The sequence below is a fragment of the Bufo bufo genome, chromosome 9 (assembly GCF_905171765.1).
Source record: "Bufo bufo chromosome 9, aBufBuf1.1, whole genome shotgun sequence".
NCBI lineage: Eukaryota > Metazoa > Chordata > Amphibia > Anura > Bufonidae > Bufo > Bufo bufo.
The window spans coordinates 20460035-20531787 of NC_053397.1; the positions used below are offsets into that span (position 1 = coordinate 20460035).

At 47.3% G+C, this 71753-nt stretch overlaps 3 protein-coding genes across 3 annotated transcripts in view; 1 reads left to right on the plus strand and 2 right to left on the minus strand.

Annotated features, from left to right (window-relative positions):
• Nucleotides 1-1096: 1096 nt before the first annotated feature.
• Nucleotides 1097-28965, plus strand: LOC120978482 (mitogen-activated protein kinase 12-like). Its single transcript, XM_040406635.1, has 12 exons — nt 1097-1252; nt 4537-4666; nt 6534-6592; nt 7284-7395; nt 17794-17823; nt 20749-20796; nt 21559-21673; nt 21795-21866; nt 22944-23023; nt 23595-23673; nt 26211-26384; nt 28611-28965. The coding sequence occupies exons 1-12, from the start codon at nt 1134-1136 to the stop codon at nt 28670-28672; spliced, it is 1080 nt and encodes a 359-aa protein (XP_040262569.1). The 5' UTR covers nt 1097-1133; the 3' UTR covers nt 28673-28965.
• A 2264-nt stretch (nt 28966-31229) lies between these two features.
• On the minus strand, nt 31230-45096 carry CCDC51 (coiled-coil domain containing 51). Its single transcript, XM_040406634.1, has 4 exons — nt 44968-45096; nt 43439-43784; nt 42111-42275; nt 31230-32021 (listed from the first exon to the last, which is right to left on the minus strand). Exons 2-4 carry the CDS (start codon nt 43751-43753, stop codon nt 31266-31268), a joined length of 1236 nt encoding a protein of 411 aa, XP_040262568.1. The 5' UTR covers nt 43754-43784; nt 44968-45096; the 3' UTR covers nt 31230-31265.
• A 24515-nt stretch (nt 45097-69611) lies between these two features.
• The window catches only part of LOC120978483 (deoxyribonuclease-1-like), an 11722-nt gene continuing 9580 nt past the window's right edge, over nt 69612-71753 (minus strand). Inside the window, exons 7-8 of the mRNA XM_040406636.1 lie at nt 70950-71043; nt 69612-69999 (exon numbers count right to left, since the gene is read on the minus strand). Coding sequence (XP_040262570.1) covers nt 69922-69999; nt 70950-71043 — 172 coding nt within the window. The 3' untranslated portion in view covers nt 69612-69921. The remainder of the gene's footprint in view (nt 70000-70949; nt 71044-71753) is intronic.

Consider the following 71753-nt stretch of genomic DNA (forward strand, 5'->3'; position numbering starts at 1 on the left):
ATTCGGATAATCTGACCCCCTGGTGAGGTTGGCTCTCCTCTACGTGCCGGTCAGTCTGACCCCATGGTGAGGTTGGGTCTCCTCTACGTGCCAGTCAGTCTGACCCCATGGTGAGGTTGGCTCTCCTCTACGTGCCGGTCAGTCTGACCCCATGGTGAGGTTTGCTCTCCTCTACGTGTTGGTCAGTCTGACCCCATGGTGAGGTTGGCTCTCCTCTACGTGCCGGTCAGTCTGACCCCATGGTGAGGTTGGCTCTCCTCTACGTGCCGGTCAGTCTGACCCCATGCTGAGGTTGGCTCTCCTCTACGTGCCGGTCAGTCTGACCCCATGGTGAGGTTGGCTCTCCTCTACGTGCCGGTCAGTCTGACCCCATGGTGAGGTTGGCTCTCCTCTACGTGCCGGTCAGTCTGACCCCATGGTGAGGTTGGCTCTCCTCTACGTGCCGGTCAGTCTGACCCCATGGTGAGGTTGGCTCTCCTCTACGTGCTGGCCAGTCTGACCCCATGGTGAGGTTGGCTCTTCTCTACGTGCCGGCCAGTCTGACCCCATGGGGAGGTTGGCTCTCCTCTACGTGCCGTTCAGTCTGACCCCATGGTGAGGTTGGCTCTCCTCTACGTGCCGGCCAGTCTGACCCCATGGTGAGGTTGGCTCTTCTCTATGTGCCGGCCAGTCTGACCCCATGGTGAGGTTGGCTCTCCTCTACGCGCCGGCCAGTCTGACCCCATGGTGAGGTTGGGTCTCCTCTACGTGCCGGTCAGTCTGACCCCATGGTGAGGTTGGGTCTCCTCTACGTGCCGGTCAGTCTGACCCCATGGTGAGGTTGGCTCTCCTCTACGTGCCGGCCAGTCTGACCCCATGGTGAGGTTGGCTCTCCTCTACGTGCCCGTCAGTCTGACCCCATGGTGAGGTTGGCTCTCCCCTACGTGCCGGTCAGTGACAGGCGGGGACATGTTCTGTCATTTCCAGGAATCCCGATCGGAGTGAATTCCTTAGGTGAGACCTACGTGCTCTTTCATAAACTGAGAAAGTCATCCTGTTTACATACCTGGGGGAGGAGGAGGAGAAGGAGGAGGAGGAGGAGGGACGCACCTGAGGGAAGATCTCATACATCCACTCACTCAGCCCAAGACACCATGGACGCTGCACCCAGGAAAGGCTTCTACCACCAGGAGATTAATAAGACCAAATGGGAGGTTCCTGAGCGATACAAGGAGCTGCGGGCGGTTGGCGCTGGGGCGTATGGAACCGTCTGGTGAGTTCTGCGAACAATTTACCTGGTACAGATTATCTTAAGCTTATCTGAAACCTGAGATGTCTCTTCTGGCACTGGAACATGATGAATCCAGAGACAGCGAGGCCTGAAAAAGGCAAATGTGCCACCGAGAGTCCACACTGTGTCGCCATGTGTCACACAACATAGAAATGAATGGAGACAAAGTGACATCATCCATATCACGCGTTTCAGGCTGTGCAAACTGACTGGGAATAGGAGCTGCCAACCTGTAATATTATTTTATAGGGACAATTTATCCAAAAATTACAGACAGCAAACATATTTGTGGACATCTATCTATCTATTATCTATCTATCTATCTATCTATCTATCTATCTCATTATCTATCTCATTATCTATCTATCTATCTATCTATCTATCTATCTATCTATCTATCTACTATCATCTATCTATCTATCTATCTATCTATCTATCTATCTATCTATTATCTATATTCTATCTATCTATTATCTATCTATCTATCTATCTATCTATCTATTATCTATATTCTATCTATCTATTATCTATCTATCATATCTATCTAATATCTATACATATATACTTTAAGATCCCTATACTGCTCTGCATGCACACGTATCAGTCTTTACTGTAACTCTTTCATTACATTCATGAACCAGATAGCTCAGTATTATCACACATGCTGCAGTATCTGGAAATATGGAGGGAGGCATGAAAAACTATTGTTCCTATGACTATAACCCATGAGCCCTTTTGGGACGGGGATCTCTAATGGAAATGCCCATATGCCATGCTGTAGTCATGCTGGAACTTGTAGTCCCATCAGTCTGGAGGATGCACCGAGCAGTTTGGGCCCATCCTCGGTGCAATTTACTGTTTATTTGCATATGAAATAAAGTCCTGTTTTTCTAGAAGGAAGCGACTGATCTCTAAGGGTTCGGCCACATGGACAGGTTTCTGCTGCTGATTTGGAAGCCAAAATCAGGAATGGATTATAAAAGGGGAGGAAGTGTAAAAGACGGATACGACTTTTGGAATTCACTCCTGGTTTTGGCTTCCAAAACATCAGCCAGAAACCTGTCCGTGTGGCCGCACCCTACGTGAAGGGTGTCATTACCTTCAGCTGAGCTGGCCCTCCTAGGGATTTGTGATTGCTGTGCCTGGGAGTTTCCCGGGGATTCACTCCCTTTTAGGGCTCATTCACACGACACGGCAAATTGCAGGTCCACAAAACATGGATGCCGTTCCGCAATTTGCAGACCGGAACAGGGTGTTCTGTCCCCATCCTTTGCGTCCCCATTGAAATGAAGGGGACTGCACCCATTCTGCGGAACGGATGCAGACCCATTCATACGGTTGTGTGAATAGGCCCTAAATTTCATACAATAGTGGCAGAGGGGCATTTGCCCCCTCTTTGGAAACCAGGGCTCGCAGTTGGCGCCCGCTATAGCTACACCCCTCCATACATATACCCGGATACCAATGTAATACACCGCTATGGCATGATGCCCACATAGCATGTTGTAATGCCCCGTGAGTGACTGTGCCCACACGACCCCAGTGTATCCGTTAACCCCTCCCCCCACAATAGAAGAGAAGACATTGGCATTCCCTCAGTCCTGTTTCCTAATTACCCGGGGTAAGCAGCCGGCAAATCTGGCATTTAGGGAGATAAATACGTTGGGAATTATTATGAGCTCCGTTAATGAGCTGAACAGTGATGGCTGCTCGCCGCACCGTGACAATAACATTCTGCCGATTGGGTGCAGTCGCTGCTCTCCCTCATATGTAATGTGGAGGAGGGATATCTGTCTACAGCACAGCTCATTAAACAGAGCCAGAAAGGTCCCGCAGCACCGTCTGTCCTTAATTAGCCTCCATCACACAAGCAAAAATATTACATTACTTTTTATTCACGGTAAATTCCACATTTCCTAAATAAATTGCCAATAGGGGGCGCTGTGTACTTGCTGCTTAGTGCTAAATCAGATTGATCTGGCTATGGGTCTAAAAAATCTTCTTTCTCGCTCATCACAAAGATTAATCATTTTCCAGAAACAGCGCCACTCTTGTCCACAGGTTGTGTCTGGTATTGCAGCTCAGCCTCCTTCACTTTAATGCGCACAGCCCATGGAAAAGGCAGTGTTTTAGGAGCGCTGCTATAGGACAGGGATCAGCAACCTCCAGCTGTTCTGAAACTACAACTCCCAGAATCCTCCTTTCACTTTTTTTTTGGGCAGTTACAAGAACAGATGAGCATATGTGCATGCTGGGAGTTGTAGTTTCACAGCAGCTGGAGTGACGAAGGTTGCTGACCCTTGCTATAGGACAGGGACCAGCAACCTTCGGCACTCCAGCTGCTGTGCAGCTACAACTCCCAGCGTGCTCTTTCCACCTGTGTGGGAGTTTAGAGAGCAGCCAAGCGAGTGTGCATGCTGGGAGATGTAGTTTCACCACAGCTGGAGTGTCGGAGGTTGCTGACCCTTACTATAGGAGGTGCAAAAGCTGCCGTCACTGCAGGTTCTTATTATTAGAGGGGTTGTCGGGAGAAACAGCGCCATTCTTTTCTATAGGCTGTGCCTGGTATTGCAGCTGCCTCATGTCATGGAAAAGAGTGGCAGTGTTTTATGGAATATAGGTATAGGAGGCACAAAGGCTGCAGTCACTGTAGGCTCTCTATTATTAAAGGGTTTGTAGGGAGAAATAGCGCCTCTCTTGTCCATAGGCTGCATCCGGTATTGCAGTATTCAAGTGAATGCTGTTGAGTTGCACTAGCAAAGACATCCCCTGGACAAGACTGGTAAAAAAAAACCAGACACTTTCTAATAATCCTGGAAACCCCTTTAAGTGTTATATAAAGTCCTTAAAGGGATTGTCCACTTTAGACAATCTCCTTTGGTTAGTAGGGTCCACTGATAGTAAGCTGATGACAGCATGTCCTGCTACTGGGATCTCCAGTAAACAGCTGTAAATCTTTAATAGCAAGTGTTCAATTCCCCTACAGCGCCACCACTGGGGAAAAGAAGCATTACACTGTTCCTATTGAAATCAATGGGCTGTCTGTGCAATGAGTGGAGGTGGGGATCCTCCAGTTTGAATTTACTGCTGCGGCATCTGAATTTATTTACATTTTAGAAAATATAAATATCAAATGCATAATAGTAAAAAAAAGTTCCTGAATTGTATAGAAAAGAGAGTGATGGTGGTAGAGATCAGGTAATACTCTGCAGAGCAGCAGAGTATCTCATATCCAGAAACTGACTTACTGATTTATCATCTTGCAGCTCGGCCAAGGATACAGTGACCGGAGAACGTGTAGCCATAAAAAAATTACTCCGTCCGTTCCAGTCCCTGATACATGCCAAAAGAGCCTACCGGGAGCTGCGCCTGCTGAAGCACATGAACCATGAGAATGTAAGTGCAGAGCAGAAATCAGCAGGACGCTGGCCTGGGCACAGGGGACCAGCAACATGTCCTTTCAATGTCAACTGTGCTATATATTATCTATATGGCAGCCCATGGAGGGATCGAAGCAGAAAGAGCAAAGGCAGAACACATTTCTCTGTCTAAATAGGATCATATAGAATCAGCAAAACTCCAATTCCCCTGTATAGACATAGATTTAATTCTGTCTGCAACAACCACCAGAGGGAGCTAAAGAGTTTACTGCATACAACTTGCTGTAAACTCCTGAGCTCCCACTAGTGGTGACTACAGGCAGCCAGAGTTTTATGGTGGGACTTTATCACTTTCCATCAGCATGGAAGTGATGCTCGCTTACTCCAAATTTGAAACTTTTTGGGGACTGTGTGCTAGGATCAACATTTTTCAAATAAACTAGTTTAAGACATATCAGAAACCTAGCTCAGATATTGGCTGATGTAGACTCCAGTTCTGGCACACGGATGGCCCATGATGCACCTCTTGTGGAGCATCCGACCCCAGAGGGGGATAGAGTAAGACCAGAGTATGAAACACACTGGTCTTGATAATAACATAACTGTGCAGGAATCTGGCCCTGTCAGCTAAGAAGGGGTAGGAGGGCTGGCAGAGAAAGCAGGAGGAGCAAGGGTGCACACAGTGGCTTGGGCCCGCCCTCGGTGCACTTTACTGCTCATTTGCATATGGATTAAAAGTACATTTTCTCCAGCATGAAGCAACAGATTGCTAAGTTAAAGGTTTCATTATATCTGGCTGAGCTAGCCCTACAGGGCATTGTGCCTGGTGCAAGAGTGAGTTTCCTGGTGACATGTTCCCTTTAAAGGGGTTGTCCCACGAAAAATATTCTACATTTTTCAAAACCAGCACCTGGGTCTGAATACTTTTGTAACTGCATGTAATTAATAACTAAGTACAGCCGCTGAGTTATTCACTGAAATCAGTATAGCGCCACCTGCTGTCCATCACGCTGAAGTGGACGCACATGCTCAGTTCCATCCTTCAACTGCCACCATCTAGGACACACCTCCTGAGAAAGGACACGCCCCTCCAGCTGCCAGCTTTGAATAAATCTTGCAGAGCAACTGGAGCAAAGAATAGGGAGATCTCTGGATCCATGTGAGGTGCAGGGCCTGTTTCTAGTTTGCCATGTACTATATGATGTCTGGTTTTGATTTATTTTTATTTTTTTACATTGTTCAAGGGATAACCCCTTTAAGGAGTAGACAACCCTTGTGGTCACAAACAGGCCAGGAGGTCGTGTGAGGATAAGGAGACTGGTCTTCATCTTGAAGAACCTAATTACTTACTCTTATGATAAGGCAGGAAGCAATAGGCTCTCCTTACGTTCCCATACATTCCTTACATTCAGGACGGGTGATAACGGCAACAGTTCTCGCTCCTCCATCATAATCCATATCTGAGAGGTTGCACTCGACGTGATTACGGATGCATTCCGTTACCATTAGAGCGCGGCGGAGTGTAGGAGAGCTGTCTAAATGAATATTCATTAAATCATTAAAACTTATATAAGAAGAACCTACCTATACACTGGGGGTGGAGCATGACACTTCCTTTTGTCATGCTCCACCCCCTCAGGCCCTGCACATATATAGGCGTGTCAACTCTATTGGTTCTACAGTCCATTTGGCAAACAGTCAACTTAGTGTTAATCCTCACAACAGCTATCCTCTTCTCAGCCTGAAATGGGTGAGAAGTCAAACACGCAGATGAGAAAGGCTTCAGGTTGACTGTCCCTTTAAGAACTGGTTGTAGATGGGTTAGGACTGGGCGGTTTTATTACTAGATCCCCTGGAGTTATGAATATTTTTTCTGTTTATAGGTGATATCCCTCCTCAATGTCTTCAGTCCTGACGAGTCGATGCATTCGTTTCAGACTTTGTAAGTGCACAAGTTAACCATAATCTGCGTTATAATAAACAGTGACCGCTTTATTACACATTGCAGTCATATTGGGGTTGTTATTGCTAAATCCACATTTCCGTATGGAGTCATTTCATAAGCTCTTTTTTTGTTTCTGCTCCAAATTCCCTGCATATCCATGGAATGAAATGATAAAATTCTGTCCGCCTGCAGCCACCACTAGAGGGAGCTGAGGAGCTAACTGCATACTGGTTACAGATTGAACTCAATAATAACACAGTCTGCATTAATATCTTCTTCTAGTGGTAGCTGCAGGCTGACAGAATGTAGAGGGGCTGTCCGAGACTCAAAAATGGATGACCCATCGCCAAGCACAGCGCCGAACATTGCATAGTCCCTGTGCTTGGTATTGCAGCCCAGACCCATTGACATGAATGGGACCGAGCCACAGAAAGGCCCTAAGGCCTCAAAAGCCAAAGAAGAGGCCGCAGAACCTTCCAATAGCCGATTGGCAGGCGTGCTGGGAGTCGGAACCCCACCAGTCAGATATCGATGAGGTGGAATCTTATTGGTCGCAACTAGTCCATTAGGCACCAAGCACAACGGTGCAGCAAGGATCATGAGGATAATCTGGAAAATCCTGAAGAGACTACAGGGAGGTGGCTTCAGATCTTGTATAAATATGGGTTCCTCTTTCGTTTCTCCCTAGTTACCTAGTTATGCCATTCATTCCTCTGGACTTGGCACGGGTCATGAAGATGCAGAAACTAAACCACAGCATGATTGTCTACATTCTCTATCAGATCCTTCAAGGCCTCCAGGTGAGTAGTTACAAGCTGACGTATAGCTGCTCCAGATCTTCCTCTTCCATGATCCTGTCCTTTTCAAATTAGGAGCGGCCTTCTACTAATTTTCTTTTTCCATCCTCACCTAGTACTACAGCTAGGGGCACGTCGCCAATGAGGCGAGGTGAGGCCATTGCCTCAGGCAGCGCCATCTAAGGACCATGGAAGCTCATCTCTCTATATAGAACTGTATATTCAGTATACAGTTGAATGCTACACCGGGGGCACGGAAGAGATGTCTCCCTGCCCCTCCGCAGCGTCAGGTTATATTAGGGGAAAGAAGTGATGGCTTAGGGGGCTTGGTCCATATCTGGGAGGCAGCTTGCTGCAGCAGAAACCTTCTGCAACGGAGACCAACCAACACTAAAGGTGGCCATGCACACTAGGCCTCATACAAACCATTGTATTATTTGTCTGCATCCGATCCACATTTTTTGCGGATTGGATGTGGACCCGTTCATTTCAACAGGGCCTCAAAAAATCCGTATGTCCGCATTTCCGTCCTGTAAAAAAAAAAAAAATAGACCATGTCAAGAATAGGCATTTTTACAATGGGACCAGCGGAAATTGCGGGATGCAGTATTCGTCTTTTTGCGGATCTGTGGTTTGAGGACCGCAAAAATACATACGGTTGTGTGCATGAGGCCTTAGATGAATGTCAGCTAAACTGACTGACCATCTAATGAATTATGTGTATATAAAGGGGGTTCCTGACTCTCCCCCAATGACGGAGGTTTGGGGAAAGAAGGATCAGGCAGTTGGCTTTCAACATGCCCTATCCTTTGTTCTTACAGGTGATAAGAAGTGTCTGGCATCAGCTTATTTCCCATCCCTATTAAGACCATATGCATCCTTAGCTGAGCCGAGCATGCATGTGTATAGGAGGGACAGCCAAACTCTCTGCTGTCTAGTGTGTATGGTCACCTAAATTGCGCTTTTTACTTGATCATTCCAACGACCCCTGTTTAAAGTCCATTCCTGCACCCCCTTCACTCAGTAGTCATGCTCATGCACCCCCTTTGATGTAATTTATATAACTTGAGTCACGTTTCTGTATATCCCTTCCCTCCTCGACTTGGTAAAGATCCCATAGAACCCCAAACCGCACTTCAATACCATCAGCAGCTCTTGCAGAGGCCAACATGTACAATACTTTAGACTGACCGTCCCTTTAAATGGGACAGATTCCAAGGACCCCCCCCCCTCCCCCCTCTCACATCTCCGAACGGACGCCCAATTATGTGGAATTTTTATAGTTTATTTTTCTTTGTCCCATAATTCGATAGCGGACGTGCGTTTGGCGTTTCTCATTATCGGGCACGTCGAAAGCGCACTTGCTTTAATTCTACAGCTGTTCTTAAGGGGGCGTTACAGCCGGGGTTTCTTGTGGGAAAAGAACAACCCAGATATTGTCAGGGGAGAATGGAGGACACGGGGACAAGGGGCGTGACGAGGATCGATGCCATGTGACTTCCCGGCAAGAATCGGCCCTTGTCTGCACTGACATCTTATCAGCGGCTCTAGATAAATAAATAGTTAACGCTCGGTCTACGGACGCGTCCTGACACTCTCCAGAAATGAGTCACAGGAGTCTCGCCGGGAGAAAATAAACTCGGCGCAGACGCATTGACTATATTTACGTGGTAATTCGGAGATAACGCGTCTCAGATAACCGCTGTACCCAGCCCAAGTATGATGCAAGGCTCTGAAAATGGAAGACTAAAACCTTCGAAACCTCCGAAATATAAAGGGTTAAAGCGGTCATCCAGGATTGGTAAAACATGGCGCCACACCTGTCCCTGGATTGTCTCCGGTACTGCAGCTCACGTCTATTGAAGCGAATTAGGTCAAGCTGCAATATCATACACATCCTGTGAACGGAGGTGGCGCTGTTTTTCTAATCCTGGACAAAGCCTTTAAGGGGGCGCTCTGTGAGCCTATAGCTGGTCACTGTTCAGTAGCGGTGTCTTTGTTTCTCTTCTTCATACCTTTGTCTTCTACTACAGCGTCGGCCCCTTGGTAGAAACAAGACGATTTATTCCTTAGGAGATAAGCGGCATCTATTATGTCCGGTTGCCGCTTATCTCCTTTGCCTTCTACTACAGCATTGGTCCCTTGACAGAAAGCAGGCTTGGATTTCAACCAGCACAATTTATTCTTCAGGAGAAAAGCGGCATCTATCATGTCTGGATGCCGCTTATCTCCATTGCCTTTGCCTTCTACGACAGCATCGACACCTTGTCGGTAAGCAGGCTTGGACAGGTTGGATTTTAACCTGCACAATGTATTCCTTAGGAGATAAGCGGCATCTGCTATATCTGGATGCCCCTTATCGTCTTTGCCTTTGACTTCTACGACAGCATCGACCCCTTGGTGGAAAGAAGGCTTGGGCAGTTTGGATTTTTAATCTGCACAATTTGTTCCTTAGGAGATAAGCGGCGTCTGTTATGTCCGGATGACACTTATCTCCTTTGCCTTTGTCTTCTACGACATCGTCGGACCCTCGGCAGAAAGAACGCTTGGACAGGTTGGATTTTAACCTGCATGTTTTAGTCCTTAGGAGATAAGCGGCGTCTGTTATGTCCGGATGACACTTATCTCCTTTGCCTTTGTCTTCTACGACATCGTCGGACCCTCGGCAGAAAGAACGCTTGGACAGGTTGGATTTTAACCTGCATGTTTTAGTCCTTAGGAGATAAGCGGCGTCTGTTATGTCCGGATGACACTTATCTCCTTTGCCTTTGTCTTCTACGACAGCATCGGACCCTCGGCAGAAAGAACGCTTGGACAGGTTGGATTTTAACCTGCATGTTTTAGTCCTTAGGCGATAAGTGGCGTCTGTTATGTCTGGATGCCGCTTATCTCCTTTGTCTATTGAGGCGAACATGAATGAGCGCTCGGCAGCGAGGTATTGAATGTCCAGGTTTATTACATCCCCATCTGTTCAGCTGCTGAAAAGCTTCTTTGCAGTTGTCATTCGATCAGGCGGTGCTCTATGCCAGGCAGCTGGCAGTGCCAGTGTACATCCCTCTGCCCCGGCCCCCCCCCATACAGACCACAGTGCCCATCAGTAAATCATCACCTGCAGTTCCATCTCATGTTTCATTTATGGAATATCGGTGGGCTAGCCATAAATGTCAGATAGATGCCCAACCTGCTCCTATCTTACAAACAGAGCCCCGTCGTAAATGGAGGGCATGCGGCGCATGCGCAGCTTTCTCCTTTCACTGCTGACTTCTGAAATTAGCCAAACGTTGTGGTGAACAGAGTAAGGACCACGCATGCGCAGCGTCCTCTCCATTCACTGCTATGGGACTTATGGAAAATAGACGAGTGCTGCAGTTAATGGAGTGGGGGCCACGCTTGTACGGAGCGGTAGCGCTCGCTCGGCTATCTTCAGAAGTCCCATAGCAGTGAATGGAGAAAACCGTGCATGCGCAGCAGTCTCTGCTATGGGACTTACATAAATGGAAGAGTGCTGCAGTGAATGGAGTGGGGGCCACACAAGTGTACAGAAGTGGTGCTCACTCAGCTATTTTCATAAGTCCCATAGCAGTGAATGGAGAAAGCAGCGCATGCGCAGCATCCTCTCTATTCACTGCTGTGGGACTTACAGAAATAGAGGAGTGCTGCAGTTAATGGAGTTGGGGCTCACCTATTTTCATAAGTCCCATACCAGTGAATGGAGAAAGCAGCGCATGCGCAGCATTCTCTCCGTTCACTGCTATGGGACTTATGAAAATAGACGAGTGCTGCAGTTAATGGAGTGGGGGCCACGCTTGTACGGAGTGGTAGCGCTCGCTCGGCTATTTTCATAAATCCCATAGCAGTGAATGGAGAAAGCCGCGCATGCACAGCAGTCTCTGCTATGGGACTTACAAAAATAGAAGAGTGCTGCAGTGAATGGAGTGGGGGCCACACAAGTATACCGAAGTGGCGCTCACTCAGTTATTTTCATAAGTCCTATAGCAGTGAATGGAGAAAGCAGCGCATGCGCAGCATCCTCTCCAATTCACTGCTGTGGGACTTACAAAAATAGACGAGTGCTGCAGTTAATGTAGTGGGGGCTCACCTATTTTCAGAAGTCTAATAGCAGTGAATGGAGAAAGCCGTGCATGCGCAGCGTCCTCTCAGAGTTGCAGTTAATGGAGTGGGGGCCTCGCATGCACAGAGAGGTGGCGCTTGCTCAGCTGTTTTCAGAAGTCCCATAGCAGTGAATGGAGAAAGCCATGCATGCGCAGCGTTCTCTCCATTCACTGCTATGGAACTTTCGAAAAAATAGACAAGAGCTGAAGACAATGGAGTGGGGGCCATGCCTGCGCTCTGTAGTGGCGTTCTTTTTGCTATTTTCAGAAGTTCCATAGCAGTGAATGGAGAAATTTGTGCATTGGGGGGGCATGCTCTCCTTTCACTTTGGGGATCCAGTCTTGAGATAGGAGCGCGCCCCAGAGTCGGGACCTACACCTGTTGGTCATTTCTAGTAAATCTTATCAATATGCCATAAATGTCCAGATGACAATACTGATTTAAATGAGACAATAAAAATAAATGACAGTGAGAATACGGGGACTTAGTCTATGGCGCTGCGATGCTCTCCAGGGCGTGAAGAAGTTTTTTTTCTTAAATAATGACCCTGATATTGAAGCAAGTCACATTTTCGGCACGAAGCTCCTCTCATTCTGCAGACACGCTCCTTTTTATGATACACAATCCGATCCACAGAAGACTTATGGTTGTCCTGCATCGATTTGTTCCCGTAGAGCAGATTTATTAACATATCTCAACAGCAAGACGGGCAAAAATCAATCACTATATAATAATAAAAGAAAGTGACTGCCACCGGAGGACCTGAGAGGGATGCTGCTGCCGCAGGGGTCACACAGGGAGTCTATAATCCATCACTTGTCCTAAATCTGATTACCAGTGTGTTTTTTTTTTTTGCGATCAACAAGATGAGCCCTATTATTATAGGCATACTGCCTGGTAGAGTTGATCCTGCTGATTAAAATGATACCCATCTTGTGGAAATCGGTTGTGGCGTTACCGAGCAAAAAGCCTTTCATTCTTTATGCAAGTGAGAGCTTCATTGCACTAAGGGGCGGGGTCTAGACTCTCCCTGCATCTTTCCAGTGCTGGCCACACCCCTTAGGGGCAGTGAAGCCCTCATTTGCAGAAAGAATACAAGGCTTTTTTCTCGGGAACACCAGAACCGATTTTCACAAGACAGGTATCGTTTTAATCAGCACATTCCACCTTACCAGGCAGCATGCCTGGCCTAATGGCTGACAGCTGCCCTTTAAGACAGTTTTCCCATCATGTGTTGCTCATACTTCTGAGACCGGCACCTATTAGAAGAACCTAGACAGTGGAGAGGTGCTCGTAGAAATTGATGGCACTTCTATCAATAGGCCATACATTTAGAAGGTAGAAAAACTCCTAAAGATAAAAATCTGTATTAATTCTACCACATATAACCTCAAAAGGACCAAGAATTTTGGAAAAGGTTCTTACGTCAGATAAAAATAAGACCTAGACCATTAACCAAATTGAATTATTCTAAAGAGCACACTGTTTGACCTACAAGATGACTATCCCATACTCACCAGTACATCTTTGTAGAGGTTGCTGATGTTGGTTCTCCCTGTAATTAAAAAATATTTTAAAAAAATGCCAGAACTGCTCATTTTTGCCTAGTCGCCACATAAAAAACGTAATAACAAAAAGTGTTATTTACCCCCAAAATGATACCAATGAAAACTACAAGTTGACCTACAAAAATCAAGCTCAAGCCCTCACACAAATGCACAGAAAGAAAAATAAAACAGTTACTAGTATTGGGATGCAGCTATGCAAAAATGTTTCTTTTTTTTTTTTTTTAAAAAAAGGGTTTTATTGCACAAAAGTAGTAAAGTGTAAAAAAATAAAAACTATATTTATTTGATATCGCTGTCATCATACTGACCCAGAGAATAAAGATATCATGTTATTTATGCTGAAAAATAAATGCCGCAAAATTTATAACGTAAAAAATCTCAGTGGCAGTATTGCTGTTTTTTACCCCATCTCCCACAAGAGAAAGTTATGTGCACCCCAAGATAGCACCATTAAAAACTACAGCTTGTCCAACGAATAAACCAAAAACCTCATACAGCTACATAGACGGAAAAATAAATAAGTTATAGCTCTTGGAAGGCGATGATGAAAACATGAAGAAAAACGCCTGGTCAGTGAGGCCCAAAACAGACTGGTCATTAAGGGGTCAAACAAACCGGCCCATTTGGGTTGCAAAACTCTGCCTTAGGCCGAGTTCACACGTGCCTGTGCTGCGGCCCCCAAATTGCGGGCCGCAATGCACGATCGCCGGCCGTAGGCCAGCCGCATCGGATCGCGGACCCATTCACTGGAATGGGTCCGCGATCTGCCCGATCCGCAAAAAGATAGGACAAGTACGGGGACGCAACCCCACGGAAGCACTCCGTAGTGCTTCCGAGGGGTCCCGTTCCGTGCGGCCGTTCCGCAATTCCGGATTTGCAGACCCATTTAAAGTGAATGGGTCCGCATCCGTGATGCGGAATGCACACCGAACTGTGGCCGTGTATTGCGGCCCGCAATACGGCCACGGATCACACACGTTCAGGTGAACTCGGCCTTAGGCTACATGCACACGAATGTTGTTTGTTTCCGTGTCCGTTCCGTTTTTTTTTTGCATCAGTATGTCCGTTCCGTACCCCCGCAAAAAAAATAGAACATGTCCTATTCTTGTCCATTTTAGGCATTGTTACAATGGATCTGCAAAAAAAAAAAAACGCATGGCATACGGATGTCATCCGTTTTTTTTTTGCGGACAGCAAAACACATACGGTTGTGTGCATGTAGCCTTAGGGTCGATTCACACGTCCGTATGTGTTTTTCGGACCGCACATCGCCAGCACTCTCATAGAAAATGCCTTTTCTTGTCCGTAATGTTCTATTTTTTGCAGAACGGAAGTGCGGATCCGCAAATGCGGATGCGGACAGCACATTCCGGCCCCAATAAAAATGAATGGGTCCACACCTGTTCCGCAAAATTGCGGAACGGATGCGGACCCGTTTTGCGGACGTGTGAATGGACCCTCATAGTGTATGGGGGTGGGGGGGGGCTCTGTTCTGTGTTTACCACTAAAAGAAGCAGATTGATGGTGGCTTCCTGCACATATTTCTACTGTAGGAAGCACATTCCTTGCAGAGATTTATTATTCCGAGGGAGTAAACGGTGAAGACATATCAGTCCTGCTCGGACATGTTTACAGATACCTCCCATGTAATAAGTGGGTGTTATCCCATGGGAACGCTGGAATGTACAGTCTGACATGGATAAGAGATAATATATCCTTCATTCACTGTTATGGAGGCACTAATATGTGAACATTATGTAGTCACTGCTATGGGGGCACTATGGCTGGCGCTATTATGTGAGTATTGTGTCTGGGACTGGTATGGGGGCACTATGGCTGGCGCTATTATGTGAGTATTGTGTCTGGGACTGCTATGGGGGCACTATGGCTGGCGCTATTATGTGAGTATTGTGTCTGGGCCTGCTATGGGGGCACTATGGCTGGCGCTATTATGTGAGTATTGTGTCTGGGACTGCTATGGGGCACTATGGCTGGCGCTATTATGTAGTATTGTGTCTGGGACTGCTATGGGGGCACTATGGCTGGCGCTATTATGTGAGTATTGTGTCTGGGACTGCTATGGGGGCACTATGGCTGGCGCTATTATGTGAGTATTGTGTCTGGACTGCTATGGGGGGCACTATGGCTGGCGCTATTATGTGAGTATTGTGTCTGGGACTGCTATGGGCACTATGGCTGGCGCTATTATGTGAGTATTGTGTCTGGGACTGCTATGGGGCACTATGGCTGGCACTATTATGTGAGTATTGTGTCTGGGACTGGTATGGGGGCACTATGGCTGGCGTTATTATGTGAGTATGTGTCTGGGACTGGTATGGGGGCACTATGGCTGCGTATTATGTGAGTATTGTGTCTGGGACTGGTATGGGGGCACTATGGCTGGCGTTATTATGTGAGTATTGTGTCTGGGTCTGGTATGGGGGCACTATGGCTGGCGCTATTATGTGAGTATTGTGTCTGGGACTGCTATGGGGGCACTATGGCTGGCGCTATTATGTGAGTATTGTGTCTGGGACTGCTATGGAGGCACTATGGCTGGCGCTATTATGTGAGTATTGTGTCTGGGACTGCTATGGGGGCACTATGGCTGGCGCTATTATGTGAGTATTGTGTCTGGGACTGCTATGGGGGCACTATGGCTGGCGCTATTATGTGAGTATTGTGTCTGGGACTGCTATGGAGGCACTATGGCTGGCGCTATTATGTGAGTATTGTGTCTGGGACTGCTATGGGGGCACTATGGCTGGCGCTATTATGTGAGTATTGTGTCTGGGACTGCTATGGGGGCACTATGGCTGGCGCTATTATGTGAGTATTGTGTCTGGGCCTGCTATGTGGGCACTATGGCTGGCGCTATTATGTGAGTATTGTGTCTGGGACTGCTATGGGGGCACTATGGCTGGCGCTATTATGTGAGTATTGTGTCTGGGACTGCTATGGGGGCACTATGGCTGGCGCTATTATGTGAGTATTGTGTCTGGGACTGCTATGGGGGCACTATGGCTGGCGCTATTATGTGAGTATTGTGTCTGGGACTGCTATGGGGGCACTATGGCTGGCGCTATTATGTGAGTATTGTGTCTGGGCCTGCTATGTGGGCACTATGGCTGGCGCTATTATGTGAGTATTGTGTCTGGGACTGCTATGGGGGCACTATGGCTGGCGCTATTATGTGAGTATTGTGTCTGGGACTGCTATGGGGGCACTATGGCTGGCGCTATTATGTGAGTATTGTGTCTGGGACTGCTATGGGGGCACTATGGCTGGCGCTATTATGTGAGTATTGTGTCTGGGACTGCTATGGGGGCACTATGGCTGGCGCTATTATGTGAGTATTGTGTCTGGCATTATTATCTGAACATTATCTAGTTACTGTTATGGGGGTACTATGGCTAGCACTGTTATAGGAGCATAGAGGAGGTGATATAAATTATTACTATTTTGGGTTAATATTTATAATTAATATTCCTATATGGGCGTGAATCGTCTATTGATGACTCCGCCTATTTATACTATAAATACTAACTACCTGTTGCTATACCTTACTGTGAACTACGTGCGATGGATTATTACGGTGGCGACCAAAAGAACTATAAACTGCGTACTGAACAATAAAGGAATTTATTGCACAAATACAAGTCTACAGTCTATCAATTCTACTATATCTACGGTATATAGCAGAGAAGGGCAAGAAGAGGGGGAAAGGCGCTCATAGCATAGTATGTACGTGATGGAGAAGGTCGTTTAGGCTCACCTTGTGTGGTTGTGCTATCACAGGCACAACACTATTGTACGTCGGTGATAGTGGGAGGTCGGTGCTGCCGGTGTCGTCTGGTCCTCACTTGAAGGGGTTGCCAGCCCTTGTGAGGTAAACAATACAATAGGAAAGGGATGGAGCCCGTGAGAGGGTCCGCACCCTCGGTAGAGACACTAACGGCGCAACTGGACGACCAGGTAAGTATTGGATATAAACTTTTCTTTATTCAAGGTAGACAACGCGTTTCGGAGCAAACAGTGCTCCTTTTTCAAGTCTGGTGTGCCGTGGCTGATGATTGTTGGTGCGTCCTACTTGACCGGCATCGCGCCAAGTTACGGGGACACTGCAACAATAGATATAACATTTTAAAAATATGTAGGCATTGGGGGAGATAGATCAAATTGGTGTAAAATAGAACTGGCTTAGTTGCCCATAGCAACCAATCAGAGTCCACTTTCATTTTGGACAGCTCCTTTGGAAAATGAAAGGTGGAATCTGATTGGTTGCTATGGGCAACTAAGCCAGTTCTACTTCACACCAGTTTTGATGAATCTCCCCCATTGTTTATAAGTAGATGAGTAATATTTTCCTAAGAGTGCGGCAGTGCCCCAACATTGGCAACCACAGTGCCCTCCAAAATAGTGCAGATATCTACCTTCACTTTGGAAGGCTGCCGGACATTCTGGGAGGGTGGGCTAGAATCAAATTTAAGGGGTTTTCTACAATTAGAAAACGTTTCAGTTTTTTTTCCAGAAATCCTCTGTCTGCTTTTGGGTCTTGTCTGGTAACGCAGCTCATCCTCATTCATGTGACTACTGCAATACCAGACACAGCCCATGGACAAGGGCGGCGCTGTATCTCACCCTAGACAACTCATGTATTGTATGTTGATGGAGCAGAGGATACAGGACCACCATTAACACTGTTCCTTTTCCTTCGCAGTACATTCATTCTGCTGGCATCGTTCACAGGGTAAGTGCACATTTATGTCAATACCTGGCGGATACTTTACATCGCCAGTAACGCCCAGATGATTGCATTTTACTCATTTTGGGCTAAAAATACTTTTTTCAAAATATTCAGCCATTCTGTCGCAAAGGGTTAACTGTTTATCTAGCTGTGTGACTGGTGCTTTCAGATTACTAAAAGGTCATAAACACTTATTTAGGCCACATTCTTATCACTAAGGCCTCCTGCACACAACCGTATTTTTTTGCGGTCCGCAAAAACGGGGCCCGTAGGTCCGTGATCCGTGACCGTTTTTTCGTCCGTGGGTCTTCCTTGATTTTTGGAGGATCCACGGACATGAAAAAAAAGTCATTTTGGTGTCCGCCTGGCCGTGCTGAGCCAAACGGATCCGTCCTGAATTACAATGCAAGTCAATGGGGACGGATCCGTTTGACGTTGACACAATATGGTGCAATTTCAAACGGATCCGTCCCCCATTGACTTTCAATGTAAAGTCAGTAGTTAATATACCATAGGATCAGAGTTTTCTCCAATCCAGAGGCGTTCCCATGGTGATGGGGACGCTTCAGGTTAGAATATACTAAAAGAACTGTGTACATGACTGCCCCCTGCTGCCTGGCAGGTGCTGCCAGGCAGCAGGGGGCAGCCCCCCCCCCCTGTAGTTAACACATTGGTGGCCAGTGCAGCCGGCCCCCCCCTCCCTCCCCTGTAGTTAACTCATTGGTGGCCAGTAGGCCCCCCCCTGTAGTTAACACATTGGTGGCCAGTGCGGCCGGCCCCCCCCTCCCTCCCCTGTAGTTAACTCATTGGTGGCCAGTAGGCCCCCCCCTGTAGTTAACACATTGGTGGCCAGTGCGGCCGGCCCCCCCCCTCCCTCCCCTGTAGTTAACTCATTGGTGGCCAGTGGGCCCCCCCCTGTAGTTAACACATTGGTGGCCAGTGCGGCCGCCCCCCCCCCTCCCTCCCCTGTAGTTAACTCATTGGTGGCCAGTGGGCCCCCCTCCCTCCCCTGTAGTTAACTCATTGGTGGCCAGTGCGGCCGGCCCCCCTCCTCTGTAGTTAACTCGTTGGTGGCCAGTGGGCCCCCCCTCCCTCCCCTGTAGTTAACTCGTTGGTGGCCAGTGGGCCTTCTCCCCTCCCTCCCCCTCCTAATTAAAATCTCCCCCCTATCATTGGTGGCAGCGGAGTGTACCGATCGGAGTCCCAGTTTAATCGCTGGGGCTCCGATCGGTAACCATGGCAACCAGGACGCTACTGCACTGGCCACCAATGTGTTAACTACAAGGGGGGGGGCCCACTGGCCACCAATGAGTTAACTACAGGGGAGGGAGGGGGGGGGGGGGCGGCCGCACTGGCCACCAATGTGTTAACTACAGGGGGGGGGGGCTGCCCCCTGCTGCCTGGCAGCACCTGCCAGGCAGCAGGGGGCAGTCATGTACACAGTTCTTTTAGTATATTCTAACCTGAAGCGTCCCCATCACCATGGGAACGCCTCTGTGTTAGAATATACTGTCGGATCTGAGTTTCACTAAGTGAAAACTCAGTTATGAAAAAGCTTTTATGCAGACGGATCTTCGGATCCGTCTGTATAAAAACTAACCTACGGCCACGGATCACGGACACGGATGCCAATCTTGTGTGCATCCCTGTTCTTTCACGGACCCATTGACTTGAATAGGTACGTGAACCGTTGGCCGTGAAAAAAATAGGACAGGTCATATTTTTTTCACGGCCAGGAAACACGGATCACGGATGCGGCTGCAAAACGGTGCATTTTCCGATTTTTCCACGGACCCATTGAAAGTCAATGGGTCCGCGACAAAAAACGGAAAACGGCACAACGGCCACGGATGAACACAACGGTCGTGTGCAGGAGGCCTAAGATTAAGGTTGAGCTATAATGAGTCTTTATAAGGTCAGAGATCCGAGATAAGGAGCCGTCAGCTGAGCTGCCTGAAGGAACAGAGTAAAAATTCAGAGCCTGCTACTAGAGAATCTCAAGGTTGTACAGAGAAAGAGGCTCAACATTTTTATTAAACACCAATTGAAAAAATGATTTTTACCTCAAAATGAGTACAATGCAATAATACAAATTCCCCCAAAGGTGTCCATAGCCTTTGAGCTCCAATGCAAAATTCGTAACCGGGGCTCCACCTTTTATGTTCCGGTGACTTCTCATGTGGCAAGGGGGTAGCTCCTTTGAAAAATGAAAGGTGGAATCTGATTGGTTGCTATGGGCAACTAAGCCAGTTTCCTTTTGCACTAGTTTTGATAAATCTCCAGAATTGTCACGATCTGCAATATTCACCCACAGGCCACTGTTTCATCACCATATCTTACAGATGCCCCAATCTAAAGCTCTCATCTGAGAGCCATGTTTGCTGACGTGTATGGGATAACGCCCTCCGTTGCCCATAGCAACCAATCACAGCACAGCTTTCACTTTTCAAGAGCACTGTAAGAAATGAAAGCTGCGCTGTGATTAGTTGCTATGGGCAACAACGCTTTTCTTTTGGACAGTTTCATAAATCTCCATATTGTGTGTGTTTCTGAATTAAAGGGGTTGTCCCATCGACATTTGCCATAAATATGCGGATCCCACCTCTGCTCCGACCCCGACAACAGGGCCGTGGAGAGGTGGGCGTGCAATGACCCCCATACTTGCCAACTACTGGCAGAGAGAGGGTCGCGGCACTCTGAACTTTTCTGGCCATTGCTCCACCCCCTTTTAACAGACTTCTCCCCCACACCTTTTTTTAGGCCCCCCCCCCCCCAATGCACATTTGTGCGCCGGTGCGGTGTCTAATGACGCTGTACCCAGGCGTCACCTACATTTAACATACAGGGAGGGCTGCAGATTCCATGTCTATTCAAAACTGATCTATTTCTCCGCCCTTTACGTTACTGAAAGACTTTGTTCTATTCCAGGATCTGAAGCCAAGCAATCTCGGAGTGAGCGAAAATTACGAGGTCAAGGTAAACCCACTCCGCCGACTATTCCGATCTGTACTGTGGCGTACACAATATATAATGACATTTACAAGGGACCGGTCTGCTCTCCTCACGTGTCTGCTTAGTGGATTCCTGAGCATCCTTCCTTAAAGGGCATCTGTCAGCAGTTTTGTCCCTATGACACTGGTTGACCTGTTACATGTGCGCTTGGCAGCTGAAGACATCTGTGTTGGTCCCATGTCCATATGTGCCGGCATTGCTGAGAAAAATGATGTTTTAATATATGCAAATGAGCCTCGAGGAGCAACGGGGGCGTTACCATTACACCTAGAAACTCTGCTCTCTCTGCAACTTCCACCCTCTGTATTTTGATTGACAGGGCCAGGATTGATGACATTTTCACTGTCTGGTCCTGTCAATCAAAGTGTAGAGGGGGCATCAGTTGCAGAGAGAGCAGAGCCTCTAGGTGTAATGACAACGCCCCCGTTGCTCTTAGAGGCTCATTTGCATATATTAGACCATCATTTTTCTCAGCAATGCGGGCACATATGAACATGGGAACAATACAGATTACTTCAGCTGCCAAGCGCACATGGAACAGGTCAGCCAATGCCCTAGGTACAAATTATGCCCTTTGCCGTCCCTCTGTTATTCCTCCTGGAACCATATTACTAAATTGACAAGTGACTGTTCCCATTCCCCTTCTTAATATCCTGCTATCCTGGACAGTTATCCCATCCCTGAATGACATTCTCAGAGGTGTTTTCTTCTTTATAATGACTTCAGATTTTAGATTTCGGACTGGCCCGGCAGGTAGAACCTGAGATGACCGGATACGTGGTCACTCGCTGGTACAGGGCACCAGAAATTATCCTCAACTGGATGCATTACAACCAAACAGGTGATTACAGTCATTTTCCAGTAGAACCATGGGAGATCGGGACATCGAGGCAGCTGTGATATGGACGCAGATATGTGCCGGTATTACAGCCGTGGTGCATTTCCTCTCTTTCTCCTTACAGTGGATATTTGGTCTATTGGATGCATCTTGGCGGAAATGATCACTGGACGTGTCCTGTTCCCTGGAGGAGATTGTATCCTTTGTGAATTATATGAAGAATTGTATATAATATGTAATATATTTATCATATCCATTGGTGGAGCTGTATCTAGAATACTGACATGCTATGCCGGTGACTGCTGCAGCCAGCCGGTGATGTGCACAGTGACATGCAAATGTGCGGCACGTGACTGCTGCAGCCATTCATTGACGTGCACAGTGACATGCAGGTGTGCGGCGTGTGACCGCAGCAGTCAATTAGTGACATGCAGGTGTGCAGCACGTGACCACAGCAGTCAATCAGTGACATGCAGGTGTGCGGCACATGACCGCAGCAGTCAATCAATGACATGCAGGTGTGCAGCACGTGACCGCAGCAGTCAATCAGTGACATGCAGGTGTGCAGCACGGGACCGCAGCAGTCAATCAGTGACATGCAGGTGTGCAGCACGTGACCGCTGCAGCCAATTACTGTCCTCAGCGGCAGACCGTTGAGGACAGTGTTTGGCTGCAGTAGTCACATGCTGTATACTGGCAACTCTCCACTGCAGTTTGCAAACATGCAGAGTCAGGAGGACCACACCAGCGGCACAGAAAATGGCGCTAGAGAAAGAGGCGAGTATGAAATAGTTTAGTATTTTAGGCTAGTTTCACATCTGCGGCACAGCTTTCCAGCACGCTGTTCCGGCAGAGAACAGCCTGCTAAAGTTTTCCAGATCTGGCATTGCTGGATAGTGCCGCCTGTCCCCCTGTCCCCCTGTCCCCATTGATCCGGCGGACATCTGGCCACTACCCAGCAAATATGTCGGAATTCAGACGGACAAAAAATGCTGCACGCAACGTTTATTGTCCGGCCGATCCCAGGCCTTCTTTGCAGGAACAGCCTGCCGGAGAGCTGTGCCGCAGATGTGACACTAGCCGTAGCCAATTGGTGGGCTTTTCCGAGATTTTTCATCATCTCCGACAACCCCTTTAATAGCTAATAGACCACAGAAATGACTTTAGTTGAAAATTGGTTGGCGAAATTCTTTATGTGCAAGCGCAATGTTGCATTAGGTCACACTGCTGCGCACAGCACTAGGACTGCAGAAAACCTTAATTCTTACAACAGATTTTGACGAGCTGAACAAAATCATCGAAGTAATAGGAAGTCCCAAACTTTCTCTGATCAACAAGATGGAAAGTAAACACGTAAGTGCACGGGCTTAATAATACCGCCATACTCTCTCCAAATAACACCACTACATAATGCCCATAAAATCACTGCCCTACATTTACCACACAATACTGCCCTTCAAATAAAACTGCAATTTGGAGTCCAAATAATACCACCATACAATGCCTAAATGGTAAAGGGTTTAATAGTAAAGTCCTTGGTGGTCTAGGGCAGTGAAGAGGTTTATGTTAAAGCTCCTGGTGGCCCAGGGCAGTGAAAGTTCACATGTTCTAGATTGCTCCTGTGGGTCCTTTTAGGCCGCCCCTAGGCTATAGGCCAGGCATGCTCAACCTGCGGCCCTCAAGCTGTTGCAAAACTACAACTCCCAGCATGCCCGAGCAGCCTATAGCAGGGTATTGTGGGAGTTGTAGTTTTACAACAGCTGGAGGGCCGCAGGTTGAGCATGCCTGCTATAGGGGTTCAGGTCAACTGCCCAGTTTGCCACCCCCTATAATGAGTCCACCTACATAGGATATAGGATGAACCAATATCTATCAATGAAGGTATCAATAGCGACAAAATGTACTAAATTGATTCCATCCACAGGCTCAAGACTACCTAAAAATGCTCCCAGAGAAACAGAAAAAGAATTTTAAAGAGCTCTTCCCAACAATGAGCGCGTTAGGTGCGTTAAACTCTGTCTCATATCTATTTGCTTTGCTGTTGAATGCAAACTATTGTTCTCTGTTGTCGACCATTTCAGGCTAGGTGCTTAAAGGGCTATGGACACCTCTGGGGGCAATTTTTTAAATAATTGCATTGTACTCATTTTGAGCTAAATTTTTTTTTTTTAATTTATTAACAAATATGGCATCTTTTTTTTCTGTACTGAGCTGACATGCTCTAGTACAGGCATGCTCAACCCGCGGCCCTCCAGCTGTTGCAAAACTACAACTCCCAGCATTCCCGAACAGCCTACAGTTATCAGCCTACAGCAGGGCATTGTGGGAGTTGTAGTTTTACAACAGCTGGAGGGCCGCAGGTTGAGCATGCCTGCTCTGGTACATGGGTAAGCAACCTCCGGAACTCCAGCTGTTGTGAAACTACAACTCCCAGCATGCATTATTTCTCTGCTCTTCTCAGAACTCACATAGAAATGAATGGAGCATGCTGGGTATTGTAGTTTCACAACAGCTGGAGTGACAAAGGTTGCTGACCCGCTGCTCTAGTAGCACCATTTGGATTTTCTATCTTTTCTGTCAGACAAGGAGCTGACGGACCCCTTTTCTCTGCTCTCGGACATTGTAAACACTCATTATAGCTCAGTTCTTATCTTACTGATAAGAATGTGGCTTAAATAAGCACAAAGTTAAAGTACCAGTCACACAGCTAGAAAAACAGTTAACCCTTTGTGACAGAACAGCTCAATATTTTTAATAAAGAATTGAAAAAGTGATTTTTAGGCTACATGCACACGCAAATAGCGGATCCGTGTTCCTGTTTTTTTTACATCCACATCCGTTCTGTTTGACCGCTGTAATTCTTGAAATTTAAATATCCCCACCCAGGATACATTTATATACAGGTTTCCCAGCAACCATCCGCAAAAAAAAAAACGGATGCGGATGACATACGGATGGCTTCCGTTGGTCATCCGCATTTTTTGCGGACCCATTAACTTCAATGGGTCCGCAAAACGTTTATTGCGGACAAGAATAGGACATGCAATACTTTTTTGCGGACGGGAAACACGGACAGCGGCTGCAGAAAAGAAGTGGTTGACTACACCACAATTTTAACAACTCCATAGAAATGCATGGGTAACCATCCGATCAGCCCAAAAAAAACAGAACGGACGCAGAGAAAAACAACTGTCGTGTGCATGTAGCCTTATCCAAAAATTAGTCAAATGCAATCACACAAAAAAATTGCCTCCGAAGGTGTACATAGCCTTTAAAGGGCTATAGTAGTCTTTGCATTGTAATGCTGCACAGCTGTCAACTGTGAGTATCCCTTTAAATAAGAAGGATTAGGAATTTTTCATGTAAATAGTATAGATTTAAAGGAAAACTCCAGGCAAAAAAATTATACTTTGTGTTATGCCTTGTGTAGGTCAAGAGGGGGGGCGGAGCTTGACTGACTGGAGCGCTTTGGTTCCCTCTGTCATGCTGGAGGCATAATATAGTGTATCAGTTTTTCGTGATGTGTTCCTTAGGCCCCTTTCACACGGGCGAGTATTCCGCGCGGATGCGATGTGTGAGGTGAACGCATTGCACCCGCACTGAATCCCGACCCATTAATTTCTATGGGGCTGTGCACATGAGCGGTGATTTTCACGCATCACTTGTGCGTTGCGTGAAAATCACAGCATGCTCTATTTTGTGCGTTTTTCACGCAACGCAGGCCCCTTAGAAGTGAATGGGGCTGCGTGAAAATCGCAAGCATCCGCAAGCAAGTGCGGATGCGGTGCGATTTTCACGCATGGTTGCTAGGAGACGATCGGGATGGGGACCTGATCTTTATTATTTTTCTTATAACATGGTTATAAGGGAAAATAATAGCATTCTGAATACAGACTGGATAGTACAATAGCGCTGGAGGGGTTAAAAAAAATTAAAAAATAATTTTACTCCCCTTAATCCACTTAATCGCGTAGCCGGCATCTCTTCTGTCTTCTTTCTTTGCTGTGCACAGGAATAGGACCTTTGATGACGTCACTTTGGTCATCACATGATCTTTTACCATGGTGATGGATCATGTGATGGACCATGTGATGACCGGAGTGACGTCACCACAGGTCCTGTTCCTGCACACAGCAAAGAAAGAAGTCAGAAGAGATGCCGGCTGCGCGATCAAGTGGATTAAGGGGAGTAAAATTATTTTTAATTTTTTTAACCCCTCCAGCGCTATTGTACTATGCATTCTGTATTCAGAATGCTATTATTTTCCCTTATAACCATGTTATAAGGGAAAATAATACAATCTACAGAACATCGATCCCAAGCCCGAACTTCTGTGAAGAAGTTCGAGTTTGGGCACCAAACATGCGCGATTTTTCTCACGCGAGTGCAAAACGCATTATAATGTTTTGCACTCGCGTGGAATAATCGCACATGTTCCCGCAAAGCACCCGCACCTTTTCCCGCAACGCCCGTGTGAAAGAGGCCTTAAAGTGAGTTGTAATGACTTCTAGATTGACTTGCGTCCTCCATGTCTCCCCAGAGATTGATCTTCTGGACAAGATGTTGGACTTGGACCCGGAGAGGAGATTATCTGCAGCAGAATGCCTGGCACATCCTTACCTAGAGGAATACAAGGACTCCGATCCCGACCCGCCCGCCGAAAAATATGATGACTCTTTTGAAAGTCTGGACCTTGCCATTCCTGAATGGAAAAGTAAATGTTCATATAAGAGCGCATTCACATTTGGGTTTCAGATTTTCAGGACATGCAACTCTCTAATATATGTGTTTTAATTCATTAGCATTTACAAAACTTCTGCTTGCTGTCAGTGAAGCATTCTTATCTAAGTGCTGCGGCCCCTTAAGAAAACTGATAGGTTTGACTCCTGTCACCCCCAAACATAAGGATAGGTCATCAATATCTAAGTCCTAGCAATCCTCTTTAAAGGGGTTCTCCAGGAATTAAAAAAATTAAAATACTTAAATATTATTTTATAATAAATATATTCACAAATATCTTTGATTACCTACAATGGTTTGTTTTGTCTAGGGAGCAATCATTAGGAGAAATAAAATGGCCGCCGTCCTATCAGTACACACAAAAGCCGTCCTAATCACACATGACGACAAGTTACTTCACCACAATGAGCCATAGTGCTGCCTCATCCTCCTCTCTGCTTGTCAGGAATCATGATCCTGAATACAGGTGAATCTCTGTGGGAATGGAGATCATGAGGAGACATGAGCGGAGGTTGGGGCTATGGCTAATGAGCAGCAGCGCTTGTCTGCAGTCTCCATTACCACAGTCTGTCATGTCCGTCCTCTCTGTACTTCATGTCTCCTCATGAACTAAATTCACCAGAGATTCAGCTAAAGTTCTTATCATCTGTATTTAGGATCATAATCCCTGACAAGCAGAGCAGAGAGGAGGAGGATGAGGCAGCTCTTTACCTCAGTGTTGTGAAGTAACTTGTTCTCATGTGTGATCAGGACAGGATTTGTGTGAACTAATGGGACAGCGGCAATTTAGTTTCTCCTGATAATTGCTCCCCAGACAAAACGAGCCATTATAACGAATGAAAGGTATTTCAGAATATATTTATAATAAATATTACTTTAAGTATTTTCCTTTTCTTAATTCCCGGAGAACCCCTTTAGGAGCTCCTCCTAGTGGTGGCGGCAGGCAGACAGCAATTTAGGCAATTCTGAATTAATGGGATGGGAGGGAGGGGAGCGGATGTCCTTATACAAATCCCCCATGAATTACTTAAAGTAGTGAGTGGGCAGCAACAAAGAACATCTCTCTTTCTGGAGGACCTGGCCTGTCCATGCATTATGAGGACAGCCATGTAATACTTAATTTCCCCTGTGATGGCACTGTTGGGAAATTGAACACTTGTAGCCAGATCTCTGTGCAGATCACAGCTGATCACTGAGACTTATTCGCAGCCTAATTTCAGTGATCTTTTACCCTCAAAGTCAACTATAAAAAGCTTTATCTTTATAAAGTTTAAGGGGATGTCCACCTGAGGAGGACTTTCAGTCAGACCCCCAATATCGCCAGACCTGTGGAGGGAAGCCTACTTACCTGCTCCCTGCCACTGGGTTCCGGCTCCTTCCATCCCCCGCTACCGTGCTTTCGTCCCACTCATCAACATCCCGTTTGACAGGGTTCACGTGTGACTGTCTGCGGCAGTGACTTGCTCCCCCACCCCATGCATCACGTGATCACCGCTCCAGCCAAAGACTGGCACTTGTGGCCCCCCCCCACCCCGTCAAAACGGATGTTGACGAGCGGGACCAGAACATGGCAGTATTGGACCGAAGAGGCTGGAACCCAGCAGTAGGGATTAGATTTGGTTATGTGGGAAGGAGGGGTCTGGTCAAAACACCCTAAAGGTGGACCATCCCTTTAAGAGTCTGGATTTCTCGCTGACACACTGTAGCAAACACTGAGGACAGGAGAGAGATTTGTGCTGTGGATGTATTACACTTAGGCCTCAGGCACACGACCGTTGCAAACCGCGGATCTGCAATAAATGGAAGCCGCCATGCGCCTTCCGCAATTTGCGGAACGGAACGGGCGGCCCATTGTAGAAATGCCTATTCTTGTCCGCAAAACGGACAAGAATAGGACATGTTCTATTTTTTTTTTTGCGGGGCCACGGAACGGAGCAACGGATGCGGACAGCACACGGAGTGCTGTCCGCATCTTTTGCGGCCCCATTGAATTGAATGGGTCCGCACCCGAGCCACAAAAAATGCGGCTCGGATGCGGACCCGAACAACGGTCGTGTGCATGAGGCCTTACAGAGAATGGTCTTGACTGGATACAACAGCGGTAAAGGCTCAGCTTTGGGAAGTTTTCCGTATGGATGATTGCATTCAGTGACATTCAAGGACATCTGAAAAATAATTTTTTCCTCTTACGTTTCCACAGGTTTAAGTCACATGGAAATCATGACATTTGAGCCCAAAAAACCAAGCGAGCAGGCGACATGACCCTGCTCCTCCACCTCCTGGGGCCTTAAGGAGATTCCCGAGCTCCGGGGTATAAAAGGAAGGAGCGCTCCATTCATCAGCCAAAGAAGCGACTGAGGCCCAGTTCCCGTCATTCCCAGGGCCGGTTATAGAAAGACTTGTTCTAGAGACGTCTCTGTGGATAGTGTGGATCCCATTTAACCTTAGAAATGTGTATAAATGTTCAGTGACTAATAGGATTCTGGATGCAGCGCCCCCACAGGCTGCGCCAGCGATTGCAGCTCAAACCCTTTTAATGTATTTTTATACTAATATCAGATACTAATAAATATTCTTTTTTTTTTCTGTTTTTATTTTCTGCGTGAAATTTTTTAATTCTATTTGCTGTGCATGATTATAGGGGCAGCCAACTGGCCTAAGGTTCTGTTAACAGTAGTTCAGAGACTTGCTTTATAGCAGCCACATTGGACCATAGGAACCTGTAGTGTAGAGATGACTTATTTCTATAGGGGGGTGTTGTGGGCATGCTCTGTGGCCTGTGCAGAGGTCACTATGCAGGAAGGGGGAAGTATCTAAGCTGTGACCATCACCTATTGTAAATGGTGGATCCTGTGTCATCTATATAGAGGTATTACCTGTCATTGTAATCGTGACTGCGAAGATAATGTGATCTCTGTTGAGATGTGACAGGCAGTGTTGCTCTATTATGAGGGTCAGAGTAAAAAATGCAAGATTTACTGATGACACGCTCCCTTCTAAAGGGGTTGTTCAGGATTAGGGCTCATGCACATGAACGTGGGCCGGCCGGGGCCAAGCTGCAAATTGCGGTCCACAATGCACGGGCTGCAGTATGTGGACGCGGACCCATTCACTCCAATGGAGTCCGTTATCTGCAAAAAAACTGTATTTTGCGGACACGCTGTTTGCGGGCCGCAATACGGTGCCCGGCCGGCTCACATTCGTGTGCATGGCCCTTAGAAAAACAGGGCCACACCTGTCCACCGGTTGTGCGAAGCGTTGCTATTGAGCCCCATTCAAATGATTAGGGATAACGGCTTATGGCGCTGGTTCAGGGTAAATCAGATCATTTTTCTAATTTCATATAACCTGTTTAGGAAATGGCCCAGAATGTGCACATTTGTAATATATCTCTTAGGCCTCATGCACACGACCGTGGTGTGTTTTGCGGTCCGCAAATCGCGGGTCCTTGTGCGTTCCGCAATTTGCGGAACGGCACGGACAGCCTTTAATACAAATGCCTATTCTTGTCCGCAAAGCGCAGACAAGAATAGGACATGTTATATTTTTTTTGCGGGGCCAGGGAACGGAGCAACGGATGCGGACGGCACACGGAGTGCTGTCCGCATCTTTTGCGGCCCCATTGAAGTAAATGGGTCTGCATCCGAGCCGCCAAAACTGCGGCTCGGATGCGGACCAAAACAGCCGTGTGCATGAGGCCTTACAGTGATCTTCCTGGGCACCTCCAAACATCAGTTTCAGAGTCACATACCTCCATGTAGGGTAGGTGGTCCAAAGCAAAAACGCACCTTTCTTGTAAAAATCTGGTCGTCTAATCCTGAGAAAAGCTTCTTCTTTTTATTTTACGCAAATAAGGTTTTCAGCGCACCATGGATGGGGCCACTTCACTTGGTGCTCCATTGCTCCTCCAGGAACACCGTCCGCCGCCTCCTGCTCTTGCTTGATTGGCAGAACCTGCGATTTCACAGCCGGCAGCGAAAAAACGCAAGGGAAGCCACGTGCATTGAACAGAGCGACCCCACCCACGGTGCACCGAAAACCATATTTGCATAAAATGAAAAAAAAAAAAAAAAACTCAGGATTAGAGGACGGGATTTTCACAATAAGGGCTCATGCACACACGGCCGTAGCCATTTTTGCAGTCTGCAAATTGCATATCCACAAAACACAGGTACCGGCCGTGTGCGTTCTCCACTTTGCGGAACGGAACGTCCAGCCTCCTGTAGAACTGTCCTATCCTCGTCCGTAATTCGGACAAGTATAGGACATGTTCTATATTTTTGCGGGGCTGCGGAACGGGCATAAGGATGCGGACAGCATCCTTTTTCAGCCCCATTGAAGTGAAAGGGCCTGCACCCGAGCCTCAAAAAATGCGGATCGGATGTGAAAAAAACAACGGTTGTGTGCATGAGCCCCTAAAGGCATGGTTCTGTTCTACATGGTGATAGACTCCATTTAAGAAAGTTGGGTGACAGCCCCCATGAAGGTGGCCACGGCAGCCATACTGGTGACCATCCAGCTTTCTCAGGAGCAGATTCTTAGAGAGCCTCATTTACTATCACATCTGAACACAGACATCAGATTTTCGCGGTGGCCTCAACTGATCGAATAATTGTTATCGGGAGAAACAAAGATCTGACTGACCTTGTTCCCCCCCCACGAGATAAGCGGCGCTAGCGTGCCAGGTAGCCACTTGTCTCCCTTTTTTCCTAGAAAAGCCTGATTTGACCATTTACCGTTGATGTCTTCTGACATTAAGAGGTGAACTCCCAGAAAATGTGAATCTGTACAATAAAGAAGCCACAACCTTGTGTAAAATCATTGCTCCTTGTAGGATTCTTTTATTCTTGGTGGTTTAATTTCCTTTAAGTAAAACGTACAATACTGGGAATGCGACGGCGAGTGCAGCGCAGGTCAGCGCCGTGCTGTACAGGGAATTCCTATTGATCTGGGAGCCCAGCCTCTGCTCGGCCTCAGATAATTCAAGTATAATGTCCTGGAGGGAACCTCCTTGCCCTCCGCCACCAGGGCCGAGGACTGACCCTTCTGTGGTCTTCAAGGAAACCTTGGACTTTGCATTCTGCATCTCAGTTGCCACCTTACCAAGACTCTTCTCCAGGCCTCCACAGATCTGCTGCAAACCTTCCAAGCTTTTCCCCGTTTCTTTAGCATAGGCCATGTGCTCCTTAATGGCCGATAACACCTGACCTACTGCCGAAGACCCCGTGTTGGCAATCTGAGGGTCTTGAGATGGCGGCAGGTCAGCAGGTACCGCGTTTCTTAATGCTACAATGAGGTCTCCCAAATCCTTCTGCTGGGATTGGTGCACGGACGCGTGCTCGTGGATCGCCTCCTGTAAGCTGATTGGTCCCTTCTGAGCTTCCAGGAGCAAATTCTTCAACTCCTGGAGCCGGATGCGGTTAATATAAGTTGATCCCATGACCCCGATGAGGGCCCCCAGCACGGAGCCGATGACGGACCAGTTTTTAGTCCGCTCCGCTCTGGTCCTTTCTTTTTCGTGACTCTCCCTCACGGAGGCGGAGAAAAGAGCGAACTTCTCTCGTTCCGACTCCTCGGCGTTGATGTATGAAGTTCTTAATCTTTTTTCTTCCTGAGGGCGAAATAAAAAAAAATATGATGGTAAATTTCAATAGTCAGATTACACTTATCACAGCGTCACTCTGCTGATCTCTCCCCATGCTTTACACTGCTATTCTGCTCCTTCAGTTTGGCTGCAGTGTATAAACTAATGGCTATCCGGTCACGACCTACCAGAAGTCTCACATGTGTATGGATGAATAGGCAAAAATGAGCGTTATCCTGGGCCACTTACAGATGTCTGCTGTATCCTGAGACCCCAGACCGAAGGAAGACAAGGAAGACCATTAGAAACGGAGTACTCGGGCATGTACCCGACTGCCGGGTCCATTACAGACAGATTTAGATGGTCAGCTCATATGCCAATACCTATTAGAAGCTAAAAAATAATAATTATAGGGCACAATAGTGATATTAATGGAAATAACTGGGTGGTCCAGTAAAAGAGGTTTTCCGAGATCTTTTTAGTGATGACCTATCCTCTGTATAGGCAATTAGTATCTGACCGGTTTGGGTCTGACACCCGGGACCCCCGCCAATCAGCGGTTTGCGAAGGCAGTGGTGCTCACAGTAGCGGTGCGGCCTTCTCTCAGCTTTGCCTAGGCCAGGCATGCTCAACCTGCATCCCCTCCAGCTGTTGCAAAACTACAACTCCCAGCATGGCCGAACAGCCTACAGCAGGGCATTGTGGGAGTTGTAGTTTTGCAACAGCTGGAGGGCCGCAGGTTGAGAATGCCTGGCCTAGGCAAATGACGGTGGGGACCCCGACTGATCAGGATCAGATACCAATGACCTATCCAGGGAATAGGTCATCAGTAAAAAGATCTCAGAAAACTCTGTCGTACACCCAATCCTGAGATAATACAGGGGGGGGGGTCCTCTGTTTAGGGTTTTCTTCTATTGACCAACCTGGAAAACAGCTAAAAAGGGCATCTCTCACTCTGGAGGACCCATCCTGTCCTGCATTACACAGACATCCCATGGATATGAATGGACACTGTGTAATGCTTAATTCCCCCTGCGGAGGCGCTGCAGGGAAACATTTACCCACAGATAACAGCTGATCGCTGGGGATCGGCCTAATGTCAAGGGAGTAGTCCTGAGTGGAGAACCCCCTTTGAGATCTACGGTTTGAGGAGTAGATCACCCTTGAAACATGGTATACATTGAGGTGATCTCCGACATGATCACGCAGATTCACCGCAAAAGACGGTGTTATAAAGGGTCACCTCCTTTACATGACGTTGCGCTTTTTGTTTCTCCCATGTCCAATATAGAGTACATTTAACAAATAAAAAAATTACAAATCTAAAATCATTTTAGGATCAGGACCCACATCACAGTCCTCGAGGGGTTAACCTCCGCCCGTGGTTTATGGGGTTATGTCTTCAGTAATCCACAACACATGCTCTACACCAGTCCGCTGAATTGGATTAGTGATGGTCTGGACGGGCAGAATTTGATTTAGTGAGTCATTGAGAAGAGGAAACAGTCACAGGAAACAGGGAAGATGAATGTCCCGGGGAAAATAATCCGAAATCAGTCTTAGAAATCGCACAATCTGATCCAAAACTACGGCAAACAATATTTGGCTAATTAGAACTGGCAGCATTGGGCTTATCAGTAGAATTAATTAGCACAAGGTCAGTCTGTTGGATACGTCGTCATACATGGTGCACGGGATTATAAAACTTGACCTATAATCATACAAAAAACGGCCCCACAGCGCCCCACAGGTGGTGTGTGGTACTGCAGAACAGCCTCATTCATTTCGATGGAGCAGATCTGCAGTACCAGATGCAAGCCACGGACAGGTGTGGCGTTGGTTCTGGAAGAAAGCAATCACATTTTGTACGTCACCTTTAAAACTAAATATATATTTATTATATACAGTATGCAAAGAGGTATTACCGAAGGAAAAAGAATCATCTCGCTAGCGCCACCTTGTGGAAGTAGCTCCAATGAGTCGAAATCATATTTTATAACAAGCCTTAGAACATGGAGAGGGAAAATAGCCAAGCCAAATATCCATTTGCAGACAGGTGTTTCGGGGAAGCATTGCCAGTAAGTGTCCATACAGTACTAATCATTTTAAAGGGGTTCTCTGAAAATGAAAATACTTAAATATTACTTTATTATAAATATATTCTCAAATACCTTTCATTATTTATAATGGCTCGTTATGTCTGGGGAGCAATCATCTGGGGAAACAAAATGGCTGCCGTCCTATTAGTTCACACAAAACCTGTCCTGGTCACACATGAGGACGAGTTACTTCACAACACTGAGGTAAAGAGCTGCCTCATCCTCCTCCTCTCTGCTCTGCTTGTCAGGGGTTATGATCCTGAATACAGATGATAAGAACTTTAGCTGAATCTCTGGGGAATTTAGTTCATGAGGAGACATGAAGTACAGAGAGGACGGACTGTGGTAATGGAGACTGCAGACAAGCGCTGCTGCTCATTAGCCATAGCCCCAACCTCCGCTCATGTCTCTTCATCTTCTCCATTCCCACAGAGATTCACCTGTATTCAGGATCATGATTCCTGACAAGCAGAGAGGAGGATGAGGCAGCTCTATGGCTCATTGTGGTGAAGTAACTTGTCCTCCTGTGTGATTAGGACGGGTTTTGTGTGTACTGATAGGACGGCGGCCATTTTATTTCTCCTAATGATTGCTCCCTAGACAAAACAAACCATACTAAATAATGAAAGGTATTTGTGAATATATTTATTATAAAATAATATTTAACTATTTTCATTTATTTTTTTTATTCCTGGAGAACCCCTTTAAAGAGGACCTTTCACCGGATTTTATTAATTGAGATAAGTACCTGTACTTGCGGGGTACCCCCCGCTGATGCTGCCACCCTGCCTGTTTTGTTAAAATAGAGCTCCTACACCGTGCTTCCCCTTCCCCCGGTATTTTCCCCGCTGAGCATTGGAACAATGAGGAGGAAACTGAGTCTGAGTCTTTCTCTGTGGGCGTCTCCTTCTCCCTGACTGTGACACTCTCCACTATGATTGGACAGCCATTGAGAAACCCTGGCGTCTCCTCCTCCCTGTTCCGATGCTCAGTATTTGTGTACTGAGCGGGGAAAATACCGGGGGGCACAGCGCGGCGTAGGAGCGCTATTTTAACAAAACAGGCAGGGTGGCAGCATCAGCGGGGGGTACCCCGCAAGTACAGGTACTTATCTAAATTAATAAAATCCTGTAAAAGGTCCTCTTTAAGGAACCCATCCCTTGGTTGAATCTGATGGATTTATGTCTTTTTTCAACTGTATTAATTATGTAAGGAACGCCAACCTAAGCTTGTATACACAGTAAGAGTCAATTACCTGACCGTTGGTGGATCCTCACACCATATCATGAAAAACGTATGGATTATTAAATGGTGACGGAAAAGCAAAACATGAAATTCCAAATGAAATTGCAGTCCTGCGCTGGAATCAACAGATTATCGGACTATTTGGTTTATAGGACGCCAGATTAAGGGGGTTATTCAATGAACCATTTTTCATGCAAGTCCTGAATAACTGGTAATAGCCATTTTAAAGTAATTTACTTGCATTAAAAATACCTTTTCATCATTTTGTCCTTTTTGACACTGCTAGGGGTAGGCTCTGGACAAAATCAATCACCTTCCCCCTCTAGCATCTGAGAATATAGTCCCTTCTAAGCTATACTGCCATGCCACTGCAGAGGTTCAGCTCCTTGCAGAAAAGCAGGGGAGAAAGCTATTTGTTTTGGCTGCCAGAGAGGGAAGGAAAGTAATTTAGTCCAGAGTGGACTCTCCTCCTCCTTCTGGCAGCTGACAATATAGTTCCTTCTTACTTTCCATGCAGAAGGAGTCTTCTGAGCAATACTGCCTTGCTACTGCAGAGGATCGGCTCTTTGCTGACAAGCAGGGGAGAAAGCTATTTCTATTGGCTGCCCTGCAGTGAATAGACGACCACTATGCAGAAACCTGCCTGTGGAGAGACCTGCCTGTGAGCACTCAGCTCAGCAGATGGATAAGCAGAGTGCTATAGGCTGTGAACACCAGGTGGCGCCATACTTCTAACTTCACCCACAGGCTGTAGCCCACTGAACAACACGTTGAGAGTTGTAGTTCCAAAACAGTTGGAGACCCAAGATATATACCACAGCAGAGAGGCTCTGGAGGCCGCGTTACACCGCACCCTCATGGGTAAGAAGCAGGGCTCATGGCCAGCTGGTTGGATGGGATGCAGTTATGTGATATCTTCTGGACAAGTGTCATGGAAAGGTTAATTACAGATCCATTTTTTTTTTTAATAAGAGGAAATTTTTCTTCTATAAATAAAATATTTTAAAGAAAACAAAAAGTCACAAAGTATCTTAAAAAGATTAAAAGCACATGTCCGCTAGTAATAAAATGTCTTTGATGGAGCTTGGGGGGGGGGCACAATGTAACACGGTTCCCAGGCTCTGATTATGTGAACGCAACGAATGTTTAAAAAAAAGTTGAAGAATCCATGCTGCTTCCACAAAATCTTTTTAAGGCAGCAAATAAGGGGTCTTAGGCTGGGCCGAAGCCTTTTTAAGGCGTCCCTGTCTAAGGCCTCTTGCACTTGACCGTATGCCCTCCGATATATACGGTCCGTGAGCGGGCGTAAGGGAGTACACAGCATCATAGATTACAATGATGCTGTGCACACAGAGCCGCCTGCAGGGCTATTGTCCCGGACTCATAAAGATCATATCAGTGCGAGACAATAGCCCTGCGGGCGGCCCGATGTGCACAGCATGATTGTAATCTATGATGCTGTGTACTCCCGAGCGCACGATCAATCCCGCTCCGGGACATATGGCCCGCTCACGGACTGTATGTCTCGGAGGGCATATGGTTGTGTGCAAGAGCCCTAAGAGCTGTACGGGTCCCCCATGCAGCGGAGAGCGGGGGCTCGGCTCTCACATGAGAGCCACGCTCCTGCTCTAACCCCTTACATGCCGCGGGAAATGGCGCCCACTGCATAAGAGTGGTGACAGAGGGAGCGCATCAATTAAAAATTAATTCTAAAAATAAAATCTCCACCAGATGTTTGGCATCGCCGCGTCCGTAACGACCCGCACTACACAAATATCATGTGAATTATCCCCTACAGGGGACGCCGTAAAATAAAATGGCAGAATTGCTAATTTATTCTTAGCTGCCACCGAAAAAACTTAATAACAAGCGATCAAAGAGTCATTTTGCTCAAAATGATACCAATGAAAATTACAAGTTGTCCCGCAAAAATCAAGCCCTCACACAACTCCATAGAAAGAAAAAGAAAAAAAGTTATGGGTCATGGGAAGGGGCGATGCAAAAAGATTTTCTTCCTGTTAAAAAAGGGGTTTTATTGCACAAAATTAGTAAAACGTAAAAAAAAAAAAAAATATATATGTATTTGTTATCGCTGTAATCGTACTGACCCAGTGAATATAGATATTATGTTATTTATACCGATAAATGAAAAAACAAGCCCTCATACAGCTATATAGACAGAAAAATAAAAAAGTTATAGCTCTTGGAAGGAGACGATGAAAAAAGGAAGAAAAATGCTTGTAAGGTCCAAACCAGGCTGGTCACTAAGGGGTTAAATACTTGGTGCTGTTGTGGATTTTGTCTGATACTTGCTACTCATTTGTACATTCACGTTAGGACCCTGCCTCAGTCACATGCATAAAACATCTCACCACAGGACCAGCACACTCCTCTCCTAAAATACTCTGCACTGCTGGGCATCCCTGTTTCCTCTGCCATATACCTGTGACCATCCCTTGTCCTACTCCTTTAATTATGACACTAAAATTCGACACATGGAGTCATGTCCTCACCAACATAATTACATGACCCCCACTCATCTTCTGAAATACTCTGTGCCACTATGGATCTGTGACCCCCCACTCATCTCCATTCCCCTCCTTACATCACATGGCCCTTGTCACACAATAGATCTGTCCTTAAAGGGGTTGTCTGGGATTTTTTTATATTGATGGCCCATCCTCAGGATAGGTCATCAATATTTGATAGGTGGGGGTCCAACTCCCTACAACCCTCCGTCGATTGGCTGTTTGGCCAGTGACGTCACCGTACATCGGTCACATGGCCTAGGCGCAGCTCGGGCCTGTTCAAGTGAATGGGGCTGAACTGGAATACCAAGCACGGCCACTATGCTATGTAGCCAAGCGCCACGGCCTCCTCAAACAGCTGATCGGCGGGGTACTGGGCATCGGACCCCCAACAATCAGATATTAATGACCCATCCTGAGGATAGCCCATCAATATACAAATAAGGTGTTTAGATACTATGGTGAATTATCACCCTGGGTCCTATTTTCAAAATAGTATGTACTGACTTAAAGGGAACCTGTCACCAGTTTTATGGTGTCCTAACGAAGGGCAACATAAATAAGTGACTGATTCTCTTAGCAAAATGCTGGGTCACTTTCTTTAATTGACCCAGTCAATCTGCCAACATCTTGTATTGAAAAGCTCCAGCTCATAATAATGAGTCCTGAATATTTATGAGCTCCTGACTCTCCCCGCCCACCTGCTGCTGATTGACAGTTATTTTCCATATGAATCAGAAGCAGGTGGGCAGGGGAGTGGCTATAGCTCTGAATTAAATATACGCTGGACTCACTGACATCACGCTGGACTCAAATCAGCTCATTAGCATCCGACATGTGGCATCTTTGTGTGTATATTATGAGGTAACCATCTGTCACACCAGTAAGTGAATACATCTAAGGCACTTTTTAGTAGTTAATGATTATAATCTAACTAATTATATACAATCAAAAATCCACATGTTAGATCCACATATCCACAGGTTCCCTTTAAATCAGAAGGACTCCTAAAAAACTAATTTTATTTCATTATTTAAAAAAAGACCCGTATGTGAGGATCTAAATATAGAATTGTGAACTTAACTCAAATATAAGATACATTAAACATATACAAAAACGGTGGAATAACTGTCCAGAAGGAGTGGATGGGGGGCAAAGAGGGCACTAAGGAGGGAAAACTATCTTCTTAGTTCTCTCTTAGGTTTTACCCACATAGTCTTTGAGACAGGGACACCGGCAGATAGACACAACTCCCTTGGTTCTACAATTAATGACGTCTTCGATGTTAATGATTTGCCCAGTGGCGGAGCAGGTTATTGTTTTGGATGCGGAGATAGAATTGCATGCTATACCCGGAGGTTTGCGGTCCAGCCAAGTGCCTGCCTTTGAAGGGGCTCTGTGATGGCCATGGACTAACCGATCTTTGAGGCTCCTCCCGCTTTGGTAGGTGATGCTGGGGTATGTGGTAACTACATCAGATAGATCTGGATCCATTGATAGAACTGGCCAGTACTTATCTAAGATTTTCGTGGTTTCGGCGTTTCCCCTATCGAAGGTGGAGATAAGACGTATAGAAGGCACTACTCTGGTCAGTTGAGTTCTGGGGATGAGGAGATTAGATCTTTCCCGTCTCGGTGCCTGAGGACCCCTTGTGCATACCCCCTATCGCAGAACCTATCGTACAGCTTTCTGGCTTCCAAATGGAAGTCTTCCCTATCGGAGCAGTTCCTCCAGACCCTCAGGTATTGACCTTTGGGTATGCCTCTTATCACAGTATCTTCTCACCAGCCCAGGAAGAGGTTAGCATACGTGGGGGGCCCCCCATCGCAGTCCCCCTGAGCTGGTGGTAGAGACGGGAGTAGAACAAGAAGAAGATGAAGTTATGAGTAAGAATACATTTCAGTATTGCCAGGATGAAGTTGTGGTGGGCTCCAAATTGTGTCCCCCTCATACTTAAATAATAGGTCACAGGGGCCTTCTCATGTGGAATGGAGCTATACAGCGATTCAACGTCTATACTAGCGAGAAGCCATGACGGATCAATAGTGAGGGTCTACATTTTTCTCAAAAAATCCATTGTTATCACGAGTATCTGATGGGAGGGTCAACACAAACTGCCTGAGAACTTTATCCAAATACAGACCACAATTCGGTGTCACTGAATTAACGCCTGAAACAATGGGGCGTCCCTTTAGGGGGTTAAATCCCTTGAACTATCCGCGATGCGCTTTACCAGCCGGACCGGGAGTTGATTTTGAGTTCCACTGATCGGAAGTAGGCGGTTTAGCGTGTACGATGAGCGCCCCTTCTCTGATTTAAACCAGAGTCTGGCTCGGGTAGGTTTAGCGTAGGACCCGCCAGACCTGAGACCACCTTGGCGCTGGTAGGCGGGCTTAGATGTGTTTTGATCAAAATATATTGGCTAGGTGTCTCAGAGTTTATCACATCAGTGAGGGCTTGGTCCATATATGATGCTTGCATCTTCTATTAAGTGCATTATGACCTTATTTCTGTGTTTTGTTTTTTTTTTTCATGAATGTGGCCAGGGACATCCGCACATTTATTTATCATACCGTGCAGGATGTTTTTATCTTAGTTTTTTCAGAGTCTGTTAACCATATGTTGTGCACACCATCATCGCATCAGGACATGGGCAAGCTGTGGCTGAGGGACGATCCATGTGAGCAGACATTAATAGGAGTACCCATGTTATTTATGGGTAATCCTTTCAGTCAGATCTTTGACCTAATTATGTTCCATTATAGGTGGATCTCCAGATGGAATCGTTTGCATCTTTTCCTCGAAGCCAACCGCCCAAGTCTGTCTATCCTTTTATCAATCGTTAGATCTAGTTTCACACTAGCGTTGTTTTAATCCGGCGTTCAATTCCGACACCGGAACTGCCCGCCGGATCCGGAAGAACGTGTGAAAACGGATTACATTCGAATCCTGATCAGGATTTTGATCACAATGAAAAAATGCATTGGGAAAAACGGATCCGCCATTTAGGGACTCTAACTTTTTTTTCACATTTCTCGGGTTTAACATGCAAAAGCCGGATCCGTTTTGACTGAACACACAGTGCCAGATCCGGCGTTAATGCAAGTCAATGGGAAAAAGGCCTGATCCGGCGTTCAGTCAAAGTGTTCAGGCTTTTTGGCCGGAGGTAAAAATACTGCATGCTACGTTTTTCTGAAAAGCCTGATCAGTCAAAAAGACTGAACTGAAGACATCCTGATGCATCCTGAAGGACTGACTCTCCATTCAGAATGCATGGGGATAAAACTGATCAGTTCTTTTCCGGATTTGAGTCCCTAGGACGGAACTCAGCGCCGGAAAAGAAAAACGCTAGTGTGAAAGTACCCTTATTTATTTTCCACCCATTACTAATATCGGGCACATTTTAGCCTCCTCCCATACGGGCCCCCTCTGAAGAACCTCTTTGGGGAAACGCGTCGGGGTTTGGGAAATAAGTACCTTTATTTGTTCAGGGTGAACTAGGGGAATACAGGCCAGGAAGGAGGACGGAGGGTCCCCACCACTAGGGGATACCCCCGGGCTGAGGGGCAGATAGGGCCTCCTTAGTGCCCTCTTTGCCCCCCATCCACTCCTTCTGGACAGTTATTCCACCGTTTCTGTATATGTTTATTGTATCTTATATTTGAGTTAAGTTCACAATTATATCTTTAGATCCTCACATACGGGTCTTTTTTTTAAATAATGAAATAAAATTAGTTTTTTTTAGGAGTCCTTTTGATTTAAGTCAGTACATCAATATACAAATCCTGGACAACCCCTTTAATAACAATCCCGTGGGTAGACAGGTCAATTGCCTTCCACAAGATCGGCACACTCACCTCCTGAAATACTCTGTGCCACTACGCACCCTCTGTTTTCCAGGATCGGACACATGTAACATAATTACATGTGCAGGCAGGCCACTGCTCAGATTGGTGCAGCCAACTCCTGAAATACTCTGTGCTGCTCTGCCGCTTCTACTATACATCCGTAACCATCCACCTCCATTCCTTTCTCACATATAGGACGCCGTCTCCGCACCAGAATTCCATAACATGATTACAGAAGCAGACAGGTCACGGTCCCTCACAAGGTCAGCACACTCCTCTCGTGGTGCGGCCATCATTCGCACATTCTGATTGGCTACAAGGTGTCCCCACCGACTTCAGACTGGGGGGGGGGGGGATGAACACAACAAGGTTGTCACTTTTTGTGCACTCGTTTACCTGCAGAAGTTTATGCTCCAGAGTGGCGAGCTCCAAATACTGGACGTCGTCACGAGACACTCTGTCCAGGCGATCCCGCACTTCCTTCAGCTTCAGCTGCTGGGATTCCATGTTTTCACGAGCCTCCCGCACTATTCCGCGAGCCACCATGAAGTCCTTCTCTGCCTGGAGAAAACGGACATGATCCTTATGATGTTTATACTGCTACAAAGCATCTACAATGCATACAACTTTGCAAACAGTCTTGTGTGCAGCCCTGTGTCGCCATGGTAACAGACTACAAACAAATGCTGTGTAGTCTGATCCTGCAATCAAACTCCCTTTCATCTGTTTGGTTCATAGGTTTGTTTGCAAAGGTGCAGAGATCCCAACCTCACTACAGGACCACTAAATTCTGGGGTTCTGGCCACTCGAGCCCCCCACTGATCAGCAGCTATATTAGTGGAAGCCATAGGTACACAACACATAAACCCACAGGGGTCAATGGGCAAAAATCCATGGCTGTGCTGTCTTCCAGAGAAAGATTTGCTCTTTGAAGTGGCTCTCTGGCTAATAAGGTATGGTCCCACGTAAGGGAAAACACCTTTTTGACATCCATACAGCGCCACCCTCAGTCTATGGGTTGTGTCTGGTACTGCAGCTCAGCTCCATTTAAAGGGTTATTCCAGTTATCCACAGGAAAGGGAATAATCAGACCAGTGGGGGTCCTACTGATGGGATTCCCACTGATCACGAGAACTGGGGCCCCCGTACCCTGTGAAGCCCCCCCCCTGAAATAGACGGAGGCTGGTTGGAACAACACGCGGCAGCTCCATTCATTTCTATGAGGGCACTGGAGATAGACAGGTACAGTGCACAGCTATCTCCGGCACTACCATAGAAATGGAGTGGCGGCGCACTTTTTTCGACCAGCCGCTCCATCCGTTTCAGGGGGTCTCAACAGGGTACGGGGCACACGTTCTCCTAATCGGTGGGGGTCCCAGTGGTAGGACCCTCACTGTGGATAGGGTAAAACTTGCTATAAGCAGAATACCCCTTTAAGCGCATATTTTCTTTACTTACCTTGTACTGATCCTGAATTACAGTACAATATTTCCATTCACATCTAAAGCTAAATTCAGAATTCCGCCGGCTTCCCGATACCACAGAGCAGTGCATTGTGGGAGCTCAGAAGACCGTAACACCTAACATGTCTGACCGCAGGGTGGCTGTCTGTTTCCAAGGGCAACCAGAAGAATTTCGAAAGCAGCTTTGGATGTGAACGGAGGAGAAGTAGCAGTAAAAAGGCAGCAGAATGTCACTAATTGATCTGCATCCTCTGGTCTTACCTCAGCCACCTTCCCTTGAGCGTCTCTAACTTCTACAAGTCCTACAAACTCCTCGTATCGGGCCCACCAGTACATGGCCGTGGCAGATGCTTTGTCCATGGAATTCCTACCCAGAGTTTTACCGCTTTCCACCCATTTCTGTAAGGGGGCGACGCCAGAGGCCTCAGGAGGGGGTCGGAGGTCTGGAGGCTTGGATGCAGGGGAGCACAGCGCCCTTATACTCAGCAATTTGATTCTTTGGGTTGGCGGAAAAGATAGAAGGCGAGGAGGCTTCATGGCACCAATGCCAACTTGTAAGCCACAGAGATGTTTCATAGCGGGGCGCTGCGATGGACGGACACGAGACCTGCGAGAAAAAATAAAAGACTTAATGAAAGGAGATTGCATCATTTGTGAATGTGAAGCCTCAAAGGAGACGCCATCATGGAGAATTCTGATAATGTGGCATCTTCAGGACCACCAGGTGTGAACCTCAAGGGGCCCCCCCGAGTCCTACAGTTACACTATGCCTCCCCCATCTGGGCACTGCACCAGCTACCTCCGCCAGTCCCATACACACTGAACGAAGTGGCAGCGAGCATGCAAGATCCCCACTCCATTCAAAAACAGAGAGGACTCAGGACCCCCATTCCAGTGATCAGAGGGGGTCCAAGAAGCGTGCCCCCCCCTTCCCCATGATTCTATGCTAAGGGGTCATATGAAACTCCACATCCCCTGCACCTTCTGCTCTGTTAAAAATGAAGATGGATCCTACTGACGACACATTCGTACACCCTTCAATGAACGTCTGATATTGGTGGTTTAGCTGCTGCAGTGTAAAGCATGGAGGAGGACCGGAGCAGAAGTCTGACCCTCCCATTCGCTAGGGGGGGGGGGGGGGGGGGGGGGGGTGATTCAGACCACCTCACATTCCAGCAGACAATGCAGCTATGCTGGAGTCACTATTCATAGCGGTGTCCTAACGGATCCAGGGGAGGGTCTGGCGTTTGTGGGGCCCCTAACTGCTCACATGCACCTCAATAAGCTCCGCCTCCAGCGGCTCGCTTAGCAGTGCAGCCGGCACACTTCTGGTACGGCTCTGCTGTTCCTCACCCTCCGGGCCCCTGTATAGGTTTTTTCAGTAAGCACTTTTTGCCAGCAGGGGGCCTCCTGACCTGCGGGGCCCCAAGCATTTGTTTGCTTTGCATGGTGGTAAAGTCCGCCACTAAATGGAGCAGAGCTAAAAATCGGTTTATGGGGCGAATGTCAGTGACGTCCATTGTGAGAGACACCTGACCCTGCTATAAAATGTATATATAAACCCCTGGTATAAAATAAGCATGTTTATAAGGTAGATTAATAATAATACAATGAATGCAGATGTAGCAGAGCTCAAAATGTTTAATATCTTAGCACTCACACCAAGGCAATTACAAACTCAACTCTGCTGCACCACAGTACGTGGTGACAAGCAAGGTCCTATGTCTGCATTCATTCATGTCATTGATGCCTGCATGACAGAAAAGCAACCCTTCCAGTTTTCTTTTTACCTGACTCGTTATGTCTTCTCATACATCCTTCCTAAGCCAAAAGGAGCCCCCTACAGATGACACAGAGGTGACAACGCTCTGCGCAGACTTCAAGTCTTCCTGCTAGCATTGAGAGGACCAAGATGGCCGCCGCCATGGATCCGCTGTCATATAGTACATTATAGACGCTAACAAGAGTAGCAAGATGGCGGCGATCATCCTTCCAAGGACTAACAAGGGTGTACCAAGATGCCTGCAACTCTAATCTCAAAAGGCGCACGACACATTATAACCAATAAAATCCGCGAAAGTCCCGTTTCTTTACCTAAAACATGTCAAGGGGCTATAGCTTTCTATACGTTTTTACACGTTTTAGGCGGAAAGATTTCACTTCAGGCAGTGCGTTAGACAGCTACATCCGCCGCGGGTCAGCGTCCTTTGTAGCTTATTTGCGAGCTAGATCGGAAGTGCTTGTGGTACAGGCAGTAAGTTAGATAGCTCTTCCGGTGTAGTTCGGGGTCCTCCTTTACCAGTAGCTGCGGAGATGTCTGGAAGAGAAGGTTGGTGATTCAAACTGGGAGCGGCGGGATCCGGTGCCATCCTGGTTGGCAGTTGCCTGTGGTTACGGGTGGTCATCACTGGCCGGTTCTTAGCGTCCCTGCTTTATTATATATGTCATAGTTAACCCTTAATATCTCTAGGCGAAATGAACTAGAGGGGTGATATGGGACTACAAGTCCCAGCAGAGGCTGACAACTCATGATGAGGCTCCTGGTTGTCAGATAGGGGCCCTTATCCTAGTAAATAATTTTGGTTTCAACTAATCCATCCAGAGCAGCCAATCAGATCACTGTTTATAGGGTGCAAGATGAAAGCTGGACTCTGATTGGTAGATTCTGTTCTATGTGCACGACTGGCATCAGTGACCTGTACCCGGTTATCGGCGGGCACTGCCTCCCTCGCCGTTCCCTTCAGGTGGTGATAAGTCTTCTGTTTTCCAGGTGGGAAGAAGAAGCCCTTAAAGCAGCCCAAGAAATCAGGCAAAGACTTAGATGACGTAAGTACCTTCCATCCTGGTGCAGGCAGAAGGTGCCATGTACAAAGGGGTCCTCCACCTTGTGTACCCTTAAAGGGGTTGTCCCATCTCAGACAATGGGGGTATATCGCTAGGATATGTCCCCATTGTCTGATAGGTGCGGATCCCACCGCTGGGACCCGCACCTACAATGAGCGCGGAGCGGGGAAATGAACGGAGGGCGCATGCGCAGCCGCCTTCCATTTCTATGGGACCGCCGAAAATAGCCGAGCGCTGGCTCGGCTATTTCCGTCTGCCCCATAGAAATGAATGGGGGCAGGGGCCACGCTCCCATTCTCTTCTATGGGAGCAGCGCTTGGTGGTGGACGGACCCCGAGAAATCCAGAGGGGTCCTCCAGCCACAGCTCTCCCCGCTCCGTTCTTGTTGTAGGTGTGGGTCCTATTAGACAATGGAAGCATATCCTAGCGATTTGCCCTATTGTCTGAGATGGAAATACCCCTTTAAAGGGCATGTGCCATGACACAACACAGGATAGAGGGTGCCTGACTGTTGGTGTCCCCGCCTGATGTCCGGTGCACCCTGTTTGAATGGAGCAGCGTTTAAGCGTGCTTGTCCGCCTCCCCATTCAAATGGAGCAACAAGACCCCCCCACCTCCTTTGACGAGAGGGGACCACAGTGTTCAGACCCCCACACTCCCTATCCTGTGGATAGGGCATAAGTTGTTGTAATGGCACAATCCTTTTAAGGCCCCTCTGTACACTTGAGTAGAACAGGGATCAGCAACCTTCGGCACTCCAGCTGCTGTGAAACTACAACTCCCAGCATGCACACTCTCTTGGTTGTTATTGTAACTCCCATTGAACTGAAAGGAGGATTATGGAAGTTGTAGTTTCACAACAGCTTGAGGGCCGGAGGTTGCTGATCGCTGGAGTAGAAGACCTGAGCCTGACTGGTCTGGTTGCTATGAATACTCTGCCTGACAACCCTATATAATGCATTGGTTGCTAAGCAGTGTATATACAGTCAGGTCCATAAATATTGGGACATCTACCACAGTTCTAACATTTTTGGCTCTATACACCACCACAATGGATTTGAAATGAAACAAACAAGATGTGCTTTACCTACAGACTGTCAGCTTTAATCTGAGGGGATTTACATCCAAATCAGGTGAACGGTGCAGGAATTACAGCAGTTTGCATATGTGCCTCCATCTTGTTAAGGGACCAAAAGTAATGGGACAGAATAATAATCGTAAATCAAACTTTCACTTTTTAATACTTAGTTGCAAATCCTTTGCAGTCAATTACAGTCTGAAGTCTGGAACGCATAGACATCACCAGACGCTGGGTTTCATCCCTGGTGATGCTCTGCCAGGCCTCTACTGCAACTGTCTTCAGTTCCTGCTTGTTCTTGGGGCATTTTCCCCTCAGTTTTGTCTTCAGCAAGTGAAATGCAGCTCAATCGGATTCAGGTCCGGGGATTGACTCGGCCATTGCAGAACATTCCACTTCTTTCCCTTAAAAAACTCTTTGGTTGCTTTTGCAGTATGCTTTGGGTCATTGTCCATCTGCACTGTGAAGCGCCGTCCAATGAGTTCTGAAGCATTTGGCTGAATATGAGCAGATAATATTGCCCGAAACACTTCAGAATTCATCCTGCTGCTTTTGTCAGCAGTCACATCATCAATAAATACAATGACCACTACCACCACCATGCTTCACTGATGAGGTGTTATCCTTAGGATCATGAGCAGCTCCTTTCCTTTTCCATACTCTTCTCTTCCCATCACTCTGGTACAAGTTGATCTTGGTCTCATCTGTCCATAGGATGTTGTTCCAGAACTGTGAAGGCTTTTTTAGATGTCGTTTGGTAAACTCTAATCTGGCCTTCCTGTTTTTGAGGCTCACCAATGGTTTCCATCTTGTGGTGAACCCTCTGTATTCACTCCGGTGAAGTCTTCTCTTGATTGTTGACTTTGACACACATACACCTACCTCCTGGAGAGTGTTCTCGATCTGGCCAACTGTTGTGAAGGGTGTTTTCTTCACCAGGGAAATAATTCAGTTGTTTTGGCCGCGCCTAATGTTTTTGCTATCTCTCTGATGGGTTTGTTGTGTTTTTTCAGCCTAATGATGGCTTGCTTCACTGATAGTGACAGCTCTTTGGATCTCATCTTGAGAGTTGACAGCAACAGATTCCAAATGCAAATAGCAAACTGGAAATAACCTCTGGACCTTTTATCTGCTCATTGTAATTGGGATTATGAGGGAATAACACACACCTGGCCATGGAACAGCCGAGAAGCCAATTGTCCCATTACTTTTGGTCCCTTAACAAGTAGGAGGCACATATGCAAACTGTTGTAATTCCTGCACAGTTTACCTGATTTGGATGTAAATCCCCTCACATTACAGCTGACAGTCTGCAGGTAAAGCACATCTTGTTTGTTTCATTTCAAATCCATTGTGGTGGTGTATAGAGCCAAAAATGTTAGAATTGTGTCCATGTCCCAATATTTATGGACCTGACTGCACATAGCAACCAGAGTGTCAGATGAGATTCTCTGCTAATTATTTTGCAAAAATTGAAGTGTTCATGCACACGACCGTTATGCTCCGGGCCAGTCTCTGAACTGACTGTATCCTGGCGTTTTGTCATGCAGTCAGTTCATATCTGGCCACTGATGAGTCCAGTACAAGAGATCCACCATCAGATATGAACTGACCTCATCATAAAACACAAGGACAGTCAGTTCGGGGTCAGCCTGGGAGACACAAGGACTGTGTTTCCCGAGCCGATCACAGTCGTGTGCATTAGTTGTTTCAGGATAGAAATCTATGGTACAGTCCTGATCAAAAGTTTAAGACTAGGGTTGAGCGAACCCGAACTGAAAAGTTCGGCTTCGTACCGAACTTTAGGATTTTTGGACCCACAACATTTCAGTCAAAGTTCGGGTTCAGCGCTTTTTGAAAGGCTGCAGAGCAGCCAATCAACAAGCAGTTAACTGTCTGACCTTAGAAGCTATCAGAGCCATGCCTACTAATGGCATGGTTGTGATTGGCCAGAGCAGCATGTGACCCAGGCAATATATAAGCTTGAGTCACGTAGCGCTGCACGTCACTCTGCTCTTACAAGTGTAGGGAGAGGACGCTGCTGGACTTGTGATTTCAGGGAGAGAATAGGAGAGAATCTAACTCGATCTACAAATAAATAGTTCTTCTATCCTAGTGATCTACAAAGGAATAGTTGTGTGGGTGCAGGGCACAATCGTTTTACCCTGCCCTGAGCCCATTGACCAAAAAAAAACAACTTTTATAATTCTGTTAGGTAGGCGGCGGCCATTTTGTGCAAGCTCAGTGCACCAGCACAGCATCTGAGCTTTTGGGTCATCACCCTTTACAACATCTGGATTAGTCAGAGTGCAATTTAAGCTAGAAATACACCCATCATTTTCTGGGGTTTTAAAAACACACTTTTTTGACAAAAAGCACTATTTTCAGGCCTTGCAGCTTCAGCACTTGTGAAATTACAGGCTTATATACTGCTGTCAAATTCAGTTGTTAAACACTCGTTTGGGCAAAAAAAAATTAGTTGGCAGCCTTTGATGCAGATGTCATTGTGAGATACACCCTTAATACATTTGGGTTAGATTCAGAGATTTGAAATACCGCCATTTGGTGCACCAATATTGAATTCAGGCCTACAATGGTTCAGGCTGTGTGAGATACACCCTCTACATACAGGGGTTTTGATTCAGGCATTTAAAATATTTAATTCAGGCCTACACTAGTTCAGGCTGTGTGAGATACACCCTCTACATACAGGAGTTTGATTCAGGTATTTGAAATACAGCCATTTTTGGCAAACAAATCTTTTATTGAGGCCTAGTCTGGTTCAGGCCGTGTGAGATACACCCTTTACATACTGTCGTTCTATTATACTATTAAACACCCATTTAGGGCAAAATCCTAAATTCGAGAAATATGAGGAGAGCGTCAAATAAGGGACGTGGCCCAGGTCGTGGTGCTGCTGGTGGAGCTCCTGTTGCAGGGAGAGGACGTGGTCGATCTGTGCCAGCTACACGCACAAGTGAAACCCCTTCCTCAGGTGCGAGTAGGCGACAAAACCTGCAGCGGTATTTGGTCGGGCCTAATGCTGCTCTACAAATGGTGAGGCCTAATCAAGTACAGGCGATAGTAGATTGGGTTGCTGACAGTGGATCCAGATCCTTCACATTGTCTCCCACCCAGTCTCCTGCTGAAAGGCCACAGTTGGCACCTGCAGCCGATGTCCATCAGTCTTTCACCTCACCCCCTTGCAAATCAGCCAAGCAGTCTGAGGCCCAAGTCATGCAGCAGTCTCTTCTGCTTTTTGATGATTCTGTTAGCAGGGTTTCCCAGGGCCATCCACCTAGCCCTGCCCCAGAAGTGGAAGAGATTGAGTGCACCGATGTCCAACCACTTATGTTTCAGGATGAGTACATGGGAGGACCATCGCAGCACGTCTCGGATGATGACGAAACACAGGTGCCAACTGCTGGGGCTTTCGAAAGTGTGCAGACCGACAAGGAAGGCAGGGGTGAAGTCTGGGTGGAGGACGATGAGGTCCTCGACCCCACATGGAATCAAGGTCATGCGAGTGACCTATGTAGTTCGGAGGAAGAGGAGGTGGTCGCACAGAGCCACCAGCACAGCAGAAGAGGGAGCAGGGTACTGCCCACCGCAGCAAGGGACCGAGCTCACCAAAGCCAGCTCCAAGGAGTTCCCTGGTGTGGCAGTCCTTCAGACAATGTGCTGACGACAAGACACGAGTGGTTTGCACGCTGGGCAATCAGAGCCTGAAGCGAGGCATAAATGTTCTCAACCTGAGCACAACCTGCATGCCCAGGCACCTAAGTGCAAAGCACGAGCTGCAGTGGAGTAGACACCTCAAAAACCAAGACCGGTCTCTGGCTCCTCCTGCTTCCTCTTCTGCTGCAGTCTCTGCCTCTTCATCCACCTCTGGAGTGACAGTGCCACCTGCCACCCCGCAAACAGAGGATCTTCCAGCAACACCACCACCTGGGTCACCAAGCATCTCCACAATGTCCCATGGAAGCGTTGAGCTCTCCATCTCCCAAACCTTGGAGAGAAAGCATAAATTCCCACCTAGCCACCCTCTATCTCTGGCCCTGAATGCCAGCATTTCTAAACTACTGGCCTTTGAAATGCTGTCCTTCAGGCTGGTGGAGACGGACAGCTTCAAACAGCTCATGTCGCTTGCTGTCCCACAGTACGTCGTTCCCAGCCGCCACTACTTCTCCAGGAGAGGCACAGATACGTGGACCAGTAAGCACGGCCAGGGACGCTATATCTCTCTAACTGCACACTGGGTAAATGTAGTGGCGGCTGGGCCCCAGGCGGAGAGCTGTTTGGCGCACGTCCTTCCGCCGCCAAGGATTGCAGGGCATCATTCTTTGCCTCCTGTTGCCTCCTCCTCCTACTCGGCTTCCTCCTCCTCTTCTACCACCTCCTCATCCGGTCAGCGACAAACCTTCAGCACAGCCAGGGGTAAACGTCAGCAGGCCGTTCTAAAACTGATGTGTTTGGGGGACAGGCCCCACACCGCGCAGGAGTTGTGGCGGGATATAGAACAGACCGACGAGTGGTTGCTGCCAGTGAGCCTCAAGCCCGGCCTGGTGGTGTGCGATAATGGGCGAAATCTCGTTGCAGCTCTGGAACTAGCCGGTTTGACGCACATCCCTTGCCTGGCGCATGTGCTGAATTTGGTGGTGCAGAAATTCATTCACAACTACCCCGAGATGTCTGAGCTGCTGCATAAAGTGCGGGCCGTCTGTGCGCGCTTCCGGCGTTCTCATCCTGCCGCCAATCGCCTGTCTGCGCTACAGCGTAACTTCGGCCTTCCCGCTCACCGCCTCATATGCGACGTGCCCACCAGGTGGAACTCCACCTTGCACATGCTGGAGAGACTGTGCGAGCAGCAGCAGGCCATAGTGAAGTTTCAGCTGCAGCACGCACGGGTGAGTCGCAATGCAGAACAGCACCAATGAATGGGCCTCCATGCGAGACCTGTGTGCTTTGTTGCGCTGTTTCGAGTACTCCACCAACATGGCCAGTGGCAATGACGCCGTTATCAGCGTTACAATACCACTTCTATGTCTCCTTGAGAAAACTCTTAGGCCCCTTTCACACGGGCGAGTATTCCGCGCGGATGCGATGCGTGAGGTGAACGCATTGCACCCGCACTGAATACCGACCCATTCATTTCTATGGAGTTGTTCACATGAGCGGTGATTTTCACGCATCACTTGTGCGTTGCGTGAAAATCGCAGCATGCTCTATATTCTGCGTTTTTCACGCAACGCAGGCCCCATAGAAGTGAATGGGGTTGCGTGAAAATCGCAAGCATCCGCAAGCAACTGCGGATGCGGTGCGATTTTCACACATGGTTGCTAGGTGACAGTCTATTCACTGTATTATTTTCCCTTATAACATGGTTATAAGGGAAAATAATAGCATTCTGAATACAGAATGGTTAGTAGGTGATCAATTGAGGGTTAAAAAAAAATAAAAAAATTAACTCACCTTCTCCTCTTGTTCGCGTAGTTCCCGGTCTCTTCTTTACTTCTTAAAAGATGAACTACCGGCTACACAACATCTAACCCAACATGTAACATCTACACAACACCTAACCCAAGCCTGAACTTCTCTGAAGAAGTTCGGGTTTGGGTACCAAACATGCGTGATTTTTCTCACGCGAGTGCAAAACGCATTACAATGTTTTGCACTCGCGCGGAAAAATCGCGGGTGTTCCCGCAACGCACCCGCACATTTCCCTGCAACGCCCGTGTGAAAGAGGCCTTAGGGCGATGATGGAAGAGGTTGTGGGCCAGGCGGAGGAGGAAGAGGGGTAATTTCTAAGACTTTCAGGCCAGTCCTTTAGAAGGGGCTCAGAGGGAGTTTTTTTGCAACAGCAGAGGCCAGGTACAAATTTGGCCAGCCAGGACCTACTACTGGAGGAGGAGGATTGAAGCATGTTCACAGCAGGGTGGCACCCAACGCAGCTCGTGCCCATCACTGGAGCGTGGCTGGGGGGATACGGAGGACACAGACGATACGCCTCCCACAGAGGACAGCTTGTCCTTACCTCTGGGCAGCCTGGCACACATGAGCGACTACATGCTGCAGTGCCTGTGCAACGACTGCAGAGTTGCCTACATTTTAATGTGTGCTGACTACTGGGTGGCCACCCTGCTGGATCCCTGTTACAAAGACAATGTGCCGTCCTTAATTCCCTCACTGGAGCGTGATAGGAAGATGCGCGACTACAGGCGCATGCTGGTAGAGGCGCTCCTGAGAGCATTCCCGACTGACGCCGGGGGACAAGTGGAAGCACAAGGCGAAGGCAGGGGAGGAGGAAGAGGTCGCCAACGCAGCTGTGTCAGCGCCAGCAACTCAGAAGGCAGGGTTAGCATGGCCGACATGTGGAAAAGCTTTGTCACCTCGCCTCAACAACCGGCCCCAACTGCTGATATGGAGCGTGTTAGCAGGAGGCAGCATTTGACCAACATGGTGGAACAGTACCTGTGCACACGCCTACACGTACTGACTGATGGTTCTGCCCCATTCAACTTCTGGGTCTCCAAATTGTCCACATGGCTGGAGGTGCTGGCCTGCCCTGCAGCCAGTGTACTCTCTGAACGTGTATTTAGCACAGCAGGAGGTGTCATTACAGACAGACGCAGCCGCCTGTCCACAGCCAACGTGGACAAGCTCACGTTCATTAAAATGAACCAGGCCTGGATCCCACAAGACTTGTCTGTACCTTGTGCTGAATAGACAGTACTAACAGCCTCAACCATCCATCCTTGTACTCAAGTGCACTTATTCCTTTTTTTTTTTGTCCAAATATTTTGGGGGATACCTCTGTAAAAATGCAAAATAACACACATCCGAACATCCAGGTGTCCGCTCAACTCTATTTAAGACCACTTGAAAAATGGCAAAATATCATATTTTACATTGTTGGATCTTAACAAGGTTCCAAGTAGAGCTTCAACATGCAACAAGAAGAAATGGGAGTGAGACAAAACATTTTTTGAGCATTCAATTAATTGAAAATAACGATTAAACTGAAACAGTCTGTTTTTCAGCTGATCCCAATTTTAGGACCACATGCCTTTTTAAAAGGCCAAATCTGTGCAAAGATGTAGATTCATTGTCATTTTCTTTCAGGTAGTCACACGTTGTGATGGCAAAGGCAAACTCTCCCTTTTTGAACGTGGTCGGGTTGTTGAACTGCATAAGCAGGGTCTCTCACAGCGCGCCATCGCTGCTGAGGTGGGACGCAGTAAGACAGTCATTTGGAATTTCTTAAAGGATCCTGAGGGTTATGGAACAAAAAAGTCAAGTGGAAGACCCCAAAAAATTTCACCAGCACTGAGCCAGAGGATCCAATTGGCTGTCCGTCAAGACACTGGACGATCCTCGACCCAAATTAAGGCCCTTACTGGTGCTGACTGCAGCCCCATAACCATCAGACGGCATCTGAGACTGAAGGGCTTCAAAAACAAAAAACATCTTCAAAGACCTCGTCTCCTTGAACGCCACAGAACTGCTCGTTTGGACTTTGCAAGAGAGCACCAAACATGGGACATTCAAAGGTGGAAGAAAGTTTTATTCTCTGATGAGAGAAAATTTCACCTTGATGGTCCTGATGGTTTCCACCGTTACTGGCAGGACAAGCAGATCCCACCTGATATGTTTTCTACGCCCCACAGTGGAGGGGGCGCCATAATGGTCTGGGGTGCTTTTTCCTTCAGTGGAACAATGGAGCTTCAGGAAGTGGAGGGGCGTCAAACAGCCGCTGGCTATGTCCAGATGTTGCAGAGAGCATTCCTCATGACTGAGGGCCCTCGTCTGTGTGGTGACGACTGGGTTTTTCAACAGGACAACGCTACAGTACACAATGCCCGCAGGACAAGGGACTTCTTCCAGGAGAATAACATCACTCTTTTGGCCCATCCTGCGTGTTCCCCTGATCTAAATCCAATTGAGAACCTTTGGGAATGGATGGCAAGGGAAGTTTACAAAAATGGACAACAGTTCCAGACAGTAGATGGCCTTCGTGCGGCCGTCTTCACCACTTGGAGAAATGTTCCCACTCACCTCATGGAAACTCTTGCATCGAGCATGCCGAAACGAATTTTGGAAGTGATCAACAATAATGGCGGAGCTACTCATTACTGAGTTCATGTTTGGAAGTTGGATTTCTGTTTTGGGGGAAAGTTTAGTTTTTTGTTTTTTTTGGAGGTGTGGTCCTAAACTTTTGATCAGCTGAAAAACAGCCGGTTTCATTTTATTCGTTGTTTTCATTAAATTGAATGCTCAAATGTTTTGTCTCACTCCCATTTCTTCTTGTTGCATGTTGAAGCTCTACTTGGAACCTTGTTATGATCCAGCCATGCTAAATAGGATTTTTTGCCATTTTTCAAGTGGTCTTAAACTTTTGATCAGGACTGTATAACACCAGGGCATGAGGCCAGTGTTCGATCAAGGGGGGCCAACTACTGTAACCCTGCCAATCTTTAAAAATTATAGTCAATGGCCAAAAATGCAGCCACTTGGGAAAGATGAATGGAGACCAGTGTAGAAATCGGCAGAGGCCACTGCGGGACAAATGAGTCCATTTTGGATCATGGATGGGCGGCCTGAGTGGCCCTCCCTTTTACAATTTTTATTTGCTCTTTAAAGGGGTTGAACCAAAATTTAAAATGATCTGTTTAGGTTAATGAAGGTCTGAAGGCTGGGACCCCACTAATCACAAGGGGGGGGGGGAGAGAGATACAGGACATCCTTCATATGGCGGGACACAGGGCATCCATTCTCGAGGTCAGGCTCCTACTGACGTGCGGGATCCTGCGGGCTGGCCATCGGGTCCCCGCGCTGCTATGACGGGTACCCGATGGCAGGTAAGGTAGCCTGATGCCTTCCTTAGGCATCGTGGCTGCCTTCCATGACAGCCTGTGAGATGCAGCCCCCTGTATTACACTGGTAATACACTTTCAGCCAATGCATTACAGTACAGAAGTATTGTAATACATTGTAAAGGGGATCAGACCCCCAAAAGTTGAAGTCTCACAGTTGGGACAAAAAATAAAGTGAAAAAAGTAAAAAAAGAAGAAAAAAAGCATCCTTTTCCCAAAATAAAGTAAAAGAAAATTGTAAAAAATAGGGAAAAAAAGAAAAGTAGACATATTAAATGCCTTTCAGAATAATGCTTTATTATGTAAAACTGAAACACACAACCAAAAAAAGTTGTCCTATTTGGTATTGTCGTGTCCGTAACAACCTGGTCTATAAAAATACCACATAATCTAACCTGTCAGATGAACATTGTCAAATGAGCGGTGCCAAAACAGCTATTTCTCGTGCATGGCATTGGGGGACACAGCACCATGGTATATGCCCAGCTGCCACTAGGAGGCGGACACTAGAAACAAAAAAAAGTATTTGCTCCACCCAGGTGGGCTATACCCCTCTGCCAGAGCCGAGAGAGATCAGTCTAGTTCTAGTGTCCGTAGGAGGCAGACATGACCTGCTATCTTTTTTTCGCAGGTCATCCTGCTAATTTTTATTTTTTATTTTATTTTTTCTCATTTTTTCTCTGCAGGTTTCGGCCTGCTGCAGGGGTGGCTCCATTGTGTTCCACTTTAGTTGCCCCCCCCGCAGGCGCGTACTCGGGTACCTGGCAGCCACCCAGTCCCCACTTGAAACTGCTTCCGCAGTGGAATTCCGGTAGACCCACGGCTCCCGTGTTGAGTCCGCCGAGGGGGTGGTCATTGCCGTGCCTGAAGACGTCGGAAGGCAAGTAGAGATCCGGATCCATTGCGGGGACCCTGTAGTCCCCTTCCTCCTTCCCTACTCCTTCCTCCTCCTCTCCCTGGCCTCTTAGTGCCTGTGGCACTTCTCCTCTCATCTCCAGGGGGTCATTTTGGGGCCAGGGCACCTGCTTGGAGGCCCATGTTTTTTCTGGGTCCGGCCCTTTAAGACGGGCGAGATCCCGGTAATCTGAGCTTTTCCGCACTTATGGGGATCATTTTCGCATGTGGCCAGTCTAGTGCTCTCCTGGCTTTTTCCCCTCGGCGCTGTGTCCCTCCCGCCCTGCGGCTGCTTCCGGACGCCACCGCGATCGCGGGCGTCCGTTTCCGGCCTCACGCTCCTAATTTAGGCCCCGGCTTTTCGGCCGACTAGGCTGCAGGTCACGTGGGGCGGAGCTTTTCCTCCGCCCACTCCTGGCTTCCCGGGCTTTCTTTTTTCCCCTCCTCTCCGTGAGTGTTGCCCTGGGAGGCGCTTGGCTTTCCTCCAACCCTGAATCAGCGCGGGCTTCTGAGGGGGGCGTTCCTTTCTGCCAGCTCCTTCTTTTCCTGCAGTGCCTTCCGTTCGCCATCTTGCTGCTCCTCTCCTGCGATCGGTCTCTCTATCTGGGACACGGCACCATTGGGTCTGGTAGGCATCCTTTTCGGCCGACTTTTTTTACTTACAGGCTCCATCCTGAAGCCCTCATGTCTTCTTCTGGTCGGGACCCCACTCCCCCTGCTGCGATTTCCACCCACTATGCCTGTTCCCTGTGTAATAGGAAGTTTCCATGCGGCCAGTCTAACTCCCTCTGCGCGCAGTGCCTCAACCCCAGGCCACACCTGCGGTCCCCTCAGTGTCGGTCCTTCCGGAATGGGCTGCTACCCTGTCCCAAGCCATTGGGAACCTTGCGCAGTCTCTGGACCGTCTGCCTGCCCAGATTGCGGCTGCATCTAGCATAGACTCCCCCGCTGGTTACGTCCGTTCTCGCTCTGGCACGCGATTCCGCAAGCGACCTCGTATGATCTTGGCCAGGTCCCACGCTTCCTCGGATCATTCCCTGGATAAGTCTGAGACGGGCGAGATTTCTTCTTCAGCCGCTTCCGCCGCTCCTGGGGACTCCTCTGCTTCTGAATCGGAGCGGTGCGCGGAAATGTCTGCGGCCATACAGGATCTCATTAAAGCTGTCCGGGACGCGCTCAATGTGCAGGACGATCCTTCTTCCTCCTCCCAGGAGTCGATGTCCTTCCGCCGTTCCACTGTGGTTTTCCTGAATCACGAGGATCTTGACGCACTTCTGGCTAAGGAGTGGCATCACCCTGATCGGTGCCTTCACCTTACCAAGGCCTCGGATGTCCCTTATCCCTTTTCTGAGGAATCCGTCAACCTCTGGACGGTTCCTCCTCAGGTAGACCCTCAGGTTGCTCGCCTGGCTAAAGCTACTACCCTTCCCCTGGCTGACGCGGCTTCCTTGTCGGATCCCGCTGACAAACGGGTCGACTCCTTGGCCAAGTCTGTGTTCGTGGCAGCGGGTGCCGCCATCCGTCCTGCGTTTGCCGCCTCCTCTGTGGCCAAGGCCTGCGCTATCTGGGCAAAACGGCTCATCCGAGCCTTACCTCCAGACTCTGTCCAGGGGGAACTGGCAGTGCTTGCCTCTCAAATTTACCAGGCATCCAAGTTTCTTTGCGATGCCTTTATGGAATCGGCCCGCCGCTCTGGCCATGCAGCCGCTAACTCTGTGGCAATTCGCCGCACCATCTGGCTTCGTTCTTGGGCGGCGGATTCCGCCTCCAAGAAGGCTCTAATTTCCCTTCTCTTCCTCGGTGGGAAGCTTTTTGGGAAACGTTTGGAGGAGCTCATCTCTGAGGCCACTGGTGGTAAGAGTTCTCCTCTTCCCCAGAACCAGCCTCGCCGCCGTCGCTTCCCTGTGTCATCCTCTCGGGCGCAGTCCTTACGGTTTCCAAGAAGGACGGTTCGCTCCGTCCAATCCTGGACCTGAAGGCGCTCAACCACTTCGCCGCGTCCGTCATTTTCTAATGGAATCCCTCCGGTCGGTGATTGCCGCCTTGGAGGCGGACGAGTTCCTGTCGTCCATCGACATTCAGAACGCTTATCTACACGTCCCCATTGCCCTCTCCCATCAAAAGTTTCTTTGCTTCGCGGTAGGTTCTCTTCATTTTCAATTCGTCGCCCTGCCCTTCGGCCTGGTCTGTTCAGGAGTCCTCCCTGCAGATCAACGTTCTCGAGCTCAGAGCAATTTTCCTGGCACTGTCTCACTGGACCCCACATCTCCGCGGTCTCCCGATCCGGGTTCAGACGGACAATTCCACCGCCGTGGCCTATCTGAACCACCAAGGGGGCACCAGGAGTGTGATGGCCCTACAGGAAGCCTCCCGTATCCTGCGGTGGGTGGAGAAGCACGTTCCTGTCCTCTCCGCCGTACACATTCCCGGGGTCGACAATTGGGCGGCAGACTTCCTCAGTCGTCAGCTTGTCGACCTGGGCGAATGGTCTCTCCACCCAGAAGTGTTCCTCCAACTTTGTCACCGTTGGGGAACTCCGGACGTGGATCTCTTCGCGTCGCGCCTCAACCGCAGGCTCCCGTGCTATGTCGTGCCGTCCAGGGACCCTCAGGCTCTCGCGGTCGACGCCCTAGTTCTGCCTTGGTCTTAGTTCGACCTTCTGTATCTTTTTCCCCCCATTCCTCTCCTGCCCCGAGTACTCAAGCGTCTCAAGGCAGCCCGTGTTCCGGCGATCCTGGTGGCTCCGGATTGGCCCCGCAGGGCGTGGTACGCAGATCTGGTGTTTCTGCTCGCCGACGTTCCGTGGCGACTTCCTCTGCGCCACGATCTCCTTTCCCAGGGCCCTCTGTTCCACCCGAATTTACTTCAGCTTCGTTTGACGGCGTGGCTGTTGAGACCGCGATCCTGAAGTCCCGTGGCCTCTCGGACTCGGTCATCCAGACGATGCTTCACGCTCGCAAGCCCCAGTCGGCCCGCATTTACTACCAGACCTGGAGAGCGTATTTTGCCTGGTGCGAATCCGGGCGTTTTCGCCCTCTCCGTTTCTCCGTCCCTAACATTCTGGCCTTCCTTCAGGCCGGTTTTGAGAAGGGTCTTCGCCTGGCTTCTCTCAGGGGGCAGATTTCGGTCCTCTTCCAGCGTCCTGTGGCCTCGCGGGCTCAGGTTAGGACTTTTCTCCAGGGTGTTGCTCGCCGAGTCCCTCCCTTTCGCTATCCGGTGGGACCTGAATCTCGTCCTCGACGCCCTTCAGTCATCAGAACTTGCGGCACTTTCTTGCCGTTCGCCTTTCCTGGTGTTCCATCAGGACAAGGTGGTTTTGCGCCCCGTTCCCTCTTTTCTCCCGAAGGTGGTCTCCTCGTTTCATATTAATGAGGAAATCGTCCGTCCTTCCTTCCTTCTGCCCTAATCCTTCTCACTCTAGGGAGAAATCCCTCCATTGCCTGGATGTTCGGGACTCTTTTTGTGGTCCCGGCGGGCCATCGTAAGGGTTTGCCTGCCTCCAAGGCCACCATTTCTCGCTGTGTTCGGTTGGCCGTCAAGGAGGCCTATGTCGCGAAGGACCGTGCTCCACCACACATTCGACTAGGGCAGTTGGGGCTTCCTGGGCGGTGCGTCATCAGGCATCGGCTTCCCGGGTCTGCCGGGCCGCCACCTGGGCGTCAGTTCACACTTTCTCTAAGTTCTACCATATTCATTCCCTGGCTTCTGCTGACGCCAGTCTGGGGCGCAAGGTTCTGCAAGCAGCTGTGCTTTAGATTTGCGGCATGGCGCTTTTTTATTCCCTCCCTCGGGGACTGCTTTTGGACGTCCCATGGTGCTGTGTCCCCCAATGCCATGCATGAGAAAATTTGATTTTTTTCTACTCACCGTAAAATCCTTTTCTCGTAGTAGGCATTGGGGGACACAGATCCCACCCTTGAGTTTCTTCTTGCTTGAGGTCCTGGCGTTTTGCGTAAGTGGTTGTCGGGTTTCCCCAGTTGAAGACTTGTTGGCTTTCAGCTTTTCTTTTTGGTTCAGGTGTGACGTTCCTACTGCTTTTGTACCGACTGATCTCTCTCGGCTCTGGCAGAGGGGTATAGCCCACCTGGGTGGAGCCAACACTTTTTTTTTTTTTTTTGTTTCTAGTGTCGGCCTCCTAGTGGCAGCTGGGCATATACCATGGTGCTGTGTCCCCCAATGCCTACTACAAGAAAAGGATTTTACGGCGAGTACAAAAAAATCAAATTTTTTTGTTACCTTGCCTCACAAAAAGTGTAATAGAGCAACCAAAAATCATATGTACCCTAAAATAGTACCAATAAAACTGCCACCTTATCCTGTAGTTTACAAAATGTTTTTGTTTTTTTTGTATTTTCTACTCTAGGGGTGCATCAGGGGGTCTTCAAATGTGACATAGCAGCTTAAAATTATCCCAGTGAAATCGACCCTCCATAAACCATATGGTGTTCCTTTTTTTTCTGCGCCCTGCCATGTGCCCGTACAGTAGTTTACAACCACATATGGGGTGTTTCTGTAAACTACAGAATAGGGATCGACCGATTATCGGTTTTACCGATATTATCGGCTGATATTCAGGATTTTGAACGTTATCTGCATCTATTTTGCCGATATTCCGATAATGTATTGGGAAAACAGATCGCGCTGCTCTCATCGCTCTCCGTGTTCCCTCAGCAGCACAGGGGAGAAGGAAGCAGTGTCTCCTCCCCCTGTGCTGCTGCTGCTGCCGCTGCCGCCAATTAGATTAGAGAGGACTAAAGAAGGGGAGGGGCTGTGGCCACCGCTCCACCAGTGAAGATAAGTCTTTTATTAATTCATATACAGGAGGCGGGAGCTGGCTGCAGATTCACATAGCCGGCTCCCGGCCTCTATGACTAGTAGCTGCGATCTGCGATAGTTAACCCCTTAGGTGCCGCGGATCGCAGCTACCGCTCATAGAGGTCGGGAGCCGGCTATGTGATTCTGCAGCCAGCTCCCGCCTCCTGTATATGAATTAATGAGATTTCTCTTCATTGGTGGCGCAGTGCGCCCCCTTACCCCCAAGCCCCCCAGTATTAATCATTGGTGGCGCAGTGCGCCCCCACGCCCATCCCAGTATTAATCATTGGTGGCAGTGGCCACAGGATCCCCCTCTCCCCTGCTCCTCCGATCGGGGGCCCCAGCAGTGTAATCCTGGGGCTCCGATCGGTAACCATGGCAGCCAGGACGCTATTGAAGCCCTAGCTGCCATGTTCAGCTCCATGCTGCTGTGTGCACAGAGCACAGAGCAGCAGGGACAGTGTGAGATCCTATTCACCCTGATAGAGATCTATCAAGGTGAATAGGACAAGGGTTCTAGTCCCTAAGGCTGGTTTCAGACGGGCGTTGCGGGAAAATGTGCGGGTGCGTTGCGGGAACACCCGCGATTTTTCCGCGCGAGTGCAAAACATTGTAATGCGTTTTGCACGCGCGTGAGAAAAATCGTGCATGTTTGGTACCCAAATCCGAACTTCTTCACAGAAGTTCGGGCTTGGGATCGGTGTTCTGTAGATTGTATTATTTTCCCTTATAACATGGTTATAAGGGAAAATAATAGCATTCTGAATACAGAATGCAAAGTAAAACAGCGCTGCAGGGGTTAAAAAAAATAAATAATTAACTCACCTTAGTCCACTTGATCGCGTAGCCTGGCATCTCCTTGTGTCTCCTTTGTAGAATAGGACCTGTGGTGAGCATTAAATACAGTTACAGGACCTTTGATGACGTCACTCCGGTCATCACATGATCCATCACCATGTTAAAAGATCATGTGACGTACCATGTGATGACCGGAGTGACGTCATCAAAGGTCCTGTAACTGTATTTAATGCTCACCACAGGTCCTATTCAACAAAGGAGACACAAGGAGATGCCGGGCTACGCGATCAACTGGACTAAGGAGAGTTACATTTTTTTTTATTTTTTTTTTTAGAAATATAGAAATGAATGGGTCGGTATTCAGTGCGGGTGCAATGCGTTCACCTCACGCATCGCATCCGTGCGGAATACTCGCCCGTGTGAAAGGGGGCTAAAAGTTAGTATAAAAAAAAAAAATAAGTATAAATGAAAGAAAGATTTACAAAAAAAATTAAAAATACACGTTAACAATAAACATATAAATTTTCAGCAGATTTGTGTAGGAAATATTTTTTTACAAAAATGAAAATTCCCAGAATATCGGTATAAATTATCGGCCTGAAAGTTCACAAATTATCGGTATCGGCCCTAAAAAATCTATATCAGTCGATCCCTACTACAGAATCAGGGCAATAAATATTGAATTTTGTTTGGCTGTTAACCCTTGCTTTGTTACTGGGAAAAAAAGGATTAAAATGGGAAATCTGCCAAAAAAGTGAAATTCTGAAATTTAATCGAGATTTTCCTTTAATTCTTGTGGAACACCTAAAGGGTTAAGAAAGTTTGTAAAATCGGTTTTGAATACCTTGGGGGGTGTAGTTTCTAAAATGGGTGGTTTCTATTATGTTAGCCTCACAAAGTGACTTCAGACCTGAACGTTGGTTTTGGAAATTTCCTGAAAAATTTCAAGATTTGCTTCTAAACTTCTAAGCCTTCTAACCTCCCAAAAGAAGAAAATGTAATTTACTTCATGTTTGGATCATTTTGTAGACATATGGGAAATGTAAAGTAATAACTATTTTAGGAGGTATCTCTATCTGTTTTAAAAGCAGAGAAATAGAAATTTTGAAAATGGCGAATTTTTCCAAATTATTGGTAATCTAGTTATTTCATTTTTATTTATATATAAAAAAAAATTTTTACTCTAATTTACCACTGTCACAATATGTGACGAGAAAACAGTCTCAGAATGGCTGGGTAAGTAAAAGCGTTTTAAAGTTATCACCACATAAAGTGACACTGGTCAGATTTGCTAAAAATGGCCTGGTCCTTAAGGGGTTAAAGATACCACTAGTACCCGCCTCTAAAACAGCCTAGGGCAGCGCTACAGATTTGTGCCGGTGACGCCTCTGCCTAGCATGCATCGAGGCAAACGGGAGTATCGGAGCAAAGAAATGCTCCTCATACATACTAAGTGAATACAGAAGAGGTGATATCCGGGCTCAGCCCTGAACCCGGACAAACCCCTTTAATGGGGCCGGCAGGAATTCCGTTTGTATCCCGACAGCGCCAGATCTGGAGAATTCCATCAGGCTGTTCTCTGCTGGAATTCACGCCGCAGTGATGCAACTAGCGCAATGGAGGGGACTCGGCGAGGAGTCGTCCCGATGCATGTTACTCCTGGTTTGTCGGAGCAGTGTCGGGATGCACGTGAATATGAAGATAGAAATGACATAACTGAACTCGGCATCACTTACACTATTCACCGCTTACTCTAGTTTGGGGGTTGTTTCAGAGGTGAAAGATTCCCTTCAAGTCTCTGGGGGTTAGAGAAACAGCAAGCTAAGGCATCATGCAGACGGCTATATCCGTTTTTGCAGTCCACAAATTGCAGATCCGCAAAACGCAGATACCGGCCGTGTGCACCCTGCATTCTCGCCTTCTGCAGCGCCCGCACTACGTTACAAATGTCTATTCTTGTCTGCAAAATGGATAAGAATAGGACATGCTCTATTTATTTAGATTTTTTTGTGGGGCCATGGAATGGAAATACGGATGTGGACATCACACGGTGTACTGACCGCATCTTTTTCGGCCCTAGTAAAGTAAATAGGTCTGCATCCAATTCGCAAAAAAATGTGGATCGGATAGACCAAAACTACGGTCACGTGCGTGAGGCCTAAAAGGGATTCCCCTCTATGTTCACGGAGGAAACTTCCCATTAACAAAAAATGCTTCTGTTGAGTAGTCGGAAATCTGCCGCGCTCAGCAGGGACCTGGGTCTATATTTTCTATAATGCGGCGTGCATATGAAAACGGAAGTGCTAAACCGAAGCAGCTCCGCGCCGGAGGATTCTGCAGGGGCCAGCGCAGTATTGTCCTATAGACCCCCATGTAATGTTCATAATGTACATAAAGCTTGTTGAGCGTAAAAAGTTAACGTTTAGCAAATTCACCATCGTCTCCGCTTGTTGTCAGTGAATAGAAACAACCGTGGTTTTGCAGCACATCCAGAAAGCTTCATTGGTGAGGAATATACAGAAAGTATGTGAGAAAGTTGTGAAACGTTTTATATTACTGTGAGCTTTCTCTCCATGCCGCTGGGAAGCCCCTGCTGGACTTGTGGTCAACTGTGTTCCTTGTTTTAGGAAGATGTTGCGTTCAAGCAAAAGCAGAAGGAAGAGCAGAAGAAGCTGGATGAACTGAAAAGCAAAGCCTCCCAGAAGGGCCCTTTAAGTAAGTCCACAATGTCGTCATGTAGTGATGTGGGTCCAACACAATGACAGGACTGGATCCTCATCTCCACTAGTGGGGGCAGTTCCTGTTTTTGGCTCCTGCAATCTCTTACAGTGCACCCCAGGGGTGCTCTTGTCTACAGTGTGTCCTGCTGTGACTATAAGGCGTATCATCTACTCTAGTCATGTAGTTCTCTGCTATCAGCTTTTCTCACAAACGTTGCAGCTAGTTTTTTTTTTTTTTTTTTTTTTAAAGGGGTCGGCCCACGAAAAACATTTATCCGCAGGATAGGTGATGTGTAATCACTGGGGGGGGTCCAACTGCTGAGACCCACCTGATAATGGGAACAGGGATCGAGTGTACCCCCATTTAAATGGAGCAGTGGTCATTTGTGCTCTGTCCATTGCAGTGCGTACGCCGCAGATTTGTGTGCGGTAGATCGGCAATGTTTTGCAGTATCAGCATAGTGGATGGCGTTTTAAGAAATCTCGTCCACGTGCAACAAGAAAACTGCAGCCTAAGGCTACTTTCGCACTTGCGGCAGAGTGATCCGGCAAGCAGTTCCGTCACCAGAACTGATGGCATTTGTAAGACTGATCAGGATATTTATTTATTTTTTTCGGTCTGCGCATGCGCAGATTGGAAAGACAGATCTGGCACTAATACATTCCTATGGGAAAAAAATGCCAGATCCGGCATTCAGGCAAGTCTTTGTTTTTTTTTTTCCGGCCGGAGATAAAACTGTAGTATGCTACGGTTTTATCTTTTGCCTGATCAGTCAAAAAGACTGAACTGAAGACGTCCTGATGCATCCTGAACAGAATGCTCTCTATTCAGAATGCATGGGGATGTGACTGATCAGTTGTTTTCCGGCATTGAGCTCTTTTGACGGAACTCTATGCTGGAAAAGAAAGTGCCCTGAATTGACCTGCGGAGCGGATTTAAAATTTCTCAGTATGTCAATTTATGTTTCAGATCCCGCTAATTTCAGTGCATAAGGTGATATCTGCCGCAAAATCTGCATGTAATTTGTGGATTTGGTGCGGAAACGCAGCAGAATTTCCACTGTGTCCATACCCAGAATTTCCACTGTGTCCATAGACTTAAAATTAAGCAATGATGCGCACGTGAGCTCACCACTCCATTCTAACAGGGACCCTTGCGATATGTGGGGGTCATCAGCGGTCAGACTCCCAGAAATCATACATTATCACCTATTCTGTGGATAGATGCTTTTCTTCAGGCAACCTCTTTAAAGGGGATGTCTGGTTTCAGAAGGGAAACTGAACCACTGGGATTCTGCCTGAGGAGGTGGTGATGGGGAGTTCACTAAAAGAGTTCAAGAGGGGCCTGGATGTATTTCTGGAGTGTAATAATATTACAGGCTATAGCTACTAGAGGGGGTCGTTGATCCAGGGAGTTATTCTGATTGCCTAATTGGAGTCGGGAAGGAATTTTTGCCTTCCTCTGGATCAACTTGCAGGATAACAGGCTGAACTGAATGGACAAATGTCTTTTTTCGGCCTTATGTACTATGTTATGTTACTATGATCCCCCTGAAATAAAGGAGTCTGCAGAAACAGCCTTGTTCCCATAGGCATCTCGGTAGGACTTTAACAACCCCAGAAAAACGCTTTGTACATGAAGATGCAGAAGCCTTTTAACATCTCGTTGTCTTTTCCTACAAAAATGTTAAATATATTTTTGTCATCTGAAGCTGGTGGAGGAATAAAGAAATCTGGAAAGAAGTGACCTCCATGTTTACAAGACTGTTTCCTGACCTGAACCCCGAGGAGGAGCCGCTCTGCTCGGCAGAGATCTTCTATGTTTTTGTGTACAATGTAAATTTTTTTTTTTTTCTTTTTTTTAATGCATTGATGTTTGTGTCAGAACCAACATTAAAGAAACATTAAATAAGAAAATGACTCCGGTGACCTCTGTCCCAGAAATGAGGCTAAAAGTCACCGACTCGGTGCCCTTTTTTAAAAAAAATTTTAGGTTCATTATTGAGGCAGTTGTAGATCTTGAAAAGTACTGACTCTCCAGGTGGTGAACCCTGGGAAAAAGTATTCCTCCGGAAGAAAGAAATCTAGTGCCACCTATAGGAAAATGGTTACATAAATCTGCCAGGGAAAGTACCGAGCAACGGAAGAACAATTGCCTTGTGTTCTGTAATAAATCTTCATTGTACTTTTCTCTGCAGCAGTTTTTACCAACAGCGGCATAATGTCCAGAAACCTGTACAATCTCTTTAAAATGAAATAAAGGCAGCTTCCCAAAATTTCCATACTATTAAAATTCCCATTATGGTGAATGTGGTAATGGGGGCGGAGGAGAAATCAAAATTGACGAGTTGCGTTTTTTTTTTTTTTTTTTGTGCGTCCCTCCACCAAAATCTTTTTTATGAAATGTGATCAAAAGGTTATATACACTCCAAAATGGTATCCTTAGAAACGACGGGAAGGCTGGGAGTAAAAAATGGAAACGCAGAAATGGGAAAATTGCCTGGTTCTGAGGGAGTTAATCAGATTTCTAAATATTCATTACAGATTTAATGTAATTTTTCTTCAGCAGAGTGCAAGTCCTTCACCTAGCTGGTGGTGCTGCTGCTGAATCTGACATAACTCAGTCGGAGCATTGCTCCTGTTCCCGACGTCTGCACGTCCACATGAGGAATGTCTGAAACTAGGAGTTTCTGTCGGGCTGAAAATGAAGGAATGGAGAATACAGCCTCAGGGCTAATGCAGACGACGTGTTTTGCGGTCCACAGATGCCGCCCGTGTGCGTTCCGCAATTTGCTGGCCATTATAGAAATGCTTATTCTTGTCCGCAAAACGGACAAGAATAGGATGTGTTCTATTTTTTATTGTGGGGCCACGGAACCGAGCAACGGTCGCAGACCCAACCCACGTTCGTGTGCGTGAGCCCTTAGTGCAACTTTTTAATTCCAGATAACAATTGTTCCTTTTCAGCATTTTATTCTGTGTCCACCTTGGCTCAGCGTGGTTGGCCTCTAGACAGAATCAGTCTCCTTCCCCCTCTGGCAGCTGATGATATAGCTCCTCCTTATTTCCTCAGCGATACTCCCATGCTACTGCCGGGGCTTCGCTCCTTTGGGCATTACAGAAGGCTCTTTCTATTAGCTGTCCTGCAGTAGGCAGAGTCACCACTACGCAGAGACTTTGCTTTGGGGGAGAGGAACTGATCATGTGTGTCCACCAGCACTCAGCTGCATACAGTTTGAACACAAGGTGGCGCCATGCTATGTAAATATGGCAAACCTCCTTAGTTTTTTATGATCTGGGTGGACACAGCAACACCATTCTTATGAGCTTTGCCTCCCACTCCAGAACTTTTTATGTGCCCTAAATTGTCGGGATTCCCCTTTAATTTAATCCGTTTCTTGTGTGTTAGTCATACTTGGGGCATTACACTTGTCACAGGGGTGAACTCGATATAATATATTCTCAAACTCTACATAAAAAACACCAATTTTATTCATGTAACATGTATATAGACTGTACAGTGATAAGTGGACCAGTGATAATTCTGTGAAGGACTATATTAAAGGGGTTTTCCGAGACTTAAATACTGATTGGTGGGGGTCTAACACCCCTATCCAAAGGGTAGGCCATCAGTATCGAAGTCTTGGAAAACCCTTTAAGTCTGAGCATAATCTTCAGTCAAATGCACAGTAAAGGTCCATTCACACGTCTGTATCCGAATGGGTCTGCACCCGTTCCGCACCCATTCTACAGACGTGTGAATGGACCCAAATGATCATGATTCTGTAGCACGCTGCAATAATTCCTTAATCCTGCCTCTCTCTTGATTGGGATCCGTTTTGTGTATACAGCTCCTCTGCAGGGCTGTGTGTCATCATGGTTACTAGTACAAAATGGCCTTAAAGGGATTGGTCCATCTGGAACATTGATTTTATATCGCTATGCAATGTCCAATAGGTGCAGGTCCTACCTCTGGGACCCTCTCCTATCCCAGAATGGGAGCCCTGAAGTGAACAGCACAACCCCCCCCCCCCCCCATTCACCATTATGGGAGTTCTGAAAATATCTGAACTCCCATGGAGAGCAGGCCACACATGTGCAGAATGCTCTCCATTTCGAGGGCCCCGTTCTTAAGGTAGGAAAAGGGTCCTAGAGGTGGGACCTGCACCTATCTGACATTGCATAGTGATCTGCCATCATTGTCCCAGATGGGCCAACCCCTTTAATTGCTTCCATCTTCTGGGTTCTCTTCTGCTGCTCTGTCGCTTGCATGCAGGGTTGTACAGGTTGCATTGATTTAATAATTTGTGTTTTGCACCATAAATTTGGGCCAGTTTCATATGGCTCTAATGTGGCCACATGCTTCAGACCCCTGCGGTTCTGCTGAACTTCATAGGGTGCTATAATAGGTCATCAGTATCTGATCAGAGGGGTTCCGACTCACGGCACTCTCACAGTTCAGCTGTCGGAAAGAACCACAGAGTCTTCCTCAACCAGTGACGTCGCGTTCATCAGTCACACGGTCTTTGTGCATCTTCAAGTGAATAGGACTGCACTGCAATACCAAGCACAGCCTCTATCCAATGGGCGGCGCTGTGATTGGTTTACAATGAAGAGGCCCCCTTCTAAAAGCTGATTTTTGGGAGTCGGACCACCAGCAATCTGATATCAATGACCTGGCCGGAGGATGGCTATGGGAAATGTGGTGACATCTGACATCGGTCACTTCTTCTTGGCAGCTTTTCCTTTTGCTGGTTTCATCTCCACTTCCACCGGGTAGTGATCGCTTACGGCCAGCGCCTGCAAACAGATGTAAGGTTATCCACACCCGGATCACCATCATTGCTTCCCCTGCACCCTCCCATACCATAAAATACACTGACGACTCTTCTGCCATGTCTGGTTTAGTAAATAATTGGATTCCACAGGAAATGACCATTCTGGAACATCTATTCTTCTGACTCTGTGCCATTCCTCTATTATTCCTGCTAGAATTATGTACTGGGTTATACCAGTTGGAATGAAACCCTGTCTAATCAATGCTGCCAGTTGAAGACTCTGCAGGGACCCCTCCCCCCCCCCCCCCCCCCCCCCCCCCCCGCTCCAGCTGACAATTCATTGATAAACTTCTAGTAGGAATAATAGATGGACGGTACATCTGTTTATAGGAAATGATGCTCCAGAATTCTTATCTCATGGGAAATGCAAGGCAGACATGTCGGGAGAGGTGACAGGTCCTCTTTAAAGGGATATTCCAGCTCAATAGCATTTATCATCTATCCACTAGATAATAAATGCTGAACGATGCCCACTGATCGTCGAAATACAGAACTGACGCTAGGAAGAGTTTGAAAGTAGCGGCGGGTTGACCTCGCTCCCTGCAGCTCCATTCATAGTGGATGGCACTGGACAAGTGGGTAGCTGATAAATGCTCCAGGTTGGAATACCCCTTTAATATGGAGCCGTTGTAGTAAATACTTTTATTCTCAATGAAATAATTGTAGAATATCGTTTATTAGACCTCTGCGTTGGGCCTCATGCACACGACCATATTTTTGTTCTGATCTGCGGCCGGGCGGCAAAATTATAGAACCTCTTCTATTCTTGTCCATTTTGCGGACAAGAATAGGCATTTTTACAGTGGATCCTGCAAAAATTGCGGGATGCACACGGACTGCGTTCGTGATCCGAGAGAAAGTGGATACGGTCATGTGCAAAAGGCCTTATGCTATTCCTCCTGGAAAGCTCACCTCCTCATCGGTCAGTTTGTATTCTTGCTGGAAGTTGAAGGGCTTGGCTGAGTCGGGGACGACATGTTGGATCAGATCATCATGTACGACTATCCTGAAGACGAAAGAATAAAAAAATAATATAAGAAATTAAACTTTTCTCTTTTAATTTAAATTTTCTCTTTGTTACAATCTGTTTCCAAATTATATTACCAACAGACATCATTTATGGGGAGGGGGTAGCTCAGAGTCTGCATCACCGGTTCCAGACTGCCCAGAGGTCCAGCAACCTAAAGCTCGCGCCATAGCATATATACAGGTCCTTCTCAAAAAATTAGCATATTGTGATAAAGTTCATTATTTTCTGTAATGTACTGATAAACATTAGACTTTCATATATTTTAGATTCATTACACACAACTGAAGTAGTTGAAGCCTTTTCTTGTTTTAATATTGATGATTTTGGCATACAGCTCATGAAAACCCAAAATTCCTATCTCAAAAAATTAGCATATCATGAAAAGGTTCTCTAAACGAGCTATTAACCTAATCATCTGAATCAACTAATTAACTCTAAACAACTGCAAAAGATTCCTGAGGCTTTTAAAAACTCCCAGCCTGGTTCATTACTCAAAACTGCAATCATGGGTAAGACTGCCGACCTGACTGCTGTCCAGAAGGCCATCATTGACACCCTCAAGCAAGAGGGTAAGACACAGAAAGAAATTTCTGAACGAATAGGCTGTTCCCAGAGTGCTGTATCAAGGCACCTCAGTGGGAAGTCTGTGGGAAGGAAAAAGTGTGGCAGAAAACGCTGCACAACGA

Excerpts from the sequence above, each read along its gene's own strand:
- LOC120978482 (XM_040406635.1), top strand. The coding sequence starts at position 1,134 with ATGGACGCTGCACCCAGGAAAGGCTTCTACCACCAGGAGATTAATAAG. Across the intron at positions 4,667-6,533 it reads AGCACATGAACCATGAGAAT|GTGATATCCCTCCTCAATGT; the intron begins GTAAGTGCAGAG and ends TTCTGTTTATAG. Across the intron at positions 23,674-26,210 it reads CCCAACAATGAGCGCGTTAG|AGATTGATCTTCTGGACAAG; the intron begins GTGCGTTAAACT and ends ATGTCTCCCCAG.
- CCDC51 (XM_040406634.1), bottom strand. The coding sequence starts at position 43,753 with ATGAAACATCTCTGTGGCTTACAAGTTGGCATTGGTGCCATGAAGCCT. Across the intron at positions 42,276-43,438 it reads CTCAAGGGAAGGTGGCTGAG|GCAGAGAAGGACTTCATGGT; the intron begins GTAAGACCAGAG and ends CGTTTTCTCCAG. Across the intron at positions 32,022-42,110 it reads TGGAGCATAAACTTCTGCAG|GAAGAAAAAAGATTAAGAAC; the intron begins GTAAACGAGTGC and ends TTTCGCCCTCAG.